General features: G+C 39.3%; 1 protein-coding gene across 1 annotated transcript; it reads right to left on the bottom strand.

Moving 5' to 3' along the window:
- Positions 1 to 13,183: 13,183 nt before the first annotated feature.
- Positions 13,184 to 64,737, bottom strand: PTCHD4 (patched domain containing 4). The gene is made up of 2 exons (XM_022582079.2): positions 64,069 to 64,737; positions 13,184 to 13,899 (listed from the first exon to the last, which is right to left on the bottom strand). Exons 1-2 carry the CDS (start codon positions 64,492 to 64,494, stop codon positions 13,396 to 13,398), a joined length of 930 nt encoding a protein of 309 aa, XP_022437787.2. The 5' UTR covers positions 64,495 to 64,737; the 3' UTR covers positions 13,184 to 13,395.
- Positions 64,738 to 72,089: the final 7,352 nt, after the last annotated feature.

Here is a 72,089-nt window from a genome sequence, read left to right as displayed (position 1 = left end):
TCCCTTGGCCAGACTGCTATAGACACACAGCAGTGCTGACCTGAGTGAGTAGATGGTGTGTTGATAACCTTGTTTGGATAGGGTGGGGAATACAGGAACTCACATAACCTGCTACTGCTTTAAGGTTCTCATCTTTCAGGATAAGGTTAAGAAGAATGAGCAGAAAGGGCAAAGGGATAAACAGACTGGAATAAATAATAAACCAAAAAGAAAGATCACAGGGGGAATAGAAAGGAGGAACCACAAACACTTGGAAATCATAGAAAGATGGTCCCTCTCTGAGGATTAAACTCATTAGTAAATAATCAAAGGAGAAAGAATGTCTCCTAGTCCCAACAGAAACACTCTTTACTTAGTTTACTACATAGCGATATTGAGTCACCTTAGAGAATCATCTTAGAGAGAAAGCTTATCAATGGTGGTGGCCAACACAGAATGAATGGTAAGGTCTAGCAATGTGAGCATCTGTATTGGGTACACAGAACTTCCCAAGGGAGAATGACACTGAATCTGGGAGGCACGGGTGGGCATTTTGGCATCATTCTTTGTGGGAAACAAGGAAATCCATCAGACATCACTGTGGGTTTTTTTGTTTGCTTGTTTTAAATTTTTTTATTTTATTTATTTTTGGCTGCATCAGGTCTTCATTGCTGTGTGCGGGTGTTCTCTAGTTGCGGTAAGCGCAGGCTCTAGGTGTGCGGGCTCAGTAGTTGAAGCACACGGGCTCTGTAGTTGTGGCGCACAGGCTTAGTTGCTTCCGCAGCATGTGGGATCTTCCCGGACCAGGGCTTGAACCCATGTCCCCTGCACTGGCAGGCGGATTCTTAACCACAGTGCCACCAGGGAAGTCCTAAAAAGTTAGACTTGACGGAACTCGGCGGTCTCTGTGAGACGGGAGGGCGCACTCATCACTGGCACCACCAGCGCTTCCCACCCCGCCCTGCTGGTCTGCCTGCCTGCGTCAGGGATCACATGCTGCCTCACTGTGTTTTAATTTATGCTCATCACATAGCCCTCTGAGTCTTTTTTATATATCTTGAGAAAGGGAAGCCTAGCTAGTATAAACCACTTTTTGAAAAGGTTACCAGAACAGAGATTCTGGCTAACATATTACCCTTGTCAACCTAGTTAACGGGATTCTTTCACTGAGAACCTAGTTTTGTCACTGTGTTTTTATAGTACAATTTTTTCACCTGTAAGACAGCCATTCTAACCCTAGAATACAGTAAAATTACAATTACTTCTACCCTTTGGAGCCTCTTGGCAGTCTTACTTAGTTCTCATGACAGAGATACAACCTCACTGCCTCCATCCTTTTGGATTTTCTGCATCTTAAAAATAGGTTAACTTGTCTGCAAGAGAGAAAGTTAAGGTCTTAAGTAGACATCCTGCCTCTAGGAATACTTCAACAAAAAGACTACAGGCTGTCTGTGGATATAACAGTTGATCAAAGCACAGCCACCCAGACTGTAAGATACACTTAGTTCACCTCAAGTTTAGTTTCTACCTTCCATTTTATTATGAAAGAGGCACTACAGGATGGTAGAGGACGGGCAGTTTTCAAACATTTTTTTTTTTTAATTCACAGGAATTTTTCCTCAAACTAAATATCTATGGAGACTTGTCATGTAAAAATATCAGAACAAAGTTTCTGTTCGGAAGCAGGAAGGAGTAGCCAGGACTTCTGGGGGCTTAATTCTTTCTGAAGCCCATTGCACCCCCAGCACATCCTGAGGACTCCCCAGGGCCGAGTTTGAGAACTGCTAACAGAGTCAAGGAACCTGGGAGGGAAAATCAAGTAATACAGGTTCTGACCTTGGCTCCTCTCCAGGCTTGAGAATAGTTCTCATGAACTATTTTCATGAACTAAATATTTCCTCATTTAATGGAAACAGCTGCCCTACGTTCCTCTGGGTGAACAGGAAGCCATCTGCGTGATCAAATGGCCAACGGGATACTTTTAAGGTACATGATGCACCAAACAAAAGATACAACATTTAGACTATACTCTCACGTTTGGAAATTCACAATCTCCTCATTACATAAACACTTTCAATGGCTTTGTTTAAAAGCCATGGTTCTAAAATTTTTCAAAGAACATGTACAATTTCAAACACAGATTTTTATCCATTTCTAATAAAAATCTCCTTCATGTCTGCTGTGAGCTAGTGAAATTACAAGTCATTCATTCAAGAAATAATTATTGAGCACTTCTTATTCGCAAAACATTGTACCAACACAGTAAACTTTATTACAAGGTTGCCCTGACCCTTGACTTTGACAGAGGAAAGGAAGAGGAAGGTGACTGAATTATAGAGTGAATCTAGCAACTTGCAGTTAATTATTATGAGTCCTTATTATATGCATCACAGTTTCACCCCCAAATCTGCAAGTTAGGTGCCTTTCACTGGTTTCTCTTTGTGTGTGTGTGTGTGTGTGTGAGTGTGTGTGTGTGTGTATGTGTGTGTGTGTGATTTTGATTGGTTTTCATTCAATGAAATGAGCCATCTAATCTGTTTCTCCCCAAATCCACCACTTTTTATTTTTTTTGCTAAGATGTAGTTTAACCTACTCTTATATCCAGTCCTTTCTGATAAAATTATCTCCTTTTCCTTCATTATTTCGTTTATATCATTGACTATTATGGTTATACTCTATGTTTTTATTATCTCAAACACTATTAGTAAATTTTCTTAACTAATACTTTGCTGATTTATATTATTAAGTACGATATTTAGTTTAGGATGTTCCACTTAACATTGAAACAATCACTAGAAGTATCACTGGCCAGGACATATTCTTATTCCATTTGGGCCAAGTCAGTGTGAGAAGCAGTAGGAAAAGTAGCAGCATCTTCTTTATATTAAATTCAAACTCAGGTTATAACTTCTCTAAGGGTACAGAGTGATATCTATAAGCCAAGGCTTGAATAATAGAGTTTGGCCTTGGTCTGGATGAAGGCATTGCTATCTCATTACAAAGAAAATCAATCACGATGACACACAGATATTTGATGCATTCACAAACCACCGTGTTCCAGGAAGCCAGGTGAAAATCAGTGTACAAGGATTCTTCAATTCTTGGAAGCCCAAGGCTGGCCTCTAGGACCCTCAAACCAATGCAGGATTAATCTCATTTTTCTCTGCTAATTTTCAATGACTGGGTATGAAAATACTGGCTTGGAAATGAATTGAATCTTGGAAATAAGCCTCTAGTTTGTAAATGAGCTTTATCTGGCTGAGACTTTGCTTTTCCTCAGAAAAGCAATGGCATAGCCTTAATGCATGTTCACCCTTCAAGTTTCAGGAGTTTGAATTGCAATTTTTACCTTGATGCAGCACTGCAGAAAATCCTGATCTGGTTGGCAACTGCAGCTCTTCTGCATCAGGAATATTTTTTTCTTGAACATTCTCATATGACAATCAAGTCAACTTCAATTAATGAGGATAGTTAGGGTTGCTTGTGACAGATGCATATTTGAGGAAGGCTTAGATGTCCACACTGGAGAAGTGGTAGAAGCTGACATAGGAACAGTTCTACCATATACCGGATAAATTGATGTCTCTCTCCTTTCCCTGTCTGCTTAAATATTCAAGCCTAATTCACTATCTGATTTAAGAAGTGAAAAAGCAAGGGCATAACATATTAGAAAGCATAAGGCTTAATTACAACTCTTTCCATTTTAAAAGTCTAAACTAGCACATCACCTACCCTTGAGATAAACACAATCACCAAAATGGGCCCATATGCTTTTCACCCTGAGTAAAATTTTGTTATATAAATACTCTTCCTCATTCCTAAACTCCAGCTACCATAGGAGGAAGCTCATTAGCAGTAAAAAGTGCAACAGATGGAGGTGGATTCAAAAGAAAATAAGAATCTTAAGGAGTCAGGATATAATTATTAGTAATGTTGGACAGTGCTTCACAATAAAAACTACATACTATTCAATGCTACCTCAAATGCTTGGCATAAAATTCAGCTTCTTACTTGTTATGCCAAGATCTGTTCCCTTCCCACCTCCTTCAAAAGGTCTACAAAAACCAGTTAGTGAGACAACATCTTAACTTGTTAAAAACTTCTGTTCCAGGAGGTCCATTTCACAGCTACAAAAAGAACAGAAATCAATATAAAGAAATGAAAACTGAAGAATAACATATAAAAAATAAGGACATTAAGATATCTAAGCTAAAGACAACCAAAAGTTAAACCTTCTCTTGCAAAAGTCAACATTTGTAAAATGCATGCTATGGAAACTTTGGACTAGACACTTGAAAAGGTGACAAGTAGACCCAGTTCCAGCTCCCAATGAGCCAAAAACCTAGATAACATAGAGCCTAAATGTCACATGAATGATTCACTGATTAAGGAGTAAAGGTGGAAAAGATGTTAAGGACCAATCAGTCCGACTTCCTCATCTTATGAAAGAGAAAACGTGGGAGGCCCAAGGAGAAGTCACCTGAATGGACAGGGACTTGACTGGACTCCAGGTCTTCTGACTCCAAGCCTCTAAACAGGGAGATATTTTCACATCATTGACCAACATTTTCCCAAAGAAGATGATTATTTATCACCAAGAGCAGGGTGGCTGCAACTGACATAGTTAAAAAATAGCTCCAATAAGAGAGCTTCTAGCAATAGGGTTATTTGGGGCAGGCTTTTGATAGGTTTAATGACCCCAAGTAAAACAGGTCCTGTGGCAAAACTAACTTATTGAGAAACTTTCAAAACCCTTAATATAATCATTAAAAAATTTTAGCCAACCATCAAACCTTAGAGGGCTCATTATATGCCAAACACTGTGCTGGTCGAAGTCGAGGAAAATAAAAGTGCTCAAGAAGTAATACCTTATGTCCCTGGCAATACCTTCCCCTTTGTAAATCCAGATTCTGTCTCCAGCAGAACCAAGAGGAGCAGCTACCCATGCTTCTGATGAGTTCTCCCAGTCGCCTCCCTAACAACAAATCCTTACCTATCACTGTGTCTCCGTACGACATTAGTCCAAAGAAGTTTCTAGACAGTGTGTTTTCTAAAAATTTTGATTGTGACCCACATTAGGCAATATATCTTACATCATGTCTATTATACACATGTATACTAAACTGAAACAAAAGTACGATGCAATAACACTTTACTATGTGCAACACCTTTTGATATTTCCTATCCTTTTCTACTCTCTTTTCTTCCCCATAAGTGAAATATAAACATGGATCATGATACGCTAAATTAAATGACTCTCTAATAGACTATAACCCATTCGAGAAATGCTAACAGACCATTCATTCATTAATTCCACATATATTTGTTGAGTGCCAACCCGAGGCCAGTACTGTTTGAAGTATTTGGAAAACAGCGGTGAATGGAAAAATAAAAATTTACATCCTTTGGGGGCTTACATTCTATGGCGGGGAAAACAAGTCAAAAAGTAAAGTATACTGTATGTTAGATAATGATGAGCTCTAAGGAGAAAACCGAATCAGAGAGGGAGAAAGGGAGTACTGGTGAAGCACTTGTGGTTTTTGATAGAGTGGCCAGGAAAGTCCCCACTGAGAAGGTGCCATTTGTATAAAGACCTGCAGGAGGTAAGCAAACATCTGAGGAAGAGCCTTCCAGGTGTACAGGAGAGACAGACAGGTTGAACCTGAGGTCAGAAGGTTAGCAGATGCCAGATTTGTTGGGCCTTGGAGATCATGGAATATCTATGTCTGTTAAATTGGGTCCTTTGAACATCTAATGTCTTTAATTTAACATTTGTCTTCCATCCCCAAATGATCAAATCGTAGCCATTGTCATCAGTAATAATCTCATCTCAAAACCTTTATAGAAAGCAGCTCTGGAATCCACCTCTATCTTTGCACCTCACTCACATTACGACTGTGTGGTGATTGCACTTCCCAAAGGTGACCACAACAGTAGCTCCCATTCTACATGCTCTTCTGCAATGTGACTCTGCCACTCTTTCAGTTCTCTGCCACTGTCTTAAGAGGTGGAGTCCCACTGCCCTCCTCTGGGATCTGGGCTGGCCTTAGAGACTGGTACTCAGATGGTAGAATAGGGCTGATGTGATGCTATGGGACTTCTATGTCTAAGCCAGCCCTGAACTTTTGTCCTTCTCTTGTGCAAAACGTTTTCTTGGAGCCCTGAACCACCATATAAGAAGTCTGACTACCCCAGGAACACCATGCTGGAGAGGCCAAATTTAGATGCTATGCTCAACAGTTCCAGCTGAGATTCTCCTTCAGAAGTCCCAGACTTGGTACCAGCCATGTAAGCGAAGAAGTCATGTTGAAAACTGTTGTTCTAGATCCAACTATGCCAGACCTCAGATATTCAAGCCATCCTCAGCTGAGGCTCTAGAAATTCTAGAGGTGGGAGGAACTCACCTCACTGTGCCATTTCCAAAATACTGACCCACAGAATCCACAAGCATAATCTAATGGTTGTTGTTTTACACTACCCAGTTTTGTGGTGTTTATTATACAGAAGCAGATAACCAGAACAGACTCCAACCTAAGACAATTCTCTGACCCCACAAATAATATAATATTTTGACCTTATCAGTGTTTTACCACGCTGATGAGGCAAAATAAATCCTCGTTACCTTTACTGTTTGGCTTAGTTTATGTGGAAGAGACAGTTGATGCTCATAAAATAATCCATTTGCTCTCCTACATTTTCTATCCTCCCTCACAGTTAGTTTATGGCCATATGTCTAGTTCTGGCCAAGAGCATGTGACGAGAAGTAACTGAATCAGTTTGGGTACAAGGTAGTTAATAAGTAGTGTGATTTCTCTAATTTATTCCCTCATTTGTGTACATGCCGGGGAGCACAAACTCTGAGAAGGCAACATGTTGTAAGACAGAGGCATCCTAAATCCCTGAATCTCTGGTGGCAAAGAGTTTCCAAAGAGAGCTTCCCGACTCACACCAAACTGTGATATGAGCAAGAAGTTAATCTTTGTTCTCTTAAACTAAATGGATTTAAGGCATTATTTGTTACTGCAACATAGTCTAGCTGATCCTAACTATTACAACGTTCATGATCTGTCATTACAGTCACTCTTTTGCATACACTATAAACCCTCTTTTTTTTTTTCTGGGAATTTCTTTCCGATTAAATTCATCTCAATGCCTACTCAACTCCTCCCCCAAGCAGCTATATATGGCTGGAGGGGGGACCGACTCAGCAACCACGCTAACTGATTTCTTTTTTTTAATTCATGCACGTAAACATCAAGGAGATTCTTGTGCTTCCTAGTTATTCACCTAAATTTTCTTCTTTATTCTCCAATTTTCTGAAGTGACTCTTTAAGAATCCCTTCACTTTCCTCAAATTAACGTCTCCTTCCCCAAATTTATTCTCAGCTGATGACTTGCTTCCTATTTTACTGACGAAGTTGAAGCCATAGAAGAGAATTTCCACGTGGTTCCACCCCGACATGTACCAATCTATCTGGATCTGTCCATATTTTCTGCCTTCCCTTTTCTTAACTGTAGATGAGAGCCATCTAGGCTCTTATATAAAGCCAATGATTCTAGCTGTGCTCTGAATCCCGTCCTATCTCTCTCTCCTGCTCAATGACATTGCTTCTGCAATCTCTTCTCTCTGCTTTACTATGAAGCTTTCTCTACTGCACGTCATCCCCAACTGCATAAATCATTATTTCCCTTTAGTGCAAAAATTCCTTAGAAGAATTAGCTTTACTCACTGTCTTCACTTCCTATGCTCCAAGCTCTACTGAACCTCTTTAAATTACCTCAGCTCTCCTCTAAAGCAGCTCTTGCCAAAGTCACTCATGACCTTCAAATTCCTAAATCAGGGCTTCCCTGGTGGCGCAGTCGTTGAGAGTCCGCCTGCCAATGCAGGGGACGCGGGTTCGTGCCCCGGTCCGGTAAGATCCCACATGCCGTGGAGCAGCTGGGCCCGTGAGCCATGGCCGCTGAGCCTGCGCGTCCGGAGCCTGTGCTCCGCAACGGGAGAGACCACAACAGGGAGAGGCCCGCGTACCGCAAAAAAAAAAAAAAAAAAAAAAAATTCCTAAATCAAACGACCAATTCTCAGTTCTCACCGGACACAATTTCTTAGCAGCTATTGGAACAATTGATCTCTTGCTCCTTCATGAAACACCTTCTTGACTTGGCTGCTGGGACACTATTCTCTCCTGGTTCTGCTATCCCACTTGATAGCCTAATCCTTCTTAGTGTCATTTTCTGAATCACTTTCATCTGCCCAATCATAAGCGTTGGAATACTCCTGGGCTCAGATTTTAGACGACTTCTATTTTCCATCAATATTTATCTTTCCAGTTGATCTTATCAGATTCCATGGCTTTCATTATTAGGTATGTCATGATGAATCCAAAATTTATATTTTCAGCTCCAACTTAATAGATTTTACTTCTGAACCTGATCTGTATACTGTCTTATATCGCCAATTCCATATTTTCCCACTTGGATACTTAATGGGCACCTGAGCACATGGAAAACGAAACTCTTGTATTTCCCCCACAACTTATTCCTCCCACGATCTCCCTGTGACAGTAAACGGCAACTGCTTTCGATTAGTTATTCAGTCCTCAAAGCTCGGGGTCATCCGTGACTGCTCTTTCTCTTATGTACCATATCCACTCCTTCAGCAAATCCTGTGAATTCTATTTTCCAGTATTGTATCCTGAGTCTAATCCCTTTTTACCTCTGTCACTGCTCCCATGCTATTTCAAGCCACCATTATAACCCATGAAGATTTTGCAATAACCTCTCACCTATGTATGAGTTATAACGTATAACCATTCTTGCTCCATTGAGACTCATTTCCATAAAATGTAAGTCAGATCACACTCTCATCTCAAAATGCTTCAGATAGCTTACCATCTTAAGTATTAAGTTCTCTGTGCCCTATGTGACCTGGCTGTATGCTACATTGCATAATACTCAGACAGGTGCCCACTCTGCTCCAGCCACACTCCCTTTCTTGCTCTTTCTTAACTTCACCAAGTAAGGTCCATCTCAAGGCTTTTGCATGGAGAGTTCTCTTTGTCAAAGACACTCTTTTCTCAGTTAGTGCATGGTTCCTTCTTCAGTTTATTTGGCTCTCTGTTTCAAATTCACTTGTTTAGAAAGGCTTTTCTCTGACCACCTATGCTCTTTATCTCTTATCCTGTTTTACAATTATACTTTATATCACTTATCAATAACATAACACAGTTTATATTTATTTGTTTATTGTCTGACACTTTCCCTTAGCAGGCTTAGAATGTAAGATCCACATGGGCAACAACTTGATCAGTTCTGTTCAATACTTTTTACTCCAGAACATGGTAGGTGCTCAATAAATATTTGAATAAAGTAATAAGTAAATGAATACGGAGCTCAGTTTTTGGATGATGAATGAGAAGGTCTCCTATCTGGAAACCCTGGGTTCACCTGAAAAAAACGAGTCATCTGCACATGTCCAGTGACATCAAGCTGACTAAAGTAAGACTCCTGGCATATAAAACAAACTCAGGATGGACAGCAAAAATAATAGTGAACCAAGGCTCCTAATGTCCCTGGCAACTACCCACAGAAGATCAGCAAGATACAGCAGGAGCCAGCTTGGCATCAGTGTGCGATATTAGCCCATATTTCTCCTTCCAGAAAGAGGAAACACATCCACATAAAGCAAATGAGGTGAAAAAAAGGCCGACAATGAGTTATAAATTAAATTAGTGGCATTCTCATTGGCTTATGCTTGTATAGAGAAAGGTCATTAAGCTGGAGCTAAAAGGGGTCATTTTAAGCATTTTTAAAGAAATTATTATGAGTCTGGATTTCTCTCTCTGAAATCTTTTCTAGAGAGAATACACATGCTTATAATTATCTTCTTTTCTAAGCCTAAATATTGAAAGTACAATTCAACAAACATACATTTACCTATAGGGACACAAGCCAAAATATAAAAAATTGGTACAGGCTTTAAAAATGAAGGATATGGAAGTACAGAATACATGCCTCTGAAATGACATTGCGGGTATTAACTGGATGAATGGTCAGAAAAAAGAACAAGCAGATGCAGTCTTAAAGAAAAACAGTTGGTCAAAAATAGAATGGTTGAAGAGTAGGACACCTAAGCAACATACCCAGCTTCAGGGGTAAGTTCTAGTGAGGATGAATGGCTTGAATCTTGGAGCATAATGAAGTGAATATTCACTACCTTAAAGAAATCTTTGTAGGAAGATAGGAATAGAAATAGAGGTTTATAAAAAGAGTTGGGCTTCTTTTCCTTATACCCAACTAACACTGGATTATGCAGTTTTGACACAATGTAAACTAATTCATCAAAGGGCTACTTTTAAACAATGCTGTGTGTACCACCAGAAGGTATGTATCTGCCAAACTCAGCTCTCAATCTCTCAATCTCTCTCTCTCTCTCTCTCTCTCTCACACACACACACACACACACACACACACACACACACACACAGAGTCAATAAAGGAGAATGGAGGTTAGAATTTTGAAGATAATACAAACCTTCAAGGTTTTTACAAAAGAATGATCAAATTCTAACTTCAGTTGAAGAATGAAACGAATAATGTAGGAACTTCAAAATTTAAGACTGAAGAGTCCAAATCCTTCATTTAATAGATGAAAAACCGGGGTTTCCCTGGTGGTGCAGTGGTTAAGAATCTGCCTGCCAATGCAGGGGACATGGGTTCGATCCCTGGCCGGGGAAGATCCCACATGCCACAGAGCAACTAAGCCCGTGCACCACAACTACTGAGCCTGAGCCCGAGAGCCACAACTACTGAGTCTGCGTACCACAACTACCGATGCCTGCGTGCCTAGAGCCTGTGCTCTGCAACAAGAGAAGCCATGACAATGAGAAGCCCGCACACCGCAACGAAGAGTAGCCCCCGCTCACCACAACTAGAGAAAGCCCGTGCACAAGCGACGAAGACCCAACACAGCCAAAAATAAAAACAAACAAATAAATTTTAAAAAATGGATGAAGAACCGGGACAAAGGGACTATACTAACTTGCCCAACAAAACATACAAAGTTAGTGGAAAAGCTGGGATGGAAACCCAGATGTCCTAGCTCTGTGGCATAGTCCTTTTATTTCACTAGTTCTCCATCTTGGTATCTTTACCATTATGATCATTTTACAAACAAAACAAAACACAACAAAACCAACTCCCCCTTGATGGAGCAAATACCTTAAATAAGTATATATTTATAGGTCTACTGTTGTTATGTTTTCAGAACATAGCAGGAAAGTTCTTCTAAGATTATTGTAAGAACTTGAAGTGCAGGAATACTGAAAAGTAACCATTTACCAGGCTTCTGGAGTCTGCACCGACCTTGTCCAGGGCTGATTTGTGACTATAAAGATGACTGAGAGAGGAGAAAATGTGAAAAGTGTGTGTTTTAGGGTTTGGACATTTACCTCACTGTGGCTTTCAGTGTTCTCATTATTTCTTTAAGGAATGAAAATACCACTGATTTAGTATCTGAGCCTAGAATACAATTCAGCATCACTGGAGACAATTTTTCTCCTTATTCGTATGAAATATAATTCTATACATTATAGAATTTTCCTGATAAATCTTTCCACTACCTCATTAGATTGCCACCAGTTTTAGAAAAAGCCCTCTTGGCTATAAGGTGCCTAATTTGTCCATCTCGAATGATCCATGTTTCATTTGTGAATCATGCTGCATGATTCATATGAATCTTATATTATTAAGTGAAAGGACTGAGCCCACAAAACATAACAAGTATAAGTGGTTCAAATCTAGACCTATCCTTGTCACTGGTGAAAAAAAATTTCATATATTTCTTTAGCAAATAGAAAAACTTTTTGTTAACAAGATGAACATGCATTTAAACATGATATGCAGAATGCAAGAAAGACTTTCAATTTCCTGAAGCCAAGGGCTGTTTCTTATTCATCACTGAATCCACTGCACGTAACACACCAGCTTAACGACTAAAACTCGATGATACTTACTGAGTGTCTACCCTGTCGTATTACCTTTAGATATATTCTATTACGTTCAGAAAACAATTCTTTGACTTATTTTTTATCCTCATCATTATTATCCAATCATTATCCTCATTTTATTTTTTTAAGTGATAATAAGCATAGCTGCTTTATTATTGTTATCATTGTTATTATTATTTAGTTTTAAGTAGAAATACTGCTGTACCATAGAGGTCAAATTGGAACTGGCTTTTCATTTATCCTCATTTTATACAAGAGGAAACTGAGACTTACCGAGATGAGCTAACAGGGCCACAGTGAAGATGGGTTTCCAGATAAATCCACTTTGCAACGTTGCTCTCGAAAACGTTTGTTTAGGTCAAAATGAAAAGGGCCCAGGTCACCTGGAAGACTTTAACTGCATGCCTACATCTTTTTTTACTTAATAATAAAGCTATAATTTAGGGCTGATATTAACCTGGGAAGGGAAAAGCAATTATTTTACAGCTGAAGACTCTCCTGTGAGTGTCAGTTCACCGTCTAGAGGCCATTTTCACAGTTTATCCTTTGCTGCATGTATGGAATTGTACCACATCTGACAGAACTCTTCAGTGGCACCACAAATAATCACCGTCATCATCTCTATTCTGATAAGTTCCATCAATCTTGTTGATGAACCATCACTCACTTTTCTTCCCAGACTTGATCTTCTCTTTAGCAAGAAACACACACATGTGCATGCGTGCACGCGCGCGCGCGCACACACACACACACACACACACACATACACACTCACATACCATTTTCTAGACCGTTTAAGTATGTCTGGGAAAAATGTACAAAAAAGTATAATCTTTACTGAAGATACTCATGAATTGTTTTCAACAGACACCAAAAAGTTAGAGGCCACATCTTTAAGTGGCTGCAGAAAAATTTTAAATAGAGGTGAGGAAATGGAGTATATTCTCTGCAAAAACTTTGAAATGAATTAATAAACAAAGTCTAATGAAGGTCTTTGAAATTAGAACCTATCGGTGGCTCTCACAATTTTCATCCCGTGATATCCACTCTTCATCACCATCAGTTTGAGGATGCAACACTAATATGAACCACAAAAATCTGTGTGAAACAGGTATTGGACCTCCTTAACTTCGTACCCCATGATCTTTAACCTATAATTTTTGAAGATGCTGAGTAGAAGCTTACAATAGTTTGTACTTTAAAAACACTGGACAGCATTAAAGTCCCTGGCATAAATGAGGTGCCTTGGTCAGCCTAAAATTTACTGAAAAAGGCCTAATCAGGTAAAACAGACAGCACCCCAGGTAAAATTTCACAACATCACACAGACATACCAATGCAAAATTAAAACAGATTTCCACCTGAGAATTCAAGAAATGTACTACCTTGCCCCAAACCGGTAAGAAGCCGATTACCACAAGGATGGATAGTTACCCATGGCAAAGAACGGGATTCCCAGCAGGGTGGAGTTGTACTTTCCGTCGGTGATGAAGAAGATCCCAGCTGCGGTGATGACGGAGATGCACACGGTGAGCACCCCCAGGAGGCCCAGGAAGGGCTTGCCGCGCAAGCAGTCCTTCATGGAGCTGGAGAGGGTGGCTGTGGTCAGGATCAGCACAAGGCTCACGAGGACCTGGCTTCTGGCCAGGATGCTGGTCTTATGAAAGTCTCTCCAGAGGCTGAAGGATGCTAAGGAGTATAGCTGGAGGTCCCGGTGCTCCTCCTGGAGCTTCCTCATAAGCTTACAGAACTCATTCTCCCACTTCTCCCCTATGAGGTCTTGGGTGGCAGAGCCATAGGTCTGGAGGTAGTAGGTGATTTGAATGGCTCTGGCTGACTTGACCCGCTGGTCCTTGCTGTTTGGCACTTCCACTACCCCGCCCAGTTGGTGTCCAATAAAACTGTTCCTCCCATCCTTGAAAACAGAAAAAGGGGAGGCTGAAGTTACCAGAGGGATGCGCATTCCAGAGAACAGAGTCTTACTCTAAGTGAAGGGGCACAAAAGGCAGAGGTAGACTCCAGCGACTGTGGAACTGATGTGGGTGGAGTGGCATGTTAGGATTTTATACTCAACTCTTTGGAGCTCCATGGGATACCATGCAAAATGATCGGAATTAAAAAGGATGCAAAGAGCGTTGTGAAGTTATACAAGACTTGCCACATGCATAGGAAAATGTACATACATATTATTTCGATCTCATCCATACCCTCATTCTCACCATTTCCTTCTGTAACAATCTATTATAACTCCTTTATGCAGGATCAAGTTTAATCATCCAGTTTCAGCCAAAAGTGAAGCATGGCATGAGTTAACAACTTTTCAAAAATTAAAATAATAATGTGTTTAATAAATACATGCTAAACTTTCTAGGGTTAACACACACACATACTAACACACACACACACACCTACACTAACACACACACACCTACATTAACACACACACACCTACACTAACACACACAACACACACAAACATTACAAACATCCATTGTTCTTTGTACTCTGGGGGTACAGCTGTGTACTGCAGAACAAGTAGAATACTGGGGTTTTTTTTACAAATAATTTAATAGTATTGACATGTTTTCTAAATATAATGTGAGCACCTGTTCACTCACTACAACATTCCCTTTAAATACCTGCTCCAGTTGTAGGTTGACCAGAAAGCACAGTGGACAAACCCCCCAAATGAGACTAAGATTTCAGGTGGGGTTGTCAAAAGTCATCTCAATTTCAGGATTTCACATGAAGTAGAGTAGACAAGATCGTAAGAGTAGGGTTTATAAGAGGGGCAATCACTCTTCTTTAAGGAAGACGAAAGGTGGACACTGAGCTGCTTAAACAGATTCAGAGCAGTAATTCTCAACCGTGTGCCTTAACACTCAGAAAGAAATCCCTGACAGCCATCGCCGAATTTGCCGCATCTGTCATGTACTCCAATGGCAATTTTTGTCAGATGGAATATCGAACCCAGTGGCAGGTTGCAGGATGGAGTCTGGTTCTGAAAAGGTGCATCAGGTCCCAGAAGAGACACAGGCACAAAGGTAAATGTATGCCATGAACAGCTTATGTGTTCGCTACATCAGGCAAGACATGACATGTATCTCGTGAGGATTTAAAAGTGTAGAGTCAGAACAGGAAACAGAAAGGTAGTACAGAAGGGCAACAAACCCAACTGTGTGGTAACCACGGTTGTTTTCACAGAACCGTGGGGCGCTGTGTACTCAAGAGACACGTGTAACAAGTACTGTGGACTTAGTACCAGACACCTATATCTGGGGTACTTTTTGTATTTGCATCAAAGCTGCCCTAGTACTTAAGAATGTGTTGAAACTCAAAAAGCTTGAGAAATTTACAGAGCGTACAAATATTGTTAGTAGGGACCATCAAGAATTGCAAGAAAGAAATTTTATAGTCACTCTATATACCCATTTTCCCCCTACATGTTAAATAAAAAGTCTTTCTATTTAATTCAACCTGACTAACTCTAAATGAACGATATATTTCTCAATAAGAATTTAATTTGAGGGGTTTTTCCCCGTTGCTTGGGGTTTCTCCCACTCCCCATGGCATCTTTGTAATGTTCCTATCTTTTTTCCTTATAAAAAATCAAACTGAAATTCTGACTGTAGGTTCCCAAGGCTCTGTCTTGATTAAATTCTCTGGGGTCCCCCAGTGAGCTGCAGGTGGAAAGGTGGGGCAGCTTTGAGTAAGGAGGTGGAAATTCTGCCCTATCACTGAGAGACTGTGATGTATGATTTTCACTCTTTCAATACAGGTCAAATTGCTCCTCAGTTGGGCTTGTTTATTTTTGTTTAAGCTTGGTGTAAGTTTTAGCTCCACCCTTGTTCCCACTTCTTTGAAATCCTATCTGTGATGTTGGCATATTTTGGATTAAGATTACACTAGACAGAAGAGACTGAAAAAAAGGATAAAGTTTGTTTTTTTCTCTACCATCCTCTAATCTCTACATATACCTCTCTTCATCTGGCTTCCTACTGTTCCCAGACACTTATACCATCTCTTACTTTTCCCATACTTAGGGAAGTAGTCTCTAAAAAATAACCTGTGATTAGTTAAATACACCTCAGGGTGAATTCACTGAGTCAAATATTATGGAGTGTTTATTATATACCAGGCTTTCTTCTAGGCACAGGGAAATTACCAGCGAGCAAGATAGGGAAGCTGCCAGCTCTCAATAAGCACACACTCTAATAGAGGAGACAGGAAAGCAGCAATTAAATGATTAACGAAGATTATTTCAGATAGAAATAGTAGGAGAAGATAAAATAGGACTAAGTGCTGGGCAGGAGGTGTCTAGGTTAGATGGTGTGTTCAAAGTGTCCTCTAGAGCTAAGCCCTCTGTGAGGACGTAAACTTGGCCATAGAAGAACAGAGGAAAGCACCAGGCAGAGGGGGAGTAGTGCAAAGGCCTTGAGGTGAAAATTCACGTGGTGGGCTCAAGGAGCAGGAAGAAAGGCCAGAACAGCAGCAGCAGAGTTCAGGAAAAAAGGGGGAGGAGACAAGGCCTGAGGGCTTGGCCAGCAATAGGCCATGCAGGGCCTGTCAGGCCTGGCAAGGAGTTCTTATTTTACTCCTAGTGCAAACAGAAGCCAGTGAAAGGTTTTAGGTGCAGGAATGATGTGCTCTCATTCAGAACTGTCCAAACAGGCTCTGGCTTCAATGTGAATATATTGAGGGAGAGCAGAAGTGGACCCAAGGATATGAATTAGAGACTTAAATTCATCTTATGTTAATGATGCCAGTTCAATTCATAGAATGATAGAGCTGAAAAATGTCTTCAATATTATGTAAACATTTATACTCAGATACTTATATCCCTCATTTTATAGATGAGAAAAACTGAAACCTACAAGGGGAAATGAACCAGCCAAGGGTTTCTTATCCAGTTACTGAGAAATGCAGACTATATGTGCATGATGCCAGGTCACAGGATTCAGTGCTCTCTCCATTAATCCCTCCTGACTCCTTATAATATATCCAGGGAAGTTCTGCTCAGAGGATAATTACAGTATATGTTATATTCATTCTTTGTTTCTCCTACATAGAAGCACCTATGGGCTGGGAACTAATGAACTCTTCCACCACAAAATAGGAGAATAATCTCTAACAAATAATGTATAAAAGTGTATTTCCCAAGACTATACTGAGTAAGGCTGATTGGGGCAATGGTTTGTACAAGATGTTCATTCAACAGAGCTTTCGAATGTCCAAAGACCTTGTTTATTTTATCCTGGTGCGTGGAGTAGGGCAGATTAAGAGAGAGAAATGCATTCGATTTGTTACATTCATTTACACATAATGAGACAAAAGCCTATCTTTTATGAAGTCATTTTTGTAAGAAATGGAAATTAGACAATTTCAAAATGGGGGTGGTGGTGGTGAGCAGCTAGCTAAACCCAGTGTAGACCAGCCATTTAAAAAATCTATATTTTGCCTTGTTTGAGATTTTGACTTTTGTCCAGACATATTATCAGCACCCTCTTTGATCCACCATAATCTCCAAATGAGGCCTGAGGGATGCATAAATCTTTGTTCTGCTGCTAACAATCCCTCAGAAATTTTGCGGTATGTGGGCCTCTCACTGTTGTGGCCTCTCCCGCTGCGGAGCACAGGCTCTGTACACGCAGGCTCAGCAGCCAGGGCTCATGGGCCCAGCCACTCCGCGGCATGTGGGGTCTTCCCGGACCGGGGCACGAACCCGTGTCCCCTGCCTTGGCAGGCGGACTCTCAACCACTGCGCCACCAGGGAAGCCCCCTCAGAAATCTTTTTGATGACAGAAATGAGTAAAGACAGACAGAACTGCACTTACGTGAATAAATAACTTTAAAAATATTTCCTTTTTCAAATAATAGGAAGTACAAGTCCTCTTCCACTTTTATTGCACAAGCAAGCATGTGCCATAAGCTAGTGAATAGACAGGGGGACTTAGGGGGTACCTGGAAAAAGGATTTGCATGTATCATGGCCTGGAGGCAAAGAACGGCACATGATGTTCAAAGAACTGAAGGAAGTGATGGGATTGGAGGCTACAAAAAGAAGCAGGGCCTCTGCTGTAAAGGCCATGGAAGCTTTATTAAAAGAGCTGGACTTATTGTCCTGCAATAGGAAACCACTGGTGAGTTCTAAGCAGGGGAATGACATGATTTACTTTTTGGAGTGCTCTCTCATTGCACTGTGGAAAATGATTTAGGGAGTCAGGGTGACTCTAAACGAAGGAGGTCAGTTAGGAACTCCCTGCAGTATTTCAGGTTCTTAATGCAGCATGAAAAAAATGTCAGCCCAGGCCGTTGCTGGTAGGTGAATTGTTCCAAGGTGAATCAACAGAGTTACAGGTCATGATACTATCTCACCACCATGAAGCACCTCATCACATCAACTCTCCAGGAGCAGTGATGCCAGAAAAAAAAATCTTATATTCTTTAGGTCTTATTTTGTTTATGGTTACTACTCTGTAACTTTTACAATGACTCCCACCCAATCCATACCTCCACAGTGGAAAAGGAAATTAAACTCTTAGAGATTAAGATCAAAGAATAAATTCTCCAAGAGATAGGAGAGGAAAGAGACATGAATGTCATAAACTATTGTGCAGAGAAAAAAATTACTCAATGATGCTTTGAAGTTGTAGGAGAGAAAGTGTCATATCTGCTCAATATATGTGCTAGGTTGACATTCAGAGATTTTCTGTGCAAGATAATCTGGCAGCACGGCTCCTGTCCAGAATAATTGTACTTTTGATCTCATCAATTTTCGATGAGGTCAACACTGCAAGGATATTGGAAATCTGTAGATGGTCAGTTGTCTTTTATTGCTGAAAAGAAAGACTGCTATGTATGGTAGATAATGACATTTCTAAAGGAATGGTACAATTTGTTCTTGTTTGCTTGTTTGTTTAAATAAGATTTATTTCTTGTATTTATTTCCTAACATATCTTTGTTTTATTCTCAATATCGACTGTACACACAAAGTAGGATTAAATAAAATCATCAGCTATCTTGAATTTCCTCTCTAGAGCTTCATGTTTAGTAGAAACAAGCAAATAATGCGAAAGCAAGTTCCTATAAGGTACTTAGTTTAAAAAAAAGAATCAAAAGCATTTTAAAAATGAACACTTTAAAGCATTAAAATGCCCTAATAAAGAATAAATTAAATTTCTTATGTCACATTACTAAGCTAGAATAGTGCAGGGGTGTATTTTTTATTTTTTTCAAAGAGGAAGGTTAAAAAAAGTAAAGTTTCTGTGTTGCTGCAACGAAATAAGGGCTTCAGCCAATGAGACTACAAGTTTAATCAAGCACTCTAGCATATTAATTTTTAACACGTGTGGCAGACTCAGTTCCAGAACGGAAGAACTTTATTTGCATTACCCTGGGTAACTTTCCCGGCCACTCTCTGAGGAAGTGCTATTCTGAAATAACCTCAGGTCACCATCCAGAGCACAGGGGCCTTGCGAGAGGAAGTAATATAAGGTTACACAGCTAACTGGCAGAGCCAATTACCTCATTCTTGTTTATAACTTCAATGCTCTTGTTCTTAACACAACTGCACATATGTTTGAATAATCTGTGAATATACTTTAAATGAAAGGAAGTACAAGGTAGCAGTTTTGTACACAGACTCAAGAGGCTACTGTCACGCTTACAGCCCAGCGTCAACACTGACCAGCTGTGGGAGTCTCCTTAGCTCTCCGCACGTCAGCTTTATTATTGGTTAAAATAAGAATCATAAGGCATTGTGAGGATCAAGTGTGTTAATACATATAAAACACTTAGAATAGCAGTCAGAAAATGTTGGATATTATTAGTGTCATAAATTAAATATTGGAATGATACTGTTTATTTACTTAGCCATCTAGTTATTACTTCCACATTTCCCAGCAACTGTCGGTAAATGTGATGGAAAGCACACAGGGTCCAGGGTCCAGACTGGTTTTAAGCTCCAGGTCTGCTGCTCTACAGTAGGGTGACAGAGGACAAAATGCTTGACTTCTCAGACTGCCAACTGGTTCATCTCCAAAATAAAAGGTTCGGCTTAAATTATCTCTAAAGGTTTCATTAGCTCTGTATTTAATGATCCGTCCATGGTAAAGTCATTAGACATTACAAAGTAGGCTAGAGAAATCTGCCCTGAGGAAAAAAAATAATTAAGAAGAAAAGAGAAATGCAAGGTGACCCATGTTCATTTCCATAGAAACAAGAAGCTTTTTATCTTCTTTTAAATCTGGACCCAGTAGCTTTTTCTTCTCTTTGAGTAATTTCCAGAGAGAATTTTTCTCAAATGGAAAAAGATCAAGACTTTGCCCCATTTTACCTACATGTAAATCATTTCTCAGTAGCCCAGATGAATTCATTTATTTCTTAGATAGTAAAATTCATGTTTTCTTCAGATCGCTATTTCATGAAACCTGAAGAATGAATCACGGAGGATTCATCTTCTCCACTGTACTGGTTTACTTACCACATAATAGGATAAATGCATTTAATTTCTCCTCAACTCATACAAAATCTTCACACAAATATATACGTAATGTGTGGAAGCAGAGTTGATATCTACATTAAATGTGAAGCATATAACAATGACCTTTTTATTTCTTTGTAACTTGTATCAGTGACCCTATCCCAAAAATTTCCATTAAAAGCAATATTGCTGTTTTAAATGAGTCTTTCACAACGTGAGCACAATGATCACTCAGGGCAAGTATTCCATATTAAAGATTTAAGTTTGATGCTGGTCTACACAAAGGAAGCGGCCATCGCTCACACAGGAGCATTTGAGGAATAGAGAAAGCTTCCTTCAGGAGAGGGATTGAAAGTCTGCCATTATAGCTTTTGCTTTGGGCTAAGAAACTCCCGAAAAGACTAGTTTACGACCACATGCTTTATAAGGAATGTGACACCTGAGCCATTAGCATCTCTAAGTGAACAGTTGATCAGAATAACGAACTAGAGGCAAACCTGTGTAGAGCTCAAAACATCCTCAAGAAGGCGAAAGTTAGGGAAGATCAAAGGAGTGGGTATGGCAGGCAGGAGTGTGGTGAATCTGTGGGGTACCCAAGGACATGACACACAGGTGGGAATAGGCAAGAAGAGCAGAGTCATTCATTCATTCCAGAAATATTCCAGAAATATTCAGCGAACACATGTTCTATGACAGCCAGCTATTAAGGATAGAGTAGTGAACAGCTATAGTTGTTATCCTCAAAGAGCCTAAGGCTCTGGGGTACAGTGGGAGGTGGTGGAAGATAAGTAAGCAGGCAGGCATTTATATATATATATAAATGATACTGGTTAACCCAAGATGTTAAGGTAGCACTGAGATGGAATCACTAACCTAGCAGGGACTAAGAAGGCTTCCCAAAGAAGGTAGCATCTAAGGTGAGACCTGAAACATGAGTAACAATTATCCAAGTGAGGATGGGGGATTTGGTTGGTGAACGTGGGGGGGATGGTCTTCCAGGCAGAGGGAACAGCATGTGCAAAGGCCAAGAAAGAAGAGTAAGCATACTGTGCTCCTGGGACTTTGATAATGATTGGAATATACAGTGGGGGCAAGAAAGGGTGATGCAGAGATGGGTACAGGTAATGAGTAGGGAGATTTGTTTGTTCAAAAGCTCTCTTTGACTGCAATGTGAAAAATAAACTTTAGGTGTGCCTTGGGGATGGAGATGGACACTAGAGAAGGGCCATGGGATCTTTTTTTTTTTGCCTTCCTCACAGCATTATCTAATCCAAGACTTAACTAACTGATTGAATGAGCATCCAAAAAACGATTTTTCGGATTTTATAGAATGCACACTGTTCTTTTTTTTTTTTAACCAGGATTTGGCAGCTAAGCTTTTTTTTTTTTAAGATTTGATTTTATTTATTTTTGGCTGCATTGGGTCTTCGTTGCTGAGTGCCTAGGAAGGCAAATTGTTAGTCTATGTGTAGAAAGCAAGGTAAGGACAAATAAATGGAAGATAAGGTCTCTTCCTTGGAAGAGTTTATAACTTTGTACAGAAACAAAAGCCTTTTAGATGACAGGAAAATAAAGCTGCATAGAGCATTAGAACTCAGGAGACACTGCTGAAGAATCGTAACTGCTGAGGGCTGCAAAATTATATACATATAGCATGAACTCAACCACGTAAAACTAATTATGCACATATAAATATTCAAAGGAAATTATCAACATTTTAACACTGGCTCTTATTCAGTATAAAATTATAGGTCATGTCTGCCTCTTTGGTTAATCAGGCTATTTTATATTACCTTTTTAAAAAGCCTATTGACTCATCAACAAAAATAATAAAAATAAGTGTGTTAAGAGAACTGAATAAAGGCTAGATAGGAGTGAGAGGGATAAATTAGGTAGGACTTTGAATCAAATTTCACTCAAACAGGCAGTTGGGAGAGGAGGGAAGGCCAAGAATCAAGACTCCCTTAGTCCCAGGCTCAAGTTCTAAGCAGTCTGCATTGTGGCTTCCAAGTAAACTTGAGTTTCAGTGGTTCATTCTTCCTCATGAAGGACTGTGGTTTTGCCCATCGAGACATAATGAACGACAGTATTCGACTTAGAGTAACAGCAGATTCCCAGCTTCTAAGGGTAGGGTAAAACACTAACACACACTCAACTCTCCAGCTGATCTGGCCTTGCCCTTGGCTAAATGGTGTTTTCTTCTCAGAAAAAAAAGATCATGGAGACCTTTGTAGCTCAATGTCATTTTCCTTGTTCTGAACTTGAGTTCTGAAAAGGTCCTCATGAGGTTCTTTTTAATTTTTGTCTTTATACCTTTCCTTCCCATGTGGTTTTTCTTTAATCTGAAAACAAAGGCCAAATTATTTGACCAATCAAATGAAAAATAATTTTTGAGGATTTGTGATGCATAAAACATCACGATAGGCAAAAGCTGATTTCTTTCTTTCTTAAATTATCCAGATAATTGTAATCACAGAGGTCTGGATTATGAGACTGATTTAAACTTCCAGGAGATAGGCCATTAATTTAGGCGGTTTGGAAACAGTGTTGCCATTTATGAACTCCATTTTTCTAATTTCTATTTTTCTTTGCTTTCCAAGATTGTATCAAATTTTCATTCAAAGGGGCCTCTTCTGATAACTAATATGTGTTGTCTTTTTCCATTGTTATTTGTTTTATCACTCCAACAAGACTTCCAATTTCAGTGAAGTTAGGAAATGAAGGTGGGACCTTTTTCCAGCTAAAGGAAACTAATTTGGGACACATATCTCAAGGAAATGTAGAGAAACTGACATACTGTAAAAGAAGAAATCAATGGCATAGCTTTTATTTGCAGTTGTGGGTGAGGTTACCTGTGTCTTAATACTTTGATAAAACGAAGGTGACACCCTAGTTTCTCTACTGAAGATGAATCAGATCTTAATATCTCATTGGCTTCTATGAACATCCTCCCTCCTCTTTCTCCATCCATCTCCTTTCTCCCCCCAATCCTGTCTCTCTCTTTCTCCTGCTCTCTTTCTTTTTTTCACTCTTTCTCCCCTCCTCTCTGACCTTTTCCCCTCCTTTTCCTCCCCTCCCCCTCCCATCTCTGTCCTTCCTTTATTTGAAACACAACTACTGCAAAGCCACAGTGAGGGATAATTATTGAACTATGTCAGTAAAATGCCAGATAAAGAATACAGCACTTGCTTAAGTCCATTTTATCTTCACTAAATTACCTTTTCTTTTTAATATCTAAAAGGACAGACAAGCTTTGAAAATACTGTGTGTGATATACATTCTAATGAGATCCATATAATTGTTCTTTACTACTACCAAGCCATTCAGCCTCAAAGATATTAAAATAACTGAAAGCCTTTCGATAAAGCCAAGAAAGTAAGAATTAAACTTTTAAAATGCCTGAATGAAAAATTAACTCAAAAGCAAAGTGCGTTCTGTTTTTTTTTTTGCTTGATAATTTAACCTACTGCAAAAGATTATCCAAAAATCTTCAAAGATTTAGAAAATAAACTTCCACTTTTATTTTCTGGTTGTTTGTTGCCTTTCTGGTTGTTTTTGTTTAAGGTTAATATTAAAGTTCGTTTGCAGTCACTTACAAATGCTTGTTGGATATAGGAAAAAAGTGACTCATAAAGTTAAGTATATTAAGCAAGAGAATAAGTTCTGTCTAATGGCCGTAGACTCCAGTTTCAGTAAGGCAGATAAAACTTAGAGATTAATTCATGGAACACTTACATGCATGTGTTTTTAGTTTTATACCTATGTGAGGCTTTTTCATTAATAATATTCACAAACTAAAATCTTTAATTTGATTGCATATCCCTTTTTTGGTTTGGAACACATGGTAACCTGAATAAGTTAGATGGTAGAAAGTTATGGTGGGTAAAAGCATATATATGATGCATAATCCTAGAAGGTTTGACAATTGATTTACTTAGATTTTTAGGCAAGAGAGAAAAATATTAAGACAGTCTCATTATAATGAAAGTAATCATCACTGTAAATTCACTCTTCAAAATTAGGCCAATTTTAAGTGGGCCAACCCACATTCCAGCCTTTGGGAGTTTAACTGCCTTCACTACATAAACATGATTGCTGTTTCTCCTAGCCACACATAAATAACCCTCTTCACTGTGTCAGTTCTTATATCACCTAGCCCTATTTCATGGAGTCTGGAGACAAGGCTTCTAATCAAAATTGCAATCCTGTTTTAGGCTGGTTTCAATTTGCTTCTGAGTTTTCCAAAAGAGTGCCAAGTTTCAGCAGCCCGATTTCTCATAATTTGACAATCAATATATTTTTTCTTTCAACAAATCACTACCCTTCTTTTCAAACTATAAAACATTAGTAGAGAGAATTCTTCCAAAGCTGCTCTTACAAACTGTTAAGAAATGGACTGAGATACCCTCCCCATTCTTCAGAGGAAAGACCTACAACACATACTACAGGTCCCGTGACCTGGTTGCCGGGAAGGTGATGCAAAACCACTTTGGTATCACAGGCCATGTGGCTGACAAGAGCAGCTTGGCTTTAAAGTCTGAAGAACTTGGGTTTGAATGCTGATTTGGCCACTTAAAACCAGTGTGATTTTTAAAAAGTTACTCAGGTTCTCTGAGCCTCCTTTTTCAGTTATGAAATAGGACTGTCTAGCTCATAAGCTTTATTATGAGAAATGTTTTATGATATTGGAAGAGGGATGGCACTCTGTATGCTATTTTGTAGGAGCTCTATCAACAGTTATGATCAATTACAAAATGATGGTTGAGGGATTCAGTGATCTTAATATGAATTAAAAACAGACTATGGCCCTTGGCACCAAAAACATTCCATCAACCCTCAGCCTACACTGCAGATACAGAAAGTTTCCAGGGCTCCCTAAGTAGGAGATGTTTAGCTAAAAGGAGGAACAAAAGATTCTGTCTGTTCCAATCCTGGGCGTCCACTCGCCATATGACGGAGAGCTTGCTCCCAGTTCAATGCAGGTTCAGAAGACAAACTGTACCTGGTATTTTTAGGGGAAACCTAGAAGAGTTGGTTCAAAATTCTTTTCAGTATACTCTAAGTGATCATCTGGACAGAGGATTTCTCTAATACAGAAAACAATTTAATACCAAAGCAAATTTTCTGAGTCAACTGAGCTCATGAATTTTACCCTCCTTCACTGTGGGGTTCCCAGGATTCACCGGGTTCAGACATTGAGTCAGGCCCATGTGTCAGCAGTGCCCTATGCTTTTATTCTAGGCACCAAACAGGTGGGGCTTCTGGATGTGACCAGCTCCATGGTGAAAAGAGGGCCTGCTGCAGCTCTATGGCTTTCTTTGCAGCCAAGACTATGATGGAAATAAGAATCAAACTTCCTGATTCCACAGTACAGAGGGCCCCCACTGAAAGTTCCTGTAACTAAAAGCACCTGGTGAAATCATGCAGGAGCCTCACATAGCTTCCCTATTTTATTACCTGTCTTTAAATTTCATAAATAAAATGGCAGCAGGCAAAAGCCAGATGAGGTGACCCTACACTCACGTGGTTTCATTTTGTGTTTGCTGACGTGCTATCTGAGCACCCTACTGGATTGTTCCAAGGAATATAATTTCATCAAAATAATTGCAGTAAACTTTGATTTTAATATACTTGTTTCAGTACAAGGTCTCCTGCTTGCTACAGATATTCAATGTTCTCTCCGATATTCTATAACACATCACACGCATCACTGACGTTTGCTCAAAGGATGCTCTAAGAACACTGTGTCTAATGCAGTGTCAATATAAATTCAGTGTAATTCATCTTCCCCATTGATCGCAGATATCTTCATTCAAATGAGTTGATTACATCAAAGTGAAGAGAAGGAAAAAAATGCAGAGTGAGAAATGCAAATACAAAAAGGGGACACACAGACGTTGCTTTCAACTTACACTCAACAAAGAACTAGTTTTTTTAAAGCACCCGCTACAAATGAAGCTATTTTACAGACACAAAAACATAAAGGGCTGGTTCGTTGTCCTTAAGAACGCTCACTGTCACTTTCCCTCACTGCAACGCAGGTTAATTCCCTATGATTTTGCAAGTAGTGAGAGCATTCGCTATCACTGTGTCAGGCCTCCTTAGGAATAAGGTGAGAGGCTTTCTTTTTTACAGAGGTTATGTAAAGAAAACAATCTAACATCTTTCATTTACATGCAAGTACTTTGTGGAAGCAGGGTTAACTTGGTAAGTGGGTGTCTGATTTGGCTAAAAAGATCAAGGCTATTTGAAGCCACTGCAATCAGGGGAGACTTTTCAAATGCACACTGCTATGTCAAAGGGCTGTTAAAAACAACGATAATAACACACACACCAAAAACAACACTCCCTCAGAACTGTGGCTGGTAGCTGTCTGCACCACACTGGAGCTGTTTACAAGGAAATACGGAGTGAGGTTCTAAAGGAATAAAATGGCACTCAGGACGGAGCTACCCAGTTTGGAATAAGAAAGGACTCCCGGTGTGAAAGGGCAATGAGGCCCACCATCCCTTCAATAGCAGCGTGAGCAATGATGTTTGTTATTGATCGTCTAGGACGGAAAAGAAGGATGATCCCGAGGGAGACATCAGAAGCGACATGGGTACTGCCCGAAGGAACTGGGAATAGTTGCCATTGAAAACCTTTAAAACTAGAAGTGACCCGGTGAGATATATGTGCTACAAGTGCCCTCTGGTAGCAATATGATGGATGGTCTGAAATGCCTGTGTGTATATGTCAGGATTTTAGAACAATATTGACAGGGGGTGGTAGATAAGTTAATTCCAGGAGAAATCCAGGTGAGAAATAATGAATCCCTAAATGGAGCAAGTGACAACAGAGAGAAGAGAGAATGAGCTAATAAAGAGAAATTTAAGAAGCACAATGGATAGAACTTGGTGCCTGACTGAATGTGAGAAATAAAGGAAAGGTGGGGAGAAGCAGGTGGTGATTCCAAAGTACTGGCTTAGGAGCCCTGTAGACGACAGCGGCACTTCCTGAGCTGCAGACCACATTTGTGTGGGATGAGTGGAACAGGGATTGAGCTCTATATGTTGAGTTTTAAGTACCCGAAAAACATCAAGGTGGAGATACTTAGAAACAAGTGAAATTATGAGTAGCGTGTTTAAGAGAGGGTAGAGATGAACACTTCAAAGGTATTACACAGCTAACAGACTGCAGGAAGACTGGAAGTTATGGTGAGATTCCATAGGCTGAGAAAAATAAGGTCAGGAAAATTCATAAAAAGGCAAAATAATGCAGAAAACTGGCAACACTTCTTGTAGAGTCTATACTGATGAAACATTTCACCATCCCTGATGGGAAAATATATATTAAACAAATGAGGAATTATAATGGATGGCAACACATTTCCTGACACTTATTTAATTATCTCAAAATAAATTTTTATAGTACATGGGTTTACAATAAGCTCATATGTCCCAATTCATTGAAATGAAAGTCGTTCAGATCCAAAGAACAGTCTTCAGTTGCAATATTTTTTCAGAGGCTTAATAGGAAGTTCTCGCCAGTCAAGTGAAGTTGCATCCTGTTCAACCTTTTGGGATGAAGGATTTGCCTTTTAATGAGAAATTTGCATTTCATTATTACGATGTACCCTCTGTCCTTGACTTGGTTATTATCCACAAAAGCAGGGACTTCTTTGGATCATATGCTTAGCATACAGTAATGACAGATTCTAAAAATTTAACTCAGATATTCTTTAAAAAGCAGTTAAAAGAAAACGGCTATGAAAAACACTACACTCTCCTCTGCTGTGTGCAACACAAAGAAAATCCTTAGAGGTGACCTCACAAATTTCCTGTTTCACAGGCAGGCATCTGTGAAGACTGAACAAGTCAGGAAAAGAGTTCTGTTAGGTCAGGTCATTGAATATGATAAGAAGTATTGTAAAGGGGTATTTGATCACTCAGGGCCACATGAGTCAGCAGTATACTTTACACAAGGAAATAGCTGTGTGTGGGGGGGGGGCAGGGAGGGGAGAGGGATCCAAAATTCTAATTTAATTTGCCATAGCAAACCTTCAATAGACAGACATTAGATTACATAATAAAGAAATAAGAAAAATGAGCTCTATTTATGAAGCAATAGAATATTTGCATTAAGAATAATTTTAGCAACTTACTAATTATCTGTTTATAATTAAATAATAAAACGGACAGATTTTCAAGCTGGATCAATGTGACCATTAAAGCCACAATATTTCTGAGGAAAACTCAGAACTGTCTGAGATAACTTATCTGCAAGAGAATTTTTTTTTATCAGTGGTAAATAAAAAGTTAGAACTGATATAAAACATTTCAAGAAATTTAAATTGGAAGAAAGCTCTTTCCTCTGAAGTCTTGTGATACTTTCTGGATTGCTCCTATGGCATTTATAATTATCATATGGTATTTTCAGTATGTTTGTTCTCCCCTTTTTTTACTGGAAATTCCCCGGAGGCAGAATAAATGTTTTTGTTTTGTATAACTGCCTACAATAGAGTAGCTCCTCAAAACTCAGCTATTGATCCAAGAGTGATATGTGCCTTATCCACTAAAAACTTTCCTTTTTGAACTGTGTGGAGACTTGTAATACTAGATCACAATAGAGGAGAAGGGCAGGACATTACATTTGCAGGCAGATGGATGGGATCCAGGTAATTCATGGCTTTCTCTTTATGTCAGAATGGTAGCTGGACCAGTACCAACAACATTCACATGGTTTCTGCCTTCTCTCAAATCTCTTTTCCATTGATTTCCACAGCCTTGCTTTGACCTCTTCTTTGGGCCTGAAACTCTTACCACGAGGTGCTATTGTTGTGTGTTACACAACAAAGGGGGTGGGGGCAACATTCCCCAGAAAATCACCCTTAGAATATTAATTCCGGATGGGAATGGTTACCTTGGATACTGCTTCTTTCTCAGGTCAACCCAGAACAACAATCTGTTACCTTGGAAGGCACAGAGCAAGGGCCTGAAAGAACGACCAATTAGACAAACAGGTTTTAATGAGTCAAACAGCTGGCACCGCTTGAGGAATCGTGGGCCCTGAGGGACACTGTAGGAAACCCTGGGCTACCGGATGTTGGAGAAAAGAAGCAGCTTGAGCATACTGTACCCTTTTGACTAAAATTAGCTGTGGGATTTCTTTAGTGTGACAGATGCAATAGTCATTTGTATTTTATAAAAATACAAAAGCAAAGAAACCTCACAGGTGCACAGGCCCTAAAATGGTAGGTTTTAAGCAAACAGATTTAGACCTGAATGATGGCACATTTGGATAAGAAGAGCTGTCTACGGGAAGTTATGATTAGGTGACTGGGTACAGTTGCCAAGGTAGATCCTGAGAGGTGGGGCTTCTGGGTATGGGTCTCCCCAAAAGGGACTAGAATCAAGGTATAGATATAAAGATGAGGGGTTAACTGTACTGCATTCTCTTACTTTCCTCAGAAAAACAGTGAAGATTACTTAGAGAGTTTTGGGTAACATCTTACAGAACAAAGCTGAGGGTGGGAAGGCATTCAAAAATGTTTATATTCTCTGGTTTCAGAGAACTGTAGTACCATTACTATTCGAATGGAGATTTGAAATATTAACACACACTTGAAAAGTGTAACAGGGAGAGTGTTGGGGCGGGAGAAGACGTGTCTTCTGGCTAATTGTTCTCCACTCCTCTGCTGCTCTTTCCCTTCTGAGTCTTGGCATCCTGTGCACTTCTTCAGCCAGTCTGTCTCTCAAGACCTAATTACTGCAGGCACCATCTCTTATCAGAATAAACTCCCTTTGTAATCACTGAAAATGTTGCTTTTCACTCAATCTTCTCACTCCCAAAACAATGATTAGAAGATAAAATGCCTTGAAGAATTGAGTAATAATAAAATGCTAGTTAAAGATATCGGGGCCAAAAAAAAAAAAAAAAGATATAGGGGCAGTGAGCTGAGTTATCAGGCACAGTGAAGTACCTCCCTTTCCAGAATGGCTGTTGCACACATTCTGCATTTACCATCCCCCAAAAGAAGAAGACACATTTCTCAAAGAATGGAACCCCTTCGTCATAATGCTCTACTGTTCTTGTATGATGAAATGTATATCAAATGCAAAATTAACTGCTTTTTCCTTACTTTTCTTCTTTAAATAATCTTTTTTTGTTATCATCTGTGTGGTAGATAAATAATGACCTCTTCATTTTTCAGAGAAATATGTGATATTTGAAATATGCTTTTTCCTAATACATATAATATTCTGTTGAAACACATACTTAGAAGATGGCAACACCTGAATCCACTCAGGTGGATTCAACAACTCAAACTCTGTAATAACAAAGTATGAAGATGAGTTGGGTCACTGTGAATTAGGAAAATCAATCCTTCAGAAGATTCTAATATTTCCCTCGACTGCAGTGACTTCCAAAATGTTTCCCTGGACCCAGAAGCATCAATATCACCTGGGAATTTGGTAGAAATGCAAATTCTCTAAATTCTGATTCTCTGAATCAAAACCTCAGAGAGTAGGGCCCAGTCATGTTTTGTTTTGTTTTGATTTTTATTGGAGTATAGTTGATTTACAATGTTGTGTCAGTTTCCGCTGTACAGCAAAGTGAATCAGTTTTACATATACATATATCCACTCTTTTAGATTTTCTTCCCATATAGATAATTCTTTTTTTCAGTCATGTTTGCTTTAATAAGCCCTTAGGTGAGTCTAATGCACACTTGAGTTTGAGAACCACTGCCCTGGAAGAATTTCTTTCTCCTGTGCTTGCAATGTTAGCCTGATGGTGATGAGTCAAACTTCATACGAGAAACACGGTAAGAAGTTTTTTTTTTGGCTCCTAAGACATCAAGAATGTGTATGTTAGCAGAGAGATGGTTAAAAGAAGGGAACCAAGAGGGATACAATTTAAGGAGAGAGGTTATGCTAACAAGACAGACTGAGGCTCATGAGCAGTGAGGAGAAAAGGTAAAAGCACTAAAGTGAGAAAGTAAGAAAGTACTTAGTGATGGCATGTTATACTGAAGAAACACAGAGGTATAGGGACTTCCCTGGCAGTCAAGTGGTTAAAGACTTCACCTTCTAATGCAGAGGGTGTGGGTTCGATCCCTGGTCAGGGAGCTAAAGATCCCACACGCCTCACGGCCAAAAGATCAAAACATAAAACAGAGGCAATATTGTAACAAATTCAATAAAGACTTTAAAGATGGTCCACATCAAAAAAAAAAAATCTTTAAAATAAAAAAAAAAACACCACAGAGGTACACAAAGTCTAGAAGTCAAGGGTCCTTTTCTCATAAAGGAAGTATACACAGATCTGTGTCTTTTTCGTCTCTTCTTTTTAAAATATCTCCTTCTGATTAAGCTTGGGCTTAATCAGACATGCACTGTGAACTTCAGAAAGGATTTCAAGGATTTAAAGAAAAAGTTGACATAATCTATGCTGTGCAACTCCATAACAGAAAAAGAAAGCTCAGAAGTTGGAAAAGTCTTTAAAAATACCAGTTAGACTATGCAAACAGAAGTAACTGCACTGAGGAAAGAAAAGGGAAGAAACCTACAAAAAACGAGGCGGCACAGAATGCTCTCCAGTGATTTTAACTTTTAAACAAAGAAGTCCAAATAATCAAAAGAAGGAGACAATTTAAAAGAACATCATGAATCTATAAGAATAGTTTTCTAAAGGCTAAATTTAAAGTAAGCCACCAAAGGCTAAAGGTAAGAAAAGAGTTCTTTTTGTTTGTGGTTGTTAATGTTTGACTTGTTTTGTTTTTCTTTGTTTGGAGGAAGAAGATCAGAGAACAAATAGGCTCACTGCTTTGGGCTAGTAATGTAACTCTTGGTGGCTAACCAAAAAGAAAAGAAAGTGAAGAATAAAACTAGTACTTAGGTTCTGTCTTCTCTTTCCATGAGAATGAAGGGGTACGAAGAATATAGGGAAAAAGGAATTGAAGCTGAGTAAGGGATAGAAGCTGATGAAAACATTGTTGAATGGTGGTTTTAAGGGATCTGTTTCCTGAGCTGGGTTAATTACCACCCAAGAGAACAGGAGCTGCCAACAGTGTTGTTGATGCAGCCACAGGAACGATGTGAGATCAGAAGCCGGGAAATGGGCAAATGTAATTTGGGCTTTAAAAAAAGGAAAGAAAGTGAATTTCTCACCTGCCTCTCTAAGGATTGATGTTGATTTGAAGCCTAATATTTCAGGTAGTAGTAGGTGAACAATTAAGATAAGAGGTAGTGTTAATAAAATGCTGATTCGAGTTTTTGTTTTTTGTTTTTTTTTAAAGCAAAAACAGTCACAGACAGATATGTAAGAATTACAGAGGACCTCGTGCACTGGTCTCTACCAAAGCAGCATCTGAAAACCTCTCTTTTGGGCAATGACAGGATTCTCACTTATCCTTCTGGTAAATATGAATGTTAATGACAGGACCACTTTGGAGAACTCTTGGCATCATCAGTTAAAGTTGGAGATGCAGAGACTCCATGACTCTGGGATTCCTCTCTCAGCTAGGTAGCCTGGACCAACTTCGCACACAAGTACCAGGAGACATGTACACAAATGTTCATGGTGGTATTGTCCATAATGGCTCCAAAGAGCAAACAACACAAACAATAACATTAGAATAACTTGTGAAATTAGTGGTCAATGAAATACCACAATAGCAATGAAAAGAAACCAATTACAGCTAAACAAATAAACATGGATAAATCACACAAATATAAAGTTGAGTAAAATTAGCAAGGAACACATACCATAAAATTCCATTTATATAATGCTCAAAAGGGGTGAAAGAGAATCATATTATTTAAGAATGTATACTTAAATGAAAAAACTATAAAGGAAAACAAGGAAAGAGATTATCATAAAAGTCATACTTCTAGTGGTTATTACCACTCGAGGGAAGGAAAGGGAGTGATGGGGGAAAGCTCCACAGGAAGGCTGACTACTGGCAGTGATTTATGTCTTAAATCTGCTTATGCTTACATGCTGTTTGCTTTATGATTACCCTTTAAACTATATACGTCTCTACATATTCTTCCTTGTGTATGATATATTGCACAACTAAAATGCTAGAGAAAATGTTTCTTGTGATGTTATTGTAAAAAAGATGAAGAAAAATATTTGTGGTGATGATATTTAATTAGACGAATCTGTTTTACTGGGCAGGATGCTGATTTAATCACTGATATCGTGCTAGACTTGAGAGAGTTTTTCAGAGGTGCACTGAAGAGTTCTGTCTTCAACCTTGTTCAATACTTCAGTGAACACTGTTTATCAGGGACTCAAATGAAAACATAAGACATGCATATCAGACTTGAAGCTTACATAGGGTGGGTAATGGACCTGGCCAGTGTTTCTCCAACTTTTGTGTGCACAGGAATCTCCTGGGGATCTTGTAGAAATGCAGGTCCTGATTAAGCAAGTCTGACATGGAGTCTGAGGTTCTGCCTTTCTAACATGCTCCACGGGGTGACGATGCTGTGGGTCAGCGGGTGTCATTTTGAGTAGCAAGAGAATAAGGCAATTTTTAAGATCCTTCCCAATCCTGAAATTTAATGATGGTGCGATTCTAATTCTTAATTTAGGTGCACGCACAAGTCAATCTCGTACTGCTGAGACCATGCCACTCACGGGATAATCAGGGTGGCTTACCAAGCCAATCAGTCTGATTGCCCTCTTTTCCCAACACCCTTTCTCACGTTTTTACGTAAATCCTCCATCTTTATTTACGATGGTTCTGTTTTCACCCATTCTGAAATGCAGCCATGAATCCCTGGAAAGATTCATCCTAAGTCTTTCCTTATAGCGCACGTAGCAGCCACCATGGCCCGGAGGCAATTCCCTCCTTCCCTCACTGGCACCTCTACTGGGAGTACGTCAGGTGTCTCAGGGGAGTCAGAGAGGAAGGAAAAATGATCAAGCATGTCTTGCTTTCTAACTTTCATAATGAGTGAGTTATAATGATTAGTTATAAATCTGAGGGTCAACAGGATGGTTCTACATTGTGAACAATGAATGTCTCACAGCATGGAAACTTTATAACATGGAAAAGAGTGCGTTTAAAGTAAGGAAGAAAAAATAAAACCTACTTATTAAGTTTGTACTGTATGCCAGATACATTGTTAGGTGCTTTCCTACGCTTTAATTCTCTCCACAACTCTGTGAAATGAGTATTCTTATTAATCACATTTTATAGAGAAAAGCCAAGTGGCTGCCCAAAGCAACACATCTCATGATAGATGGAGTAAAAATGAGAATTGTCTAACTTCCAAGGTAGTGGCCCTTTTTGACCCACCACCCTGCCTCACTGCAGCTTCTAAAAAGGGGCAAAATGTCATTCTGGTGAAGCATAAATGAGAGGTACCATGCACTTTAGGTTATTCAGAAATATCTTGAAAATTGCATCTTTGATATATATATATATATATATATATATATATATATATATATATATTATAAACCCATGGTGATGATCATGGCAGGTGTCCCTTCTGAATATCATGTTTTAACTAAATCCAAATATCAATTCATTATGTGTCAATTACCAGGTTGTTTTTTTTTTAATTATCACAGTGAGATGAGCTTTGTTTAAAAACTGGTTCCTAGGGAATTTCCTGGCAGTCCAGTGTTTAGGGCTCCACACTTCCACTGCAGGGGTCACGGGTTTGATCCCTGGTCAGGAAACTAAGATCCTAAAAGCCGTGCTGTGCAGCCAAAAAGAAACCAAAAAAAAACAAAAACAAAAAGCAAAAAAAATTGGTTCCTAGGGAAACCAGCAGTGACAAGTTCAATTTAGTGAGTAAACTGATTCATACCACAGAGTAGAGAGGAAGCAGGTCTCTATCCAGTTGAGAATCTAATTGGACTCTCAATTTTCATAATAGAATATCAACTCTGCTACTACCTCCTCTGGTTTCCAAAGGTATTCACTCTCCCATACTTAGGAATATAGGACATTGGTTCTAAAGTCCCCTGTCAAAGCATGCAACTTTAAACACTCTGAAATCCAACTCTTACCAAATGTTTAGCTAAATAAAGTAACACTTGGTAAAGATTGCCTAGGAGACATGTTGCCCACCAACTCTGTTGAACTTATTAAAAATCTCTCCTTGGTACCAGTAAGAATATGGGAGGTCTACACATCTAGCCCTTGCAGAGTTTCCATCATTAAAATGTTTTAATACTATGCTTTCAATTTTTATCACAGGTTACTGAAAGCCACAACTACATACAATTTCCTTCTGTGCTTGCCAAAAATGTCACTGGGGTTATTGTCCAGGATATCAGTTCTTCAAGATTCAGTGATGGGAAAACTGATAGAATTATATTCTTCCTGTTGAGAGGGTCATGCTGTTTTTAGTTGTATCTCCTAGCATCCAGAAAACTGATCTAAATTTGAAGTTGAAACTAAGTAACCATTTGACCACAGATGCTAGCAAATGTGTAGCATCAATAACATTTTAATTTTCTTCTTTCTTCTGTTTTCATTATGTTTTCAAAAGCCATCTGAAATTATTTGTGAATATTTATGACTAGTAAAAAATTTCAATGTGTTTAGATTGCTGCAAGAAAGGGCAATACACTGTAAAGTTCCTTTTGATTGGTATAGCTTAAGACATACCCAGAAACGTACTGACACATTGATTAGAATCTTGGTGCTCAAGGTCATAGCTGTGGGAACCAAGCAGACTGGTCTTCTCTTAAAGTCACAATCTATGTATGGCAGGGACATTAACCAATGATATGTTGCTAGGTATAAACACTTTCTTCCCTTCTAATTGATTAACTCCAAGAAAATAGGAAAAAAACCCTCACTCCTCACTCTTTCTTTAATGTTTTTGCGTATTAACACCACCCATGTTGAGCAATTTTTAACTCTAATTTAGGGGCTTCCTACCTGGGAGTAGAGTAAGAATGGCTCCAGATAGCTTCCTATCAGGCAATGTGCAGAAAGGCAAACACCTGAACCTGGACTTAGAAGACGTATGTTTGAGTTCACTCTTTCCTAGCTCTGTGTCCTTGGAGAAATCACTTCCTTCCAGGAATCTTAGTTATTTGAATTTTAAATGAGGATGCTAATGCAAATACAATTCAATACAATAGAAATACAAGCTCCAACCTATGTCCGGGCTAGAGGACCCCCTGCTCCCTATAAAACATGTCCTTCATAGGGACGGAAAAGTGTGATAGAAATATCAGCTCCGCATTCTGGACAGAGAAATGGAAACTGACTAGAAGAATGAGAACAAGGGCCCTTTTCAACCAAGTCACTGACCCAATCTTCTTTTTCTGGATGCTGCTTGCTGGAAGCTCTTTCAGGCAACTTCCCAGGCCATTGCACTGCAGTTTCTTCTTTCCTAGTTTTCTACCCTGCAGTTCTATTCTGCAGTTTCTAGGTCTTGCCTTAGTCAAAACACAGGCAGACATCTGATGCTATGGACACTTAATACATATTACATCAATAAAATGATTAATCAGAAAAAACTGCCAACAAAATCCAGCACCATAAACAGTTGCCTGTATTTTCTCATTTGCTTAATTTTTACCCAAGGAATAGTGGCCAAAAAGAAAGCCTGCCAAATTGCTGCCTACACTGATTTCTGATGAATATCAGTAGTCTTGGGTCTAGTTCCTCAGCTAAGGTATCAAATATATTTGTTGGGTTTCTACTGTGTACCAAACTGAGGGATGGGCAGTATTAGTGACTAAGTTGAAAATATGAGGGAACAAATATTAGAGTTGGGACAAATCAGAGAAACACAAGTACAATTTTAAAAAGGACTGAAGGTATAAGCAAACCCACATTTTAAAAAATATTCACTGCTAGGGAGGCATGAACAGTAGATAAATATGCACAAGCACTATTTGTCTTTAAATTTTCTTTCATTTCAATAAATTTCTGTGTCAATCCCAAGCCTTCCCAGAGTGGTTTTCCAACAACTACAATTTCCTGATCCAAACTGTTCTTTTAGTATCTATAACAATATGAGTAATGTCCAGAAGCCAATCTGAGGCATACACCTCACAGAATCCATTCCCTACCAAAGTATTTAATTATTCTTTTCACGCTAAGAGGCAGCATTTTGTGACGCCCAAAATCAAAAGACTCTGACGTGAAGTGTCTAGATTTTATTTCCTCACTTTTTTCATCTTAGTCTCAAAGTCTTGCCTCAAGCATACTTGCACTTTCTGTACACTGCTTCACCCTTAGTTTAAGTCATTAGAGTGATAGCATATTGCAGGCTTGCTGTAAAGCATGCTTTATAATGGCATGGTGCAGCTATGATCTCAAGCTCAAAACGTTATCACTCCTTAAATTCAAAGGTGTCCAATGCTTGCTGTTCTCACTATGCATGTCTCTAAGAAATGTCACCAGAAATAGTTGCCAAGCTCATAACAATATTCAAAAATAAAAAACGTGCTTCCAGATGATGCCAAGTATTTATGAAAGTGAAGCTGTCTGCCTCCTTGAGGGCATAAAGCTTATCAGATGCACTGTAGCAGTTACATGAAACTTGTGGATCTAAGGATGAGATGCTATTTAACCAGAGGCAGAAGCAGAGAGTTTGCAGGCTTAGACCCCTGATCCAAAATCTAAAGTAAAATTGTCTTCAATATGTGAGAATTTGAATGCAAAAACTCAGGGGTTTGAGGGGAAGGAGAGGAGAAAGGAATAAGATGGGGAACCTCACTTTTCTCAGTTGAAACTGATTGCAAGGCCCAGTATAAGTCAATGTTTTGAGGCCTTTCCCAAGGAGAGTTTAATGTTGCTATTTTATGTATTTTCATTAATATTTTAATTTTTGTACTTGCATCCTGAGGCATTTTCATGAAGGGAGCAATTTTGGGTATGCAAGAAGAAAAATATGACATTTCATTTTCCCTGCTGCAGGAAAGTTTTAATACACCACAAAGATATTCTCATGTCATCAGGGACTAGACCCTTCTCACCTATCCTTTCAGTGTCCACAAATGGTCTCTAAATTGAACCAAGTTTGTAATACAAACCTGCAATACATCTGTCTAATTCTCTTTGTAGATTTCAGTCTTCCTAGTCTAAGTGCAGTTCTAGATGCTGCATTCTGAAGACTGAAAGAAAACACAGACTTACAAACCAGATTTGCAGTGGGGGTGTCTGACACTCAGCACAAGAAACCATTGTTAATCATTTTGAAAAAACAGCTTTAAAAGAAAATCTAAACTAGGGGTTAGCAAACTACAGCCCACCAACCAAATCCAGCCCTTGCCAGTTTTTATAAGAAAAGTTTAAGCGGTACATAGTCATCCTCATTTCTTTATGCATTTTCTGGAATTTTACAGAAAAGCTTGCTGACACCTGGTCTAGAGCACGCAAAACAGATAGCTGTATGTTCCAATTTTATTTACTCCCATGTTTCGTTGTGCTTAGAATACCTTTTTATTGAAATGAGTGACATGCATTTTGAAAATGAAGCAACAGAGGAATTTTTAGGTTTAAATTTCCAAATATTTCTGACACACATTCCAAATGACAAAGTCCTCAAAATCTTGTCAAACAGCATCTTACGAACTGAAATACTACTGGACTTTAATACAACACCACCATAAGATTTGGAGGCTGCAATTCTAAGCAACATTTGCAAACAGAATTTATATGTTGATGTTTCCACACCAAACCTTCAAAAGACTATGCAATTCAACACATTACAGAATATGCTCCATTCCTTATTAAAATTATATCTGCTACCTATTTCTCCTGACCTCTGCCCACAGCCTTTCCATCTCTGCCACGATGGTTTACTATATGTTGTCAACTCTGCTTATCATTCCTACATCAATCATAGGAGAAGAGGAAGATCCTAAAGATTCACCCCTTTGGCTCCAGTCAGCCCTGCAACCAAATCATCCGGGGAAGACAGCTGCAGGTTGTATTTCTAAAAATACATTTTTGGGGATGATAAATTCTAACAACCTTTAGAACTGACAAAATTTTTCCTTAGGCCTAATCTTTTACTATAGTTTAATTCTATTTTCTTTAATTCAGCAGGGATGAGGAACAGAGTAATTCCTTGATCTCATTTACAAATGCTTGAATTGTAATATTTCTAAAATTGCAGGTTTTGATGATTGCGTCCATGCCTCCACTCAGATCGGACGGTTCATTTTCATTTTTCTTGCTCTTGAGATGCCAAGGGATCCTTGGTGCCCCTACACTAGAGACCTCTACAATTTGTATTTCATTTTTAAAATGTGTTTCTTCCCTTTAGAGCATAAGCAAAACATTTGCTCATTGCTTATTTTGCTATAATCACTGAAAAGTGTTTTTCATTTCAATCCTTCCAGTGACCTATAAGATCGTTCCTATCATTATCCCATTTTAAACGGAAGAAGCCAAGGTTTAGTGAGAGAATGTCATTAGTCCAATATCACATAGCTAGTAAGTGACCAGGTCAGGATGGAACACTAGATTTATCTTACTCCAGAGACAGGGCTTTTGCCCACAAGTTTTGCAGCTTGGAGCACAGGGTTTGGGTTTAATGCCCTCTTGTTTCTCCAAGGTCCAGCACAAGTTCTGGTACAGAGGAGACTCTCATTAAAATGTATGCTGAATGAAAAGAGGGCTAAACAAATTCTAAACAAGGTGTGGAATGTCTATATAAAAATGTTCACTGTATCTTTAGTAGTTGTCATGTCTTGGTTTAGCTGTGACCAAGCCAGCCTGACTACTTCACAATTTGTTTGAACCAGACATTCAGAGAAAACAAGAAATTAGAGAGTAAATACTCACATTTACAAATTAAATAATACCAGGAAACAAATAAAGATAAGCTATTTGGGAGGACAAATCAGAAAATAACTCTAAAACTTGCCATCTCTGAATTAGTTTAATTTCCAAACATCTCATTATTAAGGCCTTTTCATAACCATACTGTTGAGTCATTAATTCACAGATATATACCCATGTTTAAATCTGTTTCTGTCACTCCTTCCTACTGGAATTGTTCCTTTACAGAAATAAAAGAATTCAAGATGCAAGTAGCCCTGTTGGTAAGGCCCATTCCTACAAAGTGTTTTGAGTGAACACCTCCGTCTCCTTTGAATGAAATTCAGACAGATTTTAAAGTGTCAGTTTTATTCCCAGCACCATGATTTCATTTTCAATTAAGCAAATATACACATAACTGATAGGATGGGTTGATTCTTTCCTATCTTTTAATATTAGTTATAAGCTAGTGTTTTAACTGTGTTAACTCTATTATTTTAGGGATCCTTATTTTAAACTTCTCCAGCAACTTCTGTTTTCCTTCCATTGTATGCTTCTAAGCTTACTGATATTATATTGGAACAGCATTTTCATTTGTGCCTTTTTAAAGGTCCTACACCTTATTTAATAATACATATCCTATCTTGCAGCATAACATCTGACTTTTGATACAAGCTATCAATTTTCAAATGAAATAAAATGCACATGAAATGAGGTTTCCCAAGGAAGACATCTTTGAAACATAATAAAACAAAAGCTTGTTTGAATTAAAGTCTCATTTTTGGGGTATACGAAAGCAAGTGTGTTATTAAGAAGCCAGAGTAGCTCAGGTTACACTCCTCACTTCTGAAGAAAACATGAAGGAAAAAAGTATGGATGTTCATATATCTCCTCTGATACCACTGCCATAAACTGAATATTGCTTGGGATGTCTTGGATTCAAACTGTCAGAGGCTGAATATTGGGTTGTCTGGCCCATGGGCCCAATCACCAGGATAGTTTTTTCCCTCTCTGTTCTTATAAGATGAAGAAAGACTTTAATAAATGAACCCAAAAAGAGATTGTATTTACTAGAATTGTCTCGTTTTGATGACTACATGACTTTTCAAAAGAACATAGCTGGGCCCGGCAGGTGAGCATACAAGCCTCTCAGGCTGCTGTGTGGGTGACAGGGTTTTGGTGCTCCGGCCAGGTGTCAGGCCTGTGCCTCTGAGGTGGGAGAGCCAAGTTCAGGATATTGGTCCACCAGAGACCTCCCGGCTCCACGTAATATCAAACAGTGAAAGCTCTACGAGACATCTCCATCTCAACACTAAGACCAACTCCACTCAATGACCAGCAAGCTACAGTGCTGGACACCCTATGCCAAACAACTAGCGAGACAGGAACACAACCCCACCGATTAGCAGGCAGGCTGCCAAAAATCACAATAAGGTCACAGAAACCCCAAAACACACCACCGGACACGGTCCTGCCCACCAGAAAGACAATATCCAGCCTCAGCCACCAGAACACAGGCACCAGTCCCCTCCACCAGGAAGCCTCCACCACCCACTGAAACAACCTTAACCACTGGGGGCAGACACCAAAAACAACGGGAACTACGAACCTGCAGCCTGCGAAAAGGAGACCCGAAACACAGTAAGTTAAGCAAAATGAGAAGACAGAGAAACACTCGGCAGATGAAGGTAAAAACCCACCAGACCAAACAAATGAAGAGGAAATAGGCAGTCTACCTGAAAAAGAATTCAGAGTAATGACAGTAAAGATGATCCAAAATCTTGGAAATAGAATGGAGAAAATACAAGAAACGTTTAACAAGGACCTAGAAGAACTAAAGAGCAAACAAAAAATGATGAACACTACAACAAGTGAAATTAAAAATTCTTTAGAAGGAATCAATAGCAGAATGACTGAAGCAGAAGAACGGATAAGTGACCTGGAAGATAAAATAGTGGAAATAACTACTGCAGAGCAGAAGAAAGAAACAAGAGTTTAACAAATTGAGGACAGTCTCAGAGACCTATGGGACAACATGAAACAAACCAACATTCGAATTATAGGGGTCCCAAAATAAGAAGAGAAAAAGAAAGGGACTGAGAAAATATTAGAAGAGATTATAGTTGAAAACTTCCTTAATATGGGAAAGGAAATAGTCAATCAAGTCCAAGAAGCACAGAGAGTCCCATACAGGATAAATCCAAGGAGAAACATGCCAAGACACATATTAATCAAACTATCAAAAGTTAAATACAAAGAAAAAATATTAAAAGCAGCAAGGGAAAAACAACAAATAACACACAAGGGAATCCCCATAAGGTTAACAACTGATCTTTCAGCAGAAACTCTGCAAGCCAGAACGGAGCGGCAGGACATATTTAAAGTGATGAAAGAGAAAAACCTACAAGCAAGATTGCTCTACCCAGCAAGGATCTCATTCAGATTCGACGGAGAAATTAAAACCTTTAGAGACAAGCAAAAGCTAAGAGAATTCAGCACCACCAAACCAGCTCCACAACAAATGCTAAGGAACTTCTCTAGGCAGGAAACACAAGAGAAGAAAAAGACCTACAATAACAAACCCCCCAAAATTAAGAAAATGGTAATAGGAACATATATATCGATAACTACCTTAAATGTAAATGGATTAAATGCTCCCACCAAAAGACACAGACTGGCTGAATGGATACAAAAACAAGACCTGTATATAGCCTGTCTACAAGAGAACCACTTCAGACCTAGGGACACATACAGACTGAAAGTGAGGGGATGGAAAAAGATATTCCATGCAAATGGAAATCAAAAGAAAGCTAGAGTAGCAATTCTCATATCAGATAAAATAAACTTTAAAGCAAAGACTATTACAAGAGACAAATAAGGACACTACATAATGATCAAGGGATCAATCCAAGAAGAAGATATAACAATTGTAAATATTTATGCACCCAACATAGGAGCACCTCAATACACAGGGCAAATGCAAACAGCCATATAAGGGGAAATCGACAGTAACACAATCACAGTAGGGGACTTTAACACCCCACTTATACCAATGGACAGATCATCCAAAATGAAAATAAATAAGAAAACACAAGCTTTAAAGGATACATTAAACAAGAAGGACTTAATTGATATTTATAGGACATTCCATCCAAAAACAACAGAATATGCTTTCTTCTCAAGTGCTCATGGGACATTCTCCAGAACAGATCATATCCTGGGTCACAAATCAAGCCTTGGTAAATTTAAGAAAACTGAAATCGTATCAAGTATCTTTTCCGACCACAACGCTATGAGACTAGATATCAATTACAGGAAAAAGTCTGTAAAAAAACACAAACACATGGAGGCTAAACAATACACTACTAAATAACCAAGAGATCACTGACCAAATCAAAGAGGAAATCAAAGAATACCTCAAAACAAATGACAATGAAAACACAACAACCCGAAACCTAGGGGATGTAGCAAAAGCAGTTCTAGAGGGATGTTTATAGTAATACAATCCTACCTCAAGAAACAAGAAACACCTCAAATAAACAACCTAACCTTACACCTAAAGCAATTAGAGAAAGAAGAACAAAAAAACCCCACAGTTAGCAGAAGGAAAGAAATCATAAAGATCAGAGCAGAAATAAATGAAAAAGAAATGAAGGAAACAATAGCAAAGATCAGTAAAACTAAAAGCTGGTTCTTTGAGAAGATAAACAGAATTGATAAACCATTAGCCAGACTCATCAAGAAAAAAAGGGAGAAGACTCAAATCAATAGAATTAGAAATGAAAAAGGAGAAGTAATAACTGGCACTGCGGAAATACAAAGGATCATGAGATATTACTAAAAGCCAACTATATGCCAATAAAATGGACAACCTGAGAGAAATGGACAAATTCTTAGAAAAGCACAACGTTCCGAGACTGAACCAGGAAGAAACAGAAAATATAAATGGACCAAACACAAGCACTGAAATTGAGACTGTGATTAAAAATCTTCCAACAAACAAAAGCCCAGGACCAGATGGCTTCACAGGTGAATTCTGTCCAACATTTAGAGAAGACCTAACACCTATCCTTCTCAAACTATTCCAAAATACAGCAGAGGGAGGAACACTCCCAAACTCATTCTACAAGGCCACCATCACCCTGATACCAAAACCAGAGAAAGATGTCACAAAGAAAGAAAACTACAGGCCAATAGCACTGATGAACATAGGTGCAAAAATCCTCAACAAAATAGTAGCAAACAGAATCCAACAGCACATTAAAAGGCTCATACACCATGATCAAGTGGGGTTAATTGCAGGAATGCGAGGATTCTTCAGTATACGCAAATCAATCAGTGTGATAAACCATATTAACAAATAGAAGGAGAAAAAACCATATGATCATCTCAATAGGTGCAGAAAAAGCTTTCGACAAAATTCAACACCGGTTTATGATAAATACCCTCCAGAAAGTAGGGATAGAGGGAACTTATCTCAACATAATAAAGGCCAAATATGACAAACCCACAGCCAACATAGTTCTCAGTGGTGAAAAACTGAAACTATTTCCTCTAAATCAGGAACAAGACAAGGCTGTCCACTCTCACCACTATTATTAAACATAGCTTTGGAAGTTTTAGACACAGCAATCAGAGAAGAAAATGAAATAAAAGGAATCCATATCAGAAAAGAAGAGGTAAAGCTGTCACTGTTTACAGATGACATGATACTATACATAGAGAATCCTAAAGATGCTAACCAGAAAACTACTAGAGCTAATCAATGAATTTGGTAAAGTAGCAGGATACAAAATTAATGCACAGAAATCTCTGGCATTCCTAGACACTAATGATGAAAAACCTGAAAGAGAAATTAAGGAAACACTCCCATTTACCACTGCAACAAAAAGAATAAAATACCTAGGAATAAACCTACCTAAGGAGACAAAAGACCTGTATGCAGAAAAGTATAAGACACTGATGAAAGAAATTAAAGATGATACAAACAGATGGAAAGATATACCTTGTTCTTGGATTGGAAGAATCAACATTGTGAAAATGACTCTACTACCCAAAGCAATCTACAGATTCAATGCAATCCCTATCAAACTACCACTGGCATTTTTCACAGAACTAGAACAAAAAATTTCACTAAAATTTCACTTTCAGAAGACCCCAAATAGCCAAAGCAATCTTGAGGAAGATAAACGGAGCTGGAGGAATCAGGCTCCCTGACTTCAGACTATACTACAAAGGCACAGTAATCAAGACAGTATAGTACTGGTACAAAAACAGAAATACAGATCAATGGAACAGGATAGAAAGCCCAGAGATAAACCCACACACATATGGTCACCTTATCTTTGATAAAGGAGACAAGAATATACAATGGAGAAAAGACAGCCTCTTCAATAAGTGATGCTGGGAAAACTGGGCAGCTACGTGTAAAAGAATGAAATGAGAACACTCCCTAACACCATACACAAAAATAAACTCAAAATAGATAAAAGACCTAAATGTAAGGCCAGACACTATCAAACTCTTAGTGGAAAACATAAGCAGAACACTCTATGACATAAATCACAGCAAGATCCTTTTTGACCTACATCCTAGAGAAATGGAAATAAAAACAAAAATAAACAAATGGCACTTAATGAAACTTAAAAGCTTTTGCACAGCAAAGGAAAACATAAACAAGATGAGAAGACAACCCTCAGTATGGGAGAAAATATTTGCAAATGAAGCCACTGACAAAGGATTATTCTCTAAAATTTAGAAGCAGCTTATGCAGCTCAGTATCAAAAAAACAAACACCCCAATCTAAAAATGGGCAGAAGTCCTAAACGGAAATTTGTCCAGAGAAGATATATAGATTGCCAATAAACACATGAAAGGATCCTCAACATGACTAATAATTAGAGAAATACAAATCAAAACTACAATGAGATATCACCTAACACTGGTCAGAATGGCCATCATCAAAAAATCTACAAACAATAGATGCTGGAGAGAGTGTGGACAAAAGGGAACCCTCGTGCACTTTTGGTGGGAATGAATTGATACAGCCACTATGGAGAACAGTATGGAGGTTCCTTAAAAAACTAAAAATAGAACAACCATACAACCCAGTAATCCCACTACTGGGCATATACCCTGAGAAAACCATAATTCAAACAAAGTCATATACCACAATGTTCATTGCAGCTCTATTTACAATAGCCAGGACATGGGAGCAACCTAAGTGTCCATCAACAGATGAATGGATAAAGAAGATGTGGCACATATATACAATGGAATATTACTCGGCCATAAAAAGAAACGAAATTGAGTTATTTGTAGTGAGGTAGATGGACCTAGAGTCTGTCATACAGAGTGAAGTAAGTTAGAAAGAGCAAAACAAATACTGTATGCTGACACATATATATGGAATCTAAAAGAAAAAAAAAAGTTTCTGAAGAAACTGGGGCAGAACAGGAATAAAGACACAGACGTAAAGAATGGACTTGAGGACACGGGGAGGGGGAAGGGTAAGCTGTGACGAAGTGGGAGAGTGGCATGGATGTGTATACACTACCTTATGTAAAATAGATAGCTAGTAGGAAGCAGCCACATAGCACAGGGAAATCATCTTGGTGCTTTGTGACCACCTAGAGAGGGGATAGGGAGGGTGGGAGGGATACACAAGAGGGAGGAGATATGGGGATATATGTATATGTATAGCTGCTTCACTTTTTTATAAAGCAGAAACTAACATACTATTGTAAAGCAATTATACTCCAATAAAGATGTTAAAATAAAAAATAATAAAATAAAATAGACCCCCCAAGAAAGAACAAAGCTGCTACAAATCACACCTGGCAAATTTCCTGTTGGGAAATTCAATTTTTGTCTAGCTATGTACCCTGAACAATGCCCTGGATAAAAACTAAATGATCATTATAAATTTGTGTTGCCTTGGTAACTGCAACAGTTGCATGCACCCTTGCTCTCTTACCTTTGTCTACGTACTCTTAGAGGAGCTAATACAAAACTCTAGAGCCTGACCAATGGAAAAATTTGAAGTTTGGTAGTTTTGATATTTATATCATGTGGGATCAACCACTCAGGCAGCCTGGATTAAAATGAAAGTTTCTGCAATCATTGCGCATTATAAATTCTCATTCGAGTCCCACAATCAGTAATCTTTGTTGAATTGAGCATACAGGTGTAGAGTAGCACATAGGGACCCTGTCTTGTATGAAGAAGAATATTGTCTTGTTAAGATGTAAATAAGCATTATGGTTAGAATGTTCCCTCTTTCAGGGCACAGAAATAAAAGTTCTAAGATTACTAGTTACCTGAAGAAGCATTAATGAACTGCTGTGGAACACTGTTGTAGGAGGTGTGCGTTCTGGAAGATTTAACACAGCTTCAAAAATAATATGAAAATCCCAGATGAACTTAGGACAGGTCTAGGACAATTTGGACTAAAATAAGTTACTCAATAAATAGCCAAGTGTGAGAATAGAACCATTAATGAGAAATATTTATCATCAAGGGATTGTTCAAAAGTCACCTATTTTCTGGCAAGTGCTTCACCATTTCCATCCTTACCTTCTGATTTCTGGGGAAAATAATTTTTAGAACGGTCAAAATATTTCACTTGAAAAATGAATTATGTGCGTGAATGACACAGGCATGACAATATAAAGTGTTGAAAGGCTGATTTTGCTTAACGGAGCTTCATAAAATTCTCCCAGGGAAACCTATCTTAACCGTGTTACCAAAATGGGGAAAAATCAAGTCAGCAAATAGCATTCTCTCTCCAGCTTCTTCTAAAGCTGTGGAGGACGGCTTCTGTAATTTAGCAGGCCTTTTCCCTCCTTAGTGCCAAGGACTAGGTTTTGCAATATTACCTTGAGGATTTAGTATCTCAGCGCGGCTGTTTCTGACTCTCCAGAATGAGGAAGATGAATTATTTAACAACCAGGAAGCACCAGCTGTGCTCTCTCCCAAATGTTGAGCTTCTCCCACCAATGGAATTTACAATTGAAATAGGTTTCTAACCTAAAATGGACTACAATTTTGACAAGCAAACAAGACTGGAAAGTTTCCGCTCAGTGGAGAAGACATAGTGAGCATGTCTTCATGGCTTTCACCGGGCATCCTAGAAATTCTCCAAGATTAGACCCTGGCATCCTACCAAGTGGGCTGAGTACTCCTGACGTGGAGGGCACATGTTCCAAGGCCACTGAAGAAGAGGATTTACAACTTGCAATATGAGGGATTTAGGTTAGATAAAGACTACTTTCCTAATGGTCTGTGTTACAGGAGGAGAGCATTCTAGGAGAACGCTTTGCCTCAATGTTCCAAGAATTAGAGTACTAGTTCTCAATGGGGAGCAATTTTGAACCCCAGGGGACATCTGGCACTGTCTGGAGACATTTGGTTTTGGCTATCACAACTCAGGAGAAGACGATACTACCAGAGTCTACAAAGGGCAGGGATGCTGCTAAACATCCTGTGATGCACGGGACTGCCCCACGACTAGGAATTATCAGACCCAATGTCAACAGTACCTAGAAAACTTACACATTTTTTCAGTTCTCTTAAATGTTGGCATACTCAGGGGGTCCTATAATTCACTCTTTCAAGAGGGCTTTCTATGACTCCAGCCTATCAGGGCCAGTTCTAGGAAAGAAAATAATTCTCTTCATTTGTTTAATGCAAACAAAAATGCTGACTTCCCACCCAAGTGGGCACACTCTAAACACTCGTTCTTCTTTTGTCTCAAGTGCCTCTTATACTTGCGTATATGCTTTATTTTTGCTGGCTAAATAATCCCACAATTACCTTAACAGTTACTAACACTTGGAGAGAAAGTCCTGAGGGTAGGATGATTTGGGGGGATCATGGAAAGTTCCACTAGCCAACAATCTTCTGGCCAGGTTTTGTGGATGATTAATAACCCTCCTGTTTTTTTAATTTTGATATTTCTTGGCCCATACCCATAACATTTTCCTGCTTTGTATTCATTTTTTAAGTCTATAGCATTGTTGGGATTTTATGTTGACTTCATAACCTTCAGAGTAACTGTTCATGGCAAAATATTTCCCTGTTTATGGAGAGCAGCTGTCCACTGACCTCAATTTTAATGAATACATTTAAAAACAAAACATTTGTTATCAATTGAAATAAGAACCCCTGAAAGACTTCTCCCACCAATATAGAGTATTTGTTCTTATTATAGAACCCTGGAGGAGGCTGAGTCTGATGTAGCACCAATTCTGGATTATTTGGTGCTCTGAATCATTTTGAACTAACCTTTAAGGTTCAAGTTACCATGCTGTACTGCTAATTTTCCATTTACTTGTCCTCCTTCCTCACTAGACTGTATGTTTCTGGAAAAGAGGATCTATAACTGATCTCTGTAACTCCAGTGCCTAGCCCAGTGTCTGAAACAATATAAGCATAGAATACGTCTCTATTGAGAAAAGCTATTCATTGGGATAAGGCAAATATGGAGAGGAGAATATTGAAGCAGGGAAGATACTTGTATACCTTTTGAACAAAACATAGGTGTTTAAGACTCAGGAGACATCAATTTCCCAAAACTTAAAAGTCTGCTAAAAACAAAAAGGGTATGTAGTTGAGAATGAGGTCTATGTGTAAGAAATTATTCAGCCAAAGAGAAGTACAAGAGAATGTAATAACCATTTTCAAGGTCACAGGTAGAAGATGGTTCAAAAATGATAGTAAAGACCAGGTTTCTTCTTTACTGAAGTAAGAATAGAAATAAATGTCTTAAATAGATATGAGAAATAATTTTCTTCTGGAGAGACATTAAATAGTGAGTAGTTTATTGAAGCAATTTATATATAACAGGGCTTTCCGAAACATGTAGATTGGATAACCTTCCCAAATCTCTTTCAACAAAGGCTTGTAAAAATATATGCACATAATATGATGATTATGTCAAACTCCTTTAAGGCATGTCACAATTACTTAATCCGTTTTTTAGAACAGTAAATAAAAGAAAGGTCAATTCCCTATTTTATATGGTTCTGCAAAATATGAGTATGGATTCAACTCTGTAAAATGCTTTTACTTTTTGCTAAAGATAAAATATTTAATATAAAGGTGATAGTGGGGTACCAAATGTTTGGCTTTCTTTTTGTAATGTATAATTTCCCGTTACTGGTGGCCAGTAGTGCACACCATATCATTCATATTGACTAGGAAAACATCCTTTCACCTCACTGTATCAAGTGATTTATAACTGCCATTTAAAAATAATAAGGGAGGGAGTATAAGATTTGCGAACCCACTGGGATGCTAATGGAAAGCTTTCTACTGACCCAAGAAGGGCACTAGATTGTTACGGATCCTATATAGTTGGAACTACTTTAAATATTCATTGCACTTTAATGAACATACTTTTCCTTTAATTAGACATTGTGTTAATACTGTTTTAATATGAATGGACTTGCCACACTGATCTGGGGACTCCAGGATCTGTTTGTGAATGAGTTAGAATGTCTCAAGCTTGTTAAAACTAGAGGTAGTTAGCCTTCCCAGAACTCATTTACGTAGAAAAGTATAATATTATTTTCACTGATGAAAAGATAGAAGGCATGGGATTTGGCCGAAGATTAAGTAAATTTTGGCTAAGCTAAGACTGGGAGTATTTTGAAATTCTTTAACATGATGCTTTTAAAACTCAGTATGGGACAATTAAAAAGCCAAATAGTTAACTCACTTGATCCTTCATTCATTCAACACATATTTCTTTATCTCCTACTACATGCTTATCGAAGGAATAGGCTAACAATGAATAGTATTAATGAATGGTTACAAAGTAGTAAACACTGACCATCTCAGGATATGAAGGAATTTAGGTTATCTTGATGGAAATCAAGGAGGTAATAACAACTTAATAAGAATTGAAAGTCTATTTCAAGTCCTAGGATTATACACCTTTGAGCTATCAAGATTTATTACCTTTGGCCCTATCACCATAATAATAAAAATTTACCATGTGCCTACAGGTTTTCTTATTAATCTCCTGGCAGAAGTGTATTAAGAAAGGATGCCTTTTAAAGTGTCAAGGGATACATTTTCCCAATGACTGGCAATCCAGGACATCTTTGGAGCAGAGCAAATTGATTAAGACATCATATTTCTGGCCAATGAATATCAGATTAGAGAATTACAGGAGAGAATGAAGTTGTTTATTTTAGCTACAGAGCTCCTATGGAGGCAGCTTACCTGGCAGGGAAATGGTACTGTGATTGCTTATGTCAGGGCAAATGCTCTCTTTCTGAGACCCCAGACTAAGCCTTGAAGTGGAGGTTCAAAGGAAGCGGTATTATTCCCTTGTCCTCTCATCCTATGAAACTGCAAAGAAGCTCGGTAGGATGGGGGGATCTTTTTCTGGTCTAAGGTCCCTCAGTGTTTCTCAATCTGGTTATTCACTGGAATCATACAAAGAGCTTAAGAAAATACCAATTCTCAGGCCCTTTCTCCAGAGCTTCTGATTCAATTGGTCTGGGGAGGGAACAAGCATCATATAATTGGAAAGTTCCTGAAGTGTTCCTTTTGAGAATCATGGAACTATACCAGGTGAAAAGCAGTAAAAAGTACTTTGTAATAGGATAAGCCACAAGGTACCCTTAGAAGCTTACTCTTGGATGTGGTCCTTAACAATGCAATTTACAGCATTTTGGAGTTCATCTATAAATAAACCAGGTCCTTCTAATTTCTATCCAAGGTTTTTCTTGGGACACCTGCCCCCCTGGAACTTGTTAACCTATATTTGTATCTTGCTTTCATAAGTTCATATACTTATGAAAATGACATTTTAAATCACATAAGAAAATGCTCTTTTCCTTCAGCTTCTGTTGACATGCCAGAATATTTTCCATTTGTCTGTTAAGGATTGTGGAAATCAGCTCCAAAAACACTGTTCTAGATATACTCTCACGATAACAATAAATGAACAATTAAGTAAATTATGCCACAGTCACTTGCCAGACTTCTGAGCTACCAAAAAATAATTATTTAAATTCTTATAAAAAAATGAAAATAAATCGGATCAGAAAAGACATGCACTGTATATAACAACTGTGTACTTTATAGTTAAAGACTGGAAATAAATTGCTTATAGAATTGGTGAGTGGGATTGTGAGTGATTTTTCACTTGGTGTTGTTATGAAGTTGGATTTAGATAAAAAATTGTTACAATTTATTAAGAAACCACTAAGTGCCTGAAAGTTTTAAAATCTGTAGAATGGATATTAATACTTTTAATGTAACATAAAAATATGAATAATGCTTTTTTTAACATAGAAAAACTGAGGGGCAAAGACGTTAAATAACATGTCTAAGGTCATACATCTAATAAATGATAAAATTAGATTCAAATATAGATTTGTCTATTTCCTTTTCACTGCCCTCTTCATCATTATTTTATAATTTTAAAGGAGGGGCTCAATCAATAAGTGGCTCCCCTATCTCAACCCGTTAAAAACTAGGGCCTACCTCAGTAAAAAACATCTGTTGCTTTAGGCTAAACGGGCCGCATTGTCAATGCTTATAACTTTAACATCATCAATAACTTCAGGGCTCAGAGCTGAGGGAAAGAAGGGAAGTAAAAATCTTATGTCAATTTAGTTATCAATTACCAAAACATTCTTCTACCAGGAAGAAGACTAGTAGGATAACATCAGTTTATAAACAACTTTCTGGGATAAATTAACTAAAAAATATAAGTGAACATTGTTTAGCAAGAGACGCACTGATGTGATTAGTTAATAAAAAATGTCTAAAAGCCTAGAAAGGATCCAATTCCTTAAAAATAATCCCCAAGGTAACAATGGTTGAAAAGAATGTACTGATAATAAAAGTCAAGCAGCTAGTACCAGTTTTGTGTGCTATTCCCTCAGAGAGATATGCCCAACTACGAAAAGGGGTCATTAAACTAGTGCAGTCCCTGAGCTTCTCACTCCTCCCTGGGAGCTTAGCAGGGTTCCTGTCTCCAGGCGTACTTCGTGGTGACCCACTGGCCCTGACCTCACGCTCCATTACTCAGGCTTTGCCTCACCCTCCCCAGGAATTTGCCCTAGAGAAATCATTCCCCAAATTGCATTGTGCAGGAAGACCTGGATCCTGGGGAGGGAGAAATGACAAGCTAGACTTTTCTCACATTTCTTTTAAACTAGAAATGTGAACAGGAGGGAAAAAAAGAGTATGTGTACATATATGCATGTACAAGTTATATGAATTTACAAAAACATACTGATTATAATATACACAGGAATGGTGATTCCTCAGTTTACAAATAAAAGGTGCCTTGCAGGTAAATTACAAACCAGAAAGGTTTTCAATGTAGAGATGGGTGACTGGTTACCAATATTTAGAATTATTTTTGAGGGTAATTTTAGCAGTTCTGTTCAAGTGATGCTTTTTAAAAGACTGCTATTTTTCTGAGTGGAACATATGTCAGGAGAGCAGGATAAAAGCCTAATAATTAAAAACATATCTATTATTTTTTAAAAAGCTTTATAATCTTGAAGGAAAATAAGATGGGTTCTAAATAGCCCATATACTTATTATGCTGTTGCACAAACGTTTAAGAGCATGCTTCATCTTTGATTTTAATGCCACATTTCATACATGGAAAGGGTAACCAATCCTGTCTACGGGTTTAGCTTTTGGCTTGCTAATATTCTCATCCTACAAATTTTCACTAATCTGCCACATCATCTATTTCCTCCCTCCCTCCCTCCCTTCCTTCCTTCCTGAAGTAGGACTTCTGTTCTTCTTCACTTCTTTAGCCAATTCCCTTTGTTTTAAGAAATTAATTTCTCTCTCTACCATGACATGAATAGAAATGATAAAATCTTTTACTTTACATTTCATGACCTCTAGTATTTTTGCTTATGATGCTCTCAGTCCTACTACATTTAGCATGGGTAACTAAATAAATATCCCTCTCTCCAATCTAATGATTCTCAAACTTGAGTAACTGATGGACCCTTTTTTTTGTATAGTAAAAAATTTCTTCTCAAACTACAGTATTGACCTAAATTATTTTACTTATGATAAACTGCTGTTTTAATATAGATATGGTTCTGGCTAATGTGGTCAGTTTCTCTTTTTTTCTTTTTTAAATTTTTAAAAATTGAGATAGAATTGACTTGCCACATTGTATTAGTTTTAGGTGTACAACGTAAGGATTTGATATATATGTATATTGCAAATGATTACCGTGATAAGTTTAATTAACATCCCTCTTTTAGCAGCCTTCAAATATACAATACAGCATTATTAACTATAGTCATTATGCTGTACATTGTATCCCCAGGACTTATCTTACAACTTACTTTCTTTAATTACATTTCTATTTATGTATAAATATTTTTCATAGATAAAATATAAAACAAAAGAATCTTCTAAATGAAACATTTATCCAGTGCAGTCTTTCATTTCACTAGCAAATAAACACTTGGAACTATTAAAACAATTAATGTAACTTGGGTTTCCTAAGGGCAGAGTATCCAAAGGAGGTCATATCAAGAGGAACTTACATTTCATTTGCTGGAATCCCCACTTGAATAAGACAGAAATTCTGGCCTCTGAAAACTTTTACCCATGCATTTCCTGGAGTCTTTAGAATGTCTTTACTATTTCCCAAATTGGCCTTTACGGTCTGCCTCTTTGGGCCCCTGGCTCATGGCCACTCTTGTGCATTAGAACTGGCACTGGTCCCCTGACATTCTGAAGTCTGTGCTTGGGTCTTCAGATGTGATTCTTTGAATTCCCATCATGCTACGTTGCCAGATAAAATACAGGATGCCCAGTTAAATCTGAATTTCAGATAAGCAAAGAATGCAATATTTAGAACATACTTATACTAAAAAAATTTTTTTTTGTTTACCCAAAATTCAAATTTAACCGGGTGTCCTGTATTTTTATTTGCCAAATCTGGTAATCCTACCAGGTGTTCGAGCTGCCTCTCTGCAGGCTTTCCCAAGCTGAAGTCACATGTGTGCTGTGTATAGGTGGGGGAAAGAATCTCTCTCTCTCTCTCTCTCCCTCTTCTGGTGGTCCTTTGTTTCCTAAGCCCAAAGGCAATCCTTCTGTGGCACTTGTATCTCAGGACCACTCATAGAAACAGCTTTCAGTGTCTTTCTGTGGCTATCTTTCTTTAGGGTTTAGGCACAGCCTTGGAACAGTAGGCTGGCTGGGATGGGCTTTTTTCCTGTCCCCTAGCAATTTCCCCCAAGGGCTTGTTCCACAACCTCCCCTGTACTGGCTGGCTCCACACAGGCAAATCAATGTATGTAGTGAAAGCTACCAGCCCTACTGGTTCATTAGGCACATACAGTTATATTTTAGCAAAGACTTGCTAAAAGTCTATAATACAAGTTAGACTGTGATTGAGGGAACTGCCTTCAAAGTACCTCTAAAGTGTATAAAAGTTGTTTCTACCTTTGGAAGCACTTAGAGAAGCTCCATGGAAAAAGCAACTTTTAAGAGATGTGAATTTGACAGTGTGAAAGAAATTCCAAGCAAAAGGAAGAGTATGAATGAAGGTAAGAAAACAGGAAGGTTGAGGGTGGGTCTGCTTCGGTTTGGTTGCAGCATAAGATGTACTGCAATCTGAAACTTCAAATAAGTTAGAGCCCTGGTCAAGAAAAGTTCTCAATGGCTATGGTCAGGAGTTGATAATGTCTTCTCCAGGCAATGGGAAACTCTAGCAGGATCTGGTCAGAGGAAAATGTAATCAAGAGATGCAGATGATCTTGTTATACAGGCTAGGTTCCAAGTGTGAGAAATGATGTGAGAGAGGTTAGATTATTGCCTAGATAAAATAGGTAAGAGGTAATGAAAGCCCAAGGGAGAGACAGTGAGAAAGAAACGAAGAAGAAATTTGAAAAGGAGACCTTGGTCTTCAACCTTGATAATCCATTATAATCATCAGAGGAAATTTAAAAAATTTCAGTGTCCATGCCACCTCCTGACTGAGTCAGAATCTCTGGAGATGAGATCCACACATCAGTATTTTTAAAGCTCCTCTCATGATTCCTACACTCAGCCAAGACTGAACACCTCTACTGCAGAGCAGAGGTTCTCATACATCTACAGGAGTCAGAAGCACCTGGAGGGCTTGTGGGACCTAATCCCTAGTTTCAGTAGATCTGGACTGAGGTCCAAGAATGTACATTTCTAGCAAGTTCCTAGGCAAGGGGGATGCTCTTGGTCTAAGGGCCACTGTGGCATAGAATGAATTAGCTCTTACTGTTTACATGTCTCGGCTGGGTAGGGGTGGCGGGAAAAGAAGAGTTAATCATAGGTGACTGAGATTCTGAGCCCGAGTTAATGACAGAACAGAGATGCCATTCAAAGAGTTACAGACCTGGAAGAAAACTGGTGTTTGGCTTGAATGAGAATATTGAGAGAACACACCATGAAAAAAGACTTGCATGGGAGTAATTATAAATATGGGAGTAGTAAGGGGAGTGAACCAGTAAGAGGTAAAGAACCATCAGAGATGTAAGAGGAGAATCAGAATGTCACAGCAGCCCAGAGGGGAGGAAGAGGCCAAGGCTAGCTCTATTGAAAATGACAAAAATATACAAACTCTAAGATATTTCCAGACCCAGTGAACACTGAAACCAAGGTCCCACAGTCTCCTTAACTGTTCTTTACTGTCCTTAGCAAAGACTGGTCACATTCAGAATGATGATCCTGGAGGCAGCTCAAGCTCTTTGGTGCAAAAATCAGAAGGATCTACACCCCTCATACTCTACTTCCTCAGTAAATAGCAATGACTACCATAGGATAGAAAGATTTTCAGCTTTGAGGTCTGAAACAAAAAGGGCTTTTCATCTAATCAAGTGTTCACAAGAAAATCAATTAACCAATTTTAGACAAGGGCAGAATATCACTGCTCAAAGAGTTAAACCGCCAGCACTTGTTAAGAATTTACAAAGAACCAGGTGCTGTTCTAAGTGCTTTAGGGACCAGAGGCATCAGCATCACCTGGGAGCTTGCTAGAAATGAAGAATCCCACTCCATCCCAGACCTAGTGAATCAGAATCTGCATTTCTATCAAGCTCCCCAGGTGACAATTAGACTTTGAGAAGCCCCGCTTTAAGTATCATAAACTCATTTAACCCACATAATGATGGGAAGTCAGGGCTATGATTGAAGGAACTGAGTTACAAAGAAGTTAAAACACTTGTACGAAGTCATAGAGCTAATGGAACAGAGTAAAGATGTAAAACTAGACCATCTAGCTCAATAGATCCTAATCAAAATCGTGTTATACCAACTCTCAAGAAATTCTCAACACAGCCCTTAGCACCTTCACCATTACATTTTACTTCCATCCACAATGGCTTTCGTTCAGGGTATCTAAGGTACCATGTCTTCCCCTTCATACTCTTGCTTCTACCATCTAACCCCACCATCTAACCCAGATCTTAGGTCACAGTTACTCCCTCAAGGAAGTCATTTCTAAGAGCCCAAGACTTGGTCTACTACTCTTACAGCACCATGCAATTTTCCTCTAGGATAATCTGTAATAATAAATTTATTTGATTTTTGCCTTTTCTACTAGACTCAAGCTCCTGGAGGGTCATGCACCACATCTGCTTTATTCCTCACTAATCTCCAGTGCCCAACACAGGGCCTGACACAGAGCAGACACTTATAGTACATTACGTTAGTTAGTGTATATGAATGACTTTTAAGTCTACTGTACATCTTACCCACGTTAGTATGACCCGCAGTGACAATCAGAACTGCACATGCTCTCTCTCCATGTAATTAAGAGACCTGGTGAGGTGACAGAACATACCTGAATGTTCAAAGGGCAGAAAGAACTTTGAGGCCGAGCCCTAAATGTCCAGGCAAGCCTCCATCTAGCTTGAACACCTGGAGCTGCTTTCAGACCCTCCTGAAGCTATAAGAACCCTTTAAACATGTTTCTGTCTTCCAGAACCTGAGCCATCCTCTGCCTTCAGCCTTTGAGACAGCAGGGGGAAGTAAGAGCGGCACAGATGAAGCCTCTCCTTGTAGGGAGGGGAGCTCTGAAGGGAAAACATGGCTGTTCCAACACAAATCCTGTAACTAAAGAGACCCATTCATTTTAAGTGCTGCTCATCAGGTACCTTTCAGAGGCCCTGAATTCCCCTGAATTACAGGGAATGAGCCTTGATTTCAATGAATGGCTGTGCCATAATAATCCTGCCTGAGAAAGGCATGGATTGCAAAGCCACTTTAAAAATACTCTCCACTCTAATTTTATGTTTCATTTTCCCCAAATACCCTTGTGCCTATGTATAGTTCCTATACCTTGTGTTCTCATATAATATTAAGATGATCAGGCTAATGAGGACTTAATGTTGCTACTATTGTAAAATAACTGTAAAGGGGCTTGAGAAAAAATGTTGCTGATTTTTTTTCTTAAAGAGATGGTTAGATTTAATTTCAACATTTTTGGAAAATATTGAACGACAGTAATCAGCTTTAAGCTCAACCAGGTGACAGGCCCAACTACAGATAGTAAGGATGAGCATTTCCTTATTGTCACAGAGGAATCCTGGAGCTTGAAGCCCATATTGGAGATGGGACTTATCTGATGTCACATAACTGGTCCTTACAGAACTGGGGTCAGAACTCAGGTCTCCTGAATATTTCTCAATTCAGTCTGCATTGTATTATCTCATGCTATCTCATCAATTCTTTTTTCCTGATGCCAATTTAAGACAGAAGTACTCAAGCCAGTCTGGCACATAAGCCCCTGGCTCAGAACCGTGGGTCACCTGACAGGTTTCCCACACTCAGTGGATCCTGGAGTCTCACCTTAATTTGTTCTGAGTTGATGTGAAATAATATTAAAGGTGAAATCATGTGCCAGTGAGGAATTTATTAAACTCTTTGTGGCAAGTTCCATGATAGTCAGATGGTAGGAGTTTGCCCACACTGGAAGCTTTACTCCCTTGTGGGTGAATAAGGGAAGTGAAGCTTCACTGCACCTTCACCTGGGCTGGTCTCCTAAGTGAGCAACAGGACTGGTGTAAAAGAGCACCAGTGGTTTCAGCAGGGATTTGAGATGCTTGGGAATTACGGCCCTAGTTCTTCCTTAACACAAAGGGCTGTTGTCACAGAGAATAGCGCACGATGTACAGGGACCCGGTATAGTACCGTGGTTAAGAATATAAACTTCAGTGCCAGACAGACCTGGATTTAAATCCCACTTCCAACATGTACTACCTTGGGGACCTCTTAGAAGTCACTTGACCTCCTGGTCTTTAGGTTTAGGTTCCCAACTTATAGAAGGGGAATAAAAATATTCTTCCTGATTCATAAGCTTGTAAAAATGACATGCTGTGTATAAAACACCACACTGGTTAGGACACAAACTGAACATTCAATAAGGTAGCAATTTTTTTCCCTTATTAAGAGAGAGAATCAGGAATGTAAACTTTAATCTAAATATAAGAGAAGACCCTGACACAGCTGTCTCTTGAGGTTTTAGAATGAATTAGGGAAAGAAGTCTATGGAATAACTTTTCCTGGAAATCTCTGAAAGTAATGCTGGTCTTTATTTTCCATGTTGACTTAAGTTGCTCTCCCATTGAGATTGGAACTAAATAATTAATGGCAACAGCCTCCAAATTAGGAAGATGTACTCAAAATGTGCCCAAAGAAACACTCTTTTAAGAAGAAGGAAAATCTATCTTTGTTCCTCTTCTTAAATGTGGTACGTTGCGGCACATACACTTCACTTAAACATCTGTTTAGAGGTGTGTATTAATGGAATTTAATGGGGAGGACAGGCTGCAGGGGAAGCAAATATGCTTCATTTGTTTCTCACCATTTGCCATGAACCACATTTCTCTGTTTCTTCTTTACTTGGCCTTTTTCAGTGGTAACAATTAAGAACTAGGGACATATGGAAACTGTTACTTTCTTGGAACTAGCAGATGGAAAAGTGAGGTTATCATGGCCTACCTAAGAAGCAGGGAAATATTGCCTGTAACCACTTGAGCCCCCTGAGTTATAATGACAATATTTCTTGGAGTCCAGAGCAGTCCTTGCTTAAGGATTTTGAGTGCCTGTCTCATTTTAATCAAGAGACTGGTTCCAACAATATGTTATGTGTTTAATTTCAAAATTCAGCCTGGCTGCACTGTATTGACTTATACAATATGTATGTTTAAATAAGTAGAAAAAATGGTCCCCGAATTACCAGGGTCCAAAAATTTATAGAAATCTAGAAAGTGTAGAGAATACCTTTAAAGTAAAAGCACATCATAGAATTTGAAAAGTAATGATAACTTTGCAGTGTTACAGTATAAATGAACAAATTAATCAACAGACCGACCAGTGATGTAAATACTGTCTGCATAGAACTGGACAAGGTTGGGGTGGGAGGTTGTGAATAGTACAGAAGGAATGTAAGACTTGACCTCTGTGCTTACTCAGGGGTATAATAACGTAAAGATTATAATGACAGGCACAATTGTAGAGTTCGTATTATATAGGTGTAGGAATTTCAGATTCTGGTGTCTTTTCTATGCAGCTTTAGAAAATGTGTGTATGTCTCATTTCTTCTGTAGTATTCTAAGCTGACTGCTCCTTTTTTCATATCAGCTTTATCTGAGCCTCTCTTTGGAATTCCACACCAGCAACTTTTTGTGTCCCTGCTTGTCTGGATCACCTTGTCAAGATAATCATGTTTATCAGAAGTTCTAAACCTTTCTGTGCTCAGAACTACTTGGGTGTCTTAATAATATTTGGAAGATGCCCTTCCAATTGTCATAACTAAGATTTCTGGCCGCTCCTTTCTGTCAATCAGTGTTTATACATCTTCAGACTACCTCCAGGCTCTGACCTACTGCTTCTTTTATGTCAAGAGATTGCCAATTCCTACTCACACTATCCAGCCCCTGCCATTTATTTTGCATTTTTCCTTAACTATTGATTCTCTGCCCACCAACAGCATTATCCAGCACTAAAATTTTCCACAGTGGCCTGAGTTGGGAAGATCGGTGACCCAAGTATGACAGAGGAAAGCAACATTAATTAGAGGGCCAAGAACTGTGTATATAAAAATTTCTCTCAAATCTCATACAACAGAAGTTCTCAAACTTTATTGTGGGTCAGCATTCTAGGGACACTCTTTGAGTATCACTGTCACACATGAATTAAAATCATTTCCAGATCACATATGATCAAAACAAAAGCCCATCTCACTTTGCTCTGTGCCAGGGAGTTCTTCACCTGAAAGGCCTTGCAGACTCTTTGATAGGATTCTAGGTATACCTGGAATTCCACCAATTATATTTTATATTACATTAGCACGTGTGATATATCTGGATGCTTGAGAGGGACCATTACTCTCAGAAGATTACCAAATAATTCATTTTCCCAAAAATAGCTTAAGGACCCCACTGACAACATGCAAAGAGAGTCAAGCCAATGCATTTGAGGAGACATTGATATTAGAATGTAGCAGAAGAAGGGCTTTACAGATTAGAGAGCCAGTGTATAATTCTCCTGTTCTTGTTATGGTTAGTAGAATAATTCCACTAGTACTACATGGCCCTTTGTAATCAATTACTCCATTCTTTGATTATCCACTGACTCCGATCAAGATGCAGATCAACCAACCAATCAGCCAGAAAGTTTAGACAGAGCACCTATTATAGGCCTAGCCTAGTGGACCCAAAGATTGCAGAGTCCCTGCTTGCAGGTAACTCAGGGTGAGGACCCTGACTTCTACGATTAAGCCCCATTAGGGTAAGAACCTTGCTTTTCTTGCTCCAGACTGTCTGTGCCTAGAAGAGCACCCAGTAAATCATAGGAACACAACGAATCATTATTAAAGGAGTGAATTAGAGACCTCAGGGGTTTGTATTGTAAATGTCATAATGATATTGCCGGCTAAACAAAATGCCCACAGTGGTTGACTGGACAAAGCCCTTACACCTGGAGAGTACTGCTGACTCAAGGAAATAAGGGACTTAACTAAGACTGCATATTAATAAACTGCAAACCTGCTTCAACAGGGAAAACAAACTGAAGTTTAAATATGTCACAGTTTCAAAATCTTTCTTTACACCAGATGTTTAGCACAGGACTCAGTTAAACGACTGTAGGCGAAGAAGATCGCCTTTTCACTGCATCCTTTTCTGGAGCAAGCAATAATGTTGATGGCAAAGGATTCAGGAAACGGAATGCATGCAACCCAACCACATACAGTCATCATGCTCCCTTCGGTAAGTGTGAGGCAGGCAAGCCCTTACCTAGATTTCAAGCTGATGAATCATCTGTCTAGTTTCACTAAAACCCCAAGGGACTGCTCCTCTGAACAAGGGGCTGAAACCCTGTCAGCCTCTGGATACATTTAAACAAGGACAGTATGTTAAAAGGAAGCAGGTTATGGGATTTCCTGAGGAATTCGTAGTTTCTTAGTGCATTAAATCCTCCTTCAATTCAGGAAAAATAGCCTTTTTATCTCAAAAATCCTGAGAAATGTATTTTTAAAATTGTGTACAGATGCTGTATCAAATAAATAAACAGAAATATTAGCAATTTTCTATGTTTGGCCACCCATTCATTGAAACTGGGGTCCCTCCTATTCCATGATCTCCCCAGAAGCACACACACATCCTCATACACATTAGAAGAAAGAAAATTCCTTCTTCTTGGGAAACACCTGTCTCGGGAATTCTTGGCTGTGCAGCCTCTGAGCATGCACAGGGTCAAGCATACAAATGGTGCAGTGACTCTTTTGGAAGTCACATTCGTCCCTGAAACTTCAGTCACCTGGAGACTGCATGCCTCATTGCCTGCAGCAGCTCAAACCTGACAGTGTGGAATGAGTTTAGAAATCTCATCTGAGCAACAAAATCTGAACTGAGTTTAAACAGTAACATCTATTTAATGCCGAAATTATCATTCACGGCAACTTTTGCTGACTGGGGATTTTTTCTTTTGCTATTGGGCTGTTATAATAATCTTGCTCTGGTTTGGACTGTGTGTGTGTGTGTGTGTGTGTGTGTGTGTGTGTGTGTGTGAAAGGAAGATAACAGGACTCAGTTAACTAGTACATCAGTTAGCCGCACATCTCTATTTTCACACATAGAAAATTTCTGCTGCTTCTGCTGTGCGAACACACATACACATAATTCCTGGAATCCTTACCCCATTCATACCCACTGCTTTCAGACACACACTCACAGGGCAGCGAAGCACAAACTCCCTACATGTCAACATCAAGCCAGGCTGAAGATGTAAATAGGTGGATATGGCACCAGGTGGATGTGTAATCAGTAATAAGAAATACATCGAGCCCCATAATGAAAAGAAATCCCCCAAATTGTTCAGGATCCCCCCTCCCCCTTCCATTCACTGATTTATTAACCCTGAACAAAGATGTAATTGCAGGGTCTCAGAAACAACTTTTTTCTTTTTTTTTTCTTTTTTGGCATTTGTTTTGTTTGACTTTGAATTTCTTAATATCTAGTCATGTCATTTATTGCCTGTTTTCTTCACTCAGTTGCCCAACGTTCCCCCCACCCCCCAAAATGAAAGAAGCATCAGCTTCTGAGTCTTAAGGATGAGACCTCTGCATTTTCTCTGCTTGTTTAGGGCAAGAAATGAAGTGCTGCCTCTTTAACTGGCAGAAGCATGCAAGAGGAGCGTACCTTTAATTTAGTGCTGGGATACCTCACTTGCACCCTGGCTGTTGTCTTATTGGAGACGGCAGCCTGCCTGAGATCCTCTAGCACTGAAATAATATCATCCAGCACGCATTTCTTATCCTGATTTCTCAACACACACAGATGGGAAAAAGTATAATTATAGCCCTTGTGGTTCACCTTCATTTCCAGCACGGCTCGGTGGGTCTGCAGGATCCCCTCAGCCTGGAGCAAAATATTGTCCCCGGGTGGGGAGAGGAGGATCACCCTGCCATACCTCCCGGGGGTGTGTAAGTCCGAATAGAGCTGGCTTTTGGACTGGTCCAGGGGGAAAAGGCTGCTGGCCAGGCTGCGCTCGATCTTGGCCAGGCTGTGGCTGGGAGCGACCAGGCGCTCCAGGTCGCCCTCGGGCTGGAAGCGGTTGAGCGCGCCGAGGCCGAAGGTGACGGTCAGGACTGCGGGCACGGTGAGGAAAAAGACCGGGTGCCGGCTCACGCACGAGCCCAGCCTGTGGCAGAACGACTGGAGCCCTCTGCGAAGCACCTGCCGCAGCATCCTCCACCAAATCCAGCTCGCAGGCGCTCCCGGCCGTCTTAAAAAGCACATGTGACATGTGTAAGCGCCGGGCTACCCCGCCTCTCCCCCGTCCCACCCGCTCCGGGTCTGCCCCTCGCCCCACCGCCGCCGCCGCCTTCCCGCCCCCTCCGCGCTCACCCCTCACCACTCCACCCGGTCTTTCCCCGGCCCCACCTCCATGCGCTCCTACTACTCTTTCAAACACTGCAGCAAGTTGCAGCAGGGCGGGCAGGTACCCACCGCGCGCGGGGGCGGGCGGCGGGCGCTGCGGGGGCCCTCTGGCCCACCCCTCCCCGGCCGCCTCCCGCGCCCCCTCTCACCGCATGAGCAGCGATCCCGCGGTCTAGCCCTTCATCCCGGTGCTGCAGTCCCACGGCCACCCTCGCTGGAGGTGGTTCCGTGCGGAGCGTCCCACAGATGTGGATTTCCTCTCCGTCCTGGTGGGGTTCGGCGCCTAACTGGAACCATGTGGCTCGGTGTTGTAAGAAGCAGACATGTGCCCCACGAGGGGGGGCGGGAGGAGGGAGAAGAGAAGGGAGGGGGCGGGGGATGCAGGGGGGACGGCAGCTAAGCTTTTCCTTTTTTAAGAGGCTGACAGTTATTTTTAGAGTTTTGTTTTCCCTCTTCCCTCCCCGCTGGAGTGAATGGAAGAGGAGATGGTGAAGGCGCCGCTGGCCCATTGGAGCGGTGGCGATTAGAACCTAAGAAGGGGGTTAGGGGTGGGGGGCTGGGGTGGGGGGCGTGGAGGACTCGAGGGCTTTTGGCGGAGGCAGCCTTTTCGCCTTTCTGGATTCCCCGTGCTCTCTAATTCGGCTTGTCGGCCCAAGAAAAGGAGCAGAGAGGATGATGCTGCATTTTTAACATACCACAAAGCATGCAAAGGATTTCCTTGCAGCGCCTTCCACGCTGTCATTCCCCAGGCTGGGCGACTGCAGCCGAGGCTGCCAGAGACCCCAACTATTGGCGGTGCGTTGGGCTCTAGGGATCCTTCCTTGCTCTGGTGATTGGAGAAGAGGCATTTGCCAATAGCAGTCGCCTGTGGCTTAGGCGTGTGCGTGTGTGTGTGTGCGTGTGTGTGTGTTGGAAGTGAAGGTCCACAGACAATATGTGGTTCCTCATAAAATATTACATTCACTTTCTGTACTTTTGAAGTTTAGGACCAAAAGTTCTTAAGGCTTGTTTCAATCTCCTTCCCCCATTTTCCCTTCCACCCGTCATCCCCGAGAACCTCCATTTTCTCGTGGGAGTGGAACTCCAGAAACAAACGTCTGGGGACACCCATGACAAAATCTTTGAATAAAGAAGGTGAGATAGGTAGGGGGAAACACATTGGAGTCAACTAATGTATGAAACAGAGTCACCTTCACCACATGGGAAAGAAAACTCCCACCAGGTGCAGTTCCTCCCTCCATACCCAACAGTGTGAAGGTGAAGAACCCTTACCTGCAAATCAGATCAATTTCAAAAGCTTTAATATTAATAAGTGTGTGTATTGTTATTTTCTACCTATTGGGGCTCTCACAAAATCACGTTCCAAAAAGAATATGAAGGAATTTTGAGGCCAAATTCTAAAGTTTGATTGTAAACAGGAGATCTGCTTTCCGAAGTTTCTGTTCTTTCTGTATTTGCCCTAATAGAGAAGACTGAGCTTCAAGAGACGATTCCGCTCACACTCTCCTAATCACACTGAAAGGGCCCGTCCTTCATGAGATGCTTAGAGATGTACCCATCAATGCATACAAACAAGCCAAAGGACTTATCCGCTTAATTGATGCCTTTATTTTTGCTAGTGTTTCAGTTCTTCAGTTAAGAGACCAATGAGACAGCAGAGAGCTCAGAAACAGGGTCAATGCTAAAGGTGGTGTTGTTCATAAAATTAAAGAAAAATCTTAGCCTTTTAAAATGGAAAGTGTTTTTGGTGACCATTCAGCTTGAATTCCTACCCAGGGCAGAAATACCTTCTGTAATATCCCCAATGGTTCACTATCCAGCCCCAAGCTGCAAAATTCTCACATCTAAAAACTCACTAATTTGTCTAGAAATCATTCTGTTGTTAGAGTTTCCTGTCTGTTCTCACAACATTCATGGACTGGTTCTCCCTCTCCTTCACCAGGAAGAGTCCCCTTTGCCTCCAACTGTCACTTCATGTAATGTATTCTGTTAGTGCCACGTGATGGGAAATTGCTTTTGGCTATACAACAAAGAGGAAATGTGTCTGTCATTCATTTTCTACATCCTCTTCATTATATTAAGTATATTTGGCCATATCACCTACATGAAATTTTCTAATAGTCGTTTTGCAAAATATGGAAGAATAGATTTTAGGAATGGATGGTGTTGAGCAAGTTATCTAGCCCATCTTATAGATAAAAACATTTTGTAGATAAAGAACTGTAGAGATTAAGTTACTTAAAGGCTACCGTCAGAGTCATTTGCAGAGCTGACACCAGTGTCTGGTCTTGGTCTCTTGTTTCTGGGCCCAATGCATTTTCCCTGGCAGCTTTGGATTGGCCGCATCCCTCTCTTTCTCACAGTGAACAAATATGTCAGAATTGTTTCCTCTCTTCGTACTCTCTCCATTTCCCACATCTCCTTCCCCAATAAGTTCAATAGGATTAGAGAAGAATAAACATACCAATAGATAACTGACTAAATAATTTATGATACATCCCTAAGATGATACATTGTTGTAAGATTATAATGACATGAAAATATGTTCACTAAATGTTAAGTGAAAAAAGTACGTACAGTATGAAACCACTTTGAAAAATAGACCCATAGAAAAAAAGATTAAATCTCCATTAAAATGTCTGCTTATTGCAAGATGATAGGATTACAGGTAATTCTTTGAAAGAAAATAACTTCTAAATTTTAGAACAGTTCAGGTTTGGGAAAAATTGTGAAGACAGTACACAGAGGGCCCTTATACCTCACACCCAGTTCCCTATTATCAATATCTCACATTAGTATGGTACTTTCATGACGATTCATGAACCAGTATTGACACCTTATTATTAACTGAAGTACATACTTTATTCAGATTTCCTGAGTTTTTACTAACATCATTTTTTGTTCCAGGATCCCATTCAGGACACCACATTGCATTTAGTCATCCTATCTCCTTAGGATCCTCTTGGCTCTGACAGTTCTCAGATTTTCCTTGTTTTTGATGACCTTGACAGATTTGAGGAATGCTGGTCAGATACTTTGTAAAATGTCCCTCAACTGGGAATTGTACGATGTTTTTCTCATGATTAGACTGGGGTAAGAAGTTTTGGGGAGGAAGAACACGGAGGTAAAGTGCCCCTTTCATTACAGCTTATGAAGGGTATATTCTATCAATGTGACTTGTCACTACTAATTGTAAAGTTACTCTTCTTCCATCCACCTTTCCGCACTGTCTTTTTTGGAAGGAAGTCACTATGTACAGCCTACACTTAAGTAGTGGGAGTTATGGTCCACCTCCTTCGTCCTTGAGACTGGAGTCTCCATAAGTTATTTGGAATTTTTCTGCATGAGATATTTGTCTATTCTATTCTATTCTATTCCATTCATTTGTTCAATATTTTGTATCAATACAGATTCATGGATATTTCTAGATATTTCTTTATATACTGCGTTATAATTTGATACTACTTTGTTTACTTTGTTGCTCAAATCGTTCTAATTTTGGTCATGAGGAGCTCCTTTGACATATCCCATTATTGTGGGATACCTTTAAAAAAATTATTCCTTATTTTCTGGCACTGTAAGATATTCCAGGCTCATCTTGTATCTTTCCTGCCCCAGTCCTAGAATCACCCATTTCTCCAAGGAGCCATGCTTTGTTTTATTGTAGAATGGTAACAGAAACAAAGATCTGGGTGCCATATGTGCTGCTTGCTCTTGGGATGTTATTGCTTCTAAGCCCTCTCAGCTGACAGAGAAAGGAAATACATGGGTCTATACTAATCCCTGTATATGTGTATCTATATATAGTTCTTTATGTAACTCTCTGTATCTATATCAAGCTAAATATGTTTATACTTATGTCTCCAACTATAATCTATCGCCAGGTGGATAATTGTAGCCTCTTCCCCTTGCTTACCTGTAACCTCCCACTCCAACAGTGAGAAACCGGCTCTGTGAGAAATTTTTAAATAACTTTGCTATAATGAAAACATACTAACTTTTAATTAGAAAAAATGTTTAAGGGAAAGACGGAAAGCATGGTTTCTTAATTTTGATACTGTAAAAGTTAATGCCAAATACCATTATGGAAGAAAAGAATGGTTTCTTAATTGTGATACTGTTAAAAGCTAATGCCAGGGCTTCCCTGGTGGCGCAGTGGTTGTTATTCTGCCTGCCGATGCAGGGGACACGGGTTCGTGCCCCGGTCTGGGAAGGTCCCACATGCCGCGGAGTGGCTGGGCCCGTGAGCCATGGCCGCTGAGCCTGCGCGTCCGGAGTCTGTGCTCCGCAACGGGAGAGGCCACAACAGTGACAGGCCTGCATACCACAAAAAAAAAAAAAAAAAAAAAAAGCTAATGCCAAATACCATATTAGAAAGATAAATTATATGCTAAAATTAAAGGAAATGTTAGCAATGTTCTAGATCAACCTACGGGTTAATCTGCACTAAAACATCAGTGGATACCAATCATGTGATAATTCTAGTGAATCTGATGTAAAATCAAGCTTAATGTAAAGCTGAAAGCAGTGTACTTAGGGACCAATCAATAACAACACAATAATCTGTACTGTTTAGTTCATACAGGATTTGCCTTTTCTGATATATCTTAGTCAAGATCAGTCTTCAAGGCTTGGAACTAAGTCGGATTTTATCCACTTGTCCTTTTGTAGGATAGGATAACGCAAGTAGGTGAACTTGGACACAGAACATCTGAGTTATAGGTTAGCTCTACAAATCACTTCGTGGGTGTTTTGGGCAAGACACCCAACTCTCTGAGCCTCAGTTTTTGTTGTTTATAAACTTGAATTATATTAGCCCACTTGTTCACTTCAGTCATATCACTATTCACCAAAACTCTTTACCGCTGGTGTATTAATTAATGCTGTAATACTAGCAATTGTAACAAATAATCCTCTAAAACTCAGCAGTGTAAAACAATGAAAGTTTATATCTCATTCAAGGTTAATAGTCTATTTTGGATATTCCTCCTGAGCAGGAACAGGTAGAACACAGAGACCTGTTTCCATGGGTCACTCATACGGCTTTCAAGGTCATTCCTAAGACCATTTCCTAGCCAGGCAGCTGAAAGGGGGAGAGAGCCTGGAGGAGCACATCTGGAAGGTTTATGGCACAGTCTGGAAAGAGGCATACATCACTTCCTCTTATATGCCTCTGATTAGAACTTAGTCACAGAGAAGCTGAATAATGCAGGTTAGCTGTGTATCTAGGGAGAAGAGGAAATGGGTATGATGATCATGGTGCCAACTCTCTCATCCCTTTCCTGGATTCTCTTGCCCTCTTTACCCAAGTCCCTGTTACATGTTCAAGGTGAACATCTGGTACCCTTTGTCTTTTCACATAGACCTCGTTGTTCTGCCACTGTCATCTCAAGCAGTGCTGGCTTTTGGGTTTTAAGAAAATGCTCTTGGGGCTCCTTCTGTGATGGCTTTAAGGAGTCTGCATTGGATCTTCCACACTTCTTGGTGAGGCCTGTTGTATCCAGGAAGGGCACATCTCAGAGGGAAAGTTTTAGAGGCAATTTGGTCTTTACCATGTTGGATATTTCCAACTGCACCTAGTTTAATAATAAGGATATTTCTTACACATGCATGACAAGATGTCCAGAAGAATGGCAGTTATAGAGCTGGTTAATTTAGGTTCAAGTGTGTCATTAGGAATCCAAGTCCTTTTCATCATTCTGCTTTGTCCCTCCCTAGAGCATGGACTCTAAACTCCGTGCTAGCTCTACGGGCAATACATCCAGGCAAAACAAGAGCCCAAGGAAAAGGAAGCTGCCTCTTTCTCTGCATCTCTCCTAAGAGTGAAGAGGTCTTTCCCAGAAGACCCCCAACAGATTTCCTCGTAAGTCTCATTTATCTAAGTCAGTCACTGATGAGAGGAATGATAACACAGTAATTGGCTTAGACCAATCTGGACTCTGGCTGTGGCTGGGAATGGGGCCAGCCTCCTGAGCACATTGTCATATGGGAGTTTATGTGGGGTTTATTTTGTTTGTTTTGTTTTAAGCAAAAGCTTCTTTAGAAAGAAGCATGGTGTGATGGCAGGGATGTTTGAATGTGGGGCATCCAGCGCTAACTTTGGTGCTGAGCATTTCTGTGTGGAGCAAATTAGTTTCTGGAGACTATGCTTTCTGAATGGAAAATAGAGCTGTAATCAGACAAAGAAATTTTTCTGGTTTTTAATTTATTTATGCTAAAAAGCTTTATAGTGGTATACAAAGGATATTTGATATCTTTAAAATTGCCTATCTCTAAATAGGATAGAGATATACAAGTAGTATTCTCCTAGAAACTCCACTCTCTCTGATCACCGTATCTGTGTGGGATGAAACTGACTGACCCAAGGAGTCCATGCAAATTGTAAGTGAAAATTATAAGTTTAGATAGGATTTGCATTAACTGACAACCTAAAACTTATCATCTATAAAGTTGTGCATCAAATGTGGCTTACAGGTTCAGTCTCATTGCCATGTTGTTGCACCCGGTATGCTTAAAACCTAAAATAAACATCATTCTCATTCTAACAGTAAAATATCCACAGTACATATTCAAAAAAGGAACAAAAGGGTACAGACATCCACTTTCATACCCTTTATAAATAAATCATCAGGACTGAATTTTTGCCAGAGCTACTATCTTCCTGTGGTGGAACACGGTTAAAGTTCTGAAGAAGATTTCATGCAGTCAAGCTTCTGCTTTTGTATTAATCATTAGTTAATTTGTCCTCCTGCTTAACTACTGTATCACCTTGGTCAAATCATTAAATGTCCATATGCCTTAGATTTATATCTGTAAACTAATACAATTAGAATTGAGCTAAAGTGATGTTAATTTCACTCCAGGTTTGATGCCATGATCTTCTGGAACTTAAGCTCATGGGGTTCATTTGCTAGGTTTGCTACATCTTAACAAGTGTAACCTCTGATTCCCTACTAAGTCTCAGCTTCCCTTTCCTGGTTACTATTTACAAAGTATCAAACACAGAACCTCTGAGGGTTGGGAGTGGCCCAGTACACAAGGAGACGACAAGCTTTGCTTTGGGTCTGGAAAAAGATAGAGGCTGGAAAAATACTTGGAATATTGTGGCCACAGGGGAGTAGCTGGACTGAAGATTAAGAACTGCCTGCCAAGGTACAGTATAGTGCAGAGTCTTATTGGATCAAGGCACAAAGATGGTGTGCTGCTTTGTACACATTCAATTTTCAATCACTTAAATAAACATTTTCTAATTTAGGTAGAAGTAGGCCACACTTTTTTTTTTAAACCATTTTTTAATTTAATTTTTTCTTTTTAAATCCAAATTAGTACAGGTCAATCAGTTTTGCTCTACAAAAATTGAAGGGTTTTCTACACATTTTCCCTTCCTTCCTTCCTTTCCTCTCTTTTCCCCTCCTTCCCTTTCTTCCAATAGGAATTCTTTTTTCTCAAATATT

The sequence above is a fragment of the Delphinapterus leucas genome, chromosome 10 (assembly GCF_059928025.1).
Source record: "Delphinapterus leucas isolate spDelLeu-1000000601 "Yukka" chromosome 10, BTC_Dleu_Yukka2, whole genome shotgun sequence".
NCBI lineage: Eukaryota > Metazoa > Chordata > Mammalia > Artiodactyla > Monodontidae > Delphinapterus > Delphinapterus leucas.
The sequence above is the reverse complement of the archived record's forward strand: the minus strand, read 5'-3'. Positions and strand labels throughout refer to the sequence as shown.

Bases quoted from the DNA above. Each gene is read 5' to 3' on its own strand.
- PTCHD4 (XM_022582079.2), bottom strand. From the start codon at position 64,494: ATGTGCTTTTTAAGACGGCCGGGAGCGCCTGCGAGCTGGATTTGGTGG. The intron at 13,900-64,068 runs GTGAACCACAAG...TCTGTTTTCAAG, and splicing joins GAGCCGTGCTGGAAATGAAG to GATGGGAGGAACAGTTTTAT.